This window comes from Hordeum vulgare, chromosome 4H, assembly GCF_904849725.1.
Source record: "Hordeum vulgare subsp. vulgare chromosome 4H, MorexV3_pseudomolecules_assembly, whole genome shotgun sequence".
NCBI lineage: Eukaryota > Viridiplantae > Streptophyta > Magnoliopsida > Poales > Poaceae > Hordeum > Hordeum vulgare.
The window spans coordinates 25284406-25356494 of NC_058521.1; the positions used below are offsets into that span (position 1 = coordinate 25284406).

At 45.3% G+C, this 72089-nt stretch overlaps 2 protein-coding genes across 2 annotated transcripts; one reads left to right on the forward strand and one right to left on the reverse strand.

Moving 5' to 3' along the window:
• The first annotated feature begins 16398 nt into the window (after nucleotides 1-16398).
• On the forward strand, nucleotides 16399-18027 carry LOC123451084. The gene has a single exon (XM_045128096.1). It carries the CDS (start codon nucleotides 16414-16416, stop codon nucleotides 17863-17865), a length of 1452 nt encoding a protein of 483 aa, XP_044984031.1. The 5' UTR covers nucleotides 16399-16413; the 3' UTR covers nucleotides 17866-18027.
• Nucleotides 18028-21966: 3939 nt separating this feature from the next.
• LOC123447645 (GTP-binding protein At3g49725, chloroplastic) lies at nucleotides 21967-35983 on the reverse strand. Its single transcript, XM_045124259.1, has 13 exons — nucleotides 35523-35983; nucleotides 32909-32973; nucleotides 32625-32687; nucleotides 32437-32526; nucleotides 32164-32276; nucleotides 24538-24606; nucleotides 24313-24457; nucleotides 24089-24144; nucleotides 23959-24009; nucleotides 23804-23858; nucleotides 22909-22965; nucleotides 22587-22706; nucleotides 21967-22470 (listed from the first exon to the last, which is right to left on the reverse strand). The coding sequence occupies exons 1-13, from the start codon at nucleotides 35902-35904 to the stop codon at nucleotides 21967-21969; spliced, it is 1770 nt and encodes a 589-aa protein (XP_044980194.1). The 5' UTR covers nucleotides 35905-35983.
• Nucleotides 35984-72089: the final 36106 nt, after the last annotated feature.

The following is a 72089-nucleotide window of genomic DNA, read 5'->3' on the forward strand; positions in this document are numbered from 1 at the left end:
TTTAGTTTAGGTTAAATTAAATTGATTTAGTCATTGTGTCTATGACAAGCCGGTCCCACACGTCAAGTTTGACCTAGACCTGGCGTGGTTGACCTGCTAACATCATAGTGACGGAATGTTGTTGCAGTATTTCATTTCTGAATTTTAAATAAATCTTATTATCCTAGAAAATAATCAATACTCGGATGAAAATAATTTATATATGAAAAATTATGAGAAAAATGCAAGGAAACTGTTTATTCCATGTTCATGCATGTTTGAACATGTTAACATCACCGACTAGAACAACTCATGATTAGGGCAATGTGTTAAATATCATTTGGAGCTGAATTTGCTATATGTTTGAATTCCACTCCAATTAATTTGGTCACCTATTGCATTAGGTCAATTCAGTACCTTAACATGGCATACCATTCATTTTGGTTGTGCATGTGCATTGCATTGAATGTTGTACCCTCTGATTAGTCGGTGTTTGCTCCTTACCGGTAGACGTGATTCCAACGATGTGATCGTTCACACTCGTGAAGAGAAGTACTATCTTCAGAACTGTTGGGAAATATGCCCTCGAGGAAATAATAAAATAGTTATTATTATATTTCCTTGTTCAAGATAATTGTTTATTATCCATGCTATAATTGTGTTGAGTGGAAACTCAGATACATGTCTGGATACATAGACAACACATTGTCCCTAGTAAGCCTCTAGTTGACTAGCTCATTGATCAAAGATGGTTAAGGTTCCCTAGCCATAGACAAGTGTTGTCACTTGATAACGGGATCACATCATTAGGAGAATGATGTGATGGACAAGACCCAAACTATGAATGTAGCATGTGATCGTGTCGTTTTATTGCTACTGTTTTTCTGCATGTCAAGTATATGTTCCTATGACCATGAGATCATGTAACTCATTGACACCGGAAGAATACCTCATGTGTATCAACCGTTACAACATAACTAGGTGACTATAAAGGTACTCTACAAGTATCTCCGAAGGTGTCCTTTGAGTTAGCATGGATCAAGACTGGGATTTGTCACTCCGTATGACAGAGAGGTATCTCGAGGCCCACTCGGTAATACAACATCACAACAAGCCTTGCAAGCAATGTGACTAAGGTGGTGTTTCTTTCCAAGGGACTAGACTTTTTTTAGTCCCAGGGACTAAAGAAAAAAGTCCCTCCAAGAGAGTCTTTTTATAGTCCCTTAAGGAAAAGTCCCTCCTGTTTCTTTACCTAGGGACTAAAAGGGACTTTTTAGTCTAGTCCCTGGGTAAAGAAACACCACCTAAAGAGTTAGCAACGGGATTTTTTTATGACAGAACGAGTAAAGAGACTTGCCGGTAACGAGATTGAAATAGGTATAGAGATACAGACGATCGAATCTCGGGCAAGTAACATACCGAAGGAAAAAAGGAATATTATACGGGATTAACTGAATCATTGACATAGAGGTTCAATCGATAGAGATTTTCGTAGAATATGTAGGATCCAATATGGATATACAGGTCCCGCTATTGGATATTGTCTACATAGTTCTCGAACCCGCAGGGTGCGCACATTTAACGTTCGGTGACGTTTTGGTATGGTTGAATTATGTATGTTGGTGAGCGAATGTTGTTCGGAGTCACGGATGAGATCCTCGACGTCACAAGGTGTTCTAGAATGGTACGTAGATGAAGATTAATATATAGGAAGGGTGCATTTGGCTATCGGAAGGATTTTGGGAATTACCGATAAAGTACCGGGAGTGACGAATGGGTTTCGGGGTTCCATCGGGAAGGGCCACTGATACGTCCAAAACGTATCTATAATTTCTGCTTGCTCCATGATCTTTTGGGTGACATTGTTATATGTTTTGCTACACTTTTATATCTTTTTAGACATATTTGACTAACCTACTAACTCAGTGCACCCAGTTTCGGTTTGTGTCTGCTGATGTCTTTTTTGCAAGGGATTTTACCCAATTTTCCGGAGCCCCGAAAATACCAACAAAAATATATAAAAATTAGCATAACGGAAGCTTCCACATCACCGAAGATGGGCCAGAGGAGGGCCAGGGCCTGCCCAGGCGACCTCCCGGCGCGTCCTGGCCCATGGTCGCGCCCACAGGTTGCCTGGGTGGACCCCACCTCTTCTCACGCCCTCCTTTAGCCTATTTTACTCCTCTGAGAGGAAACCCTTCCAAAACTTGCAGAATCACGAATTTCTCCATTGTTCCGCCGCCGCAGCGCTTCCGAGATCAGGTGCGTTAGAAAACCTCTTCGGGCACCCTGCCGGAGGGAGGATTGACCTCGAGGAGCTTGTCCACCGCCATGGACGCTTCCCGGACGTGCCGTGAGTAGTCCTCCTTGGACCATGAGTCCATGACCAATAGCTATGTGATTTCTTCTCTCCAATCTTGTGCTTCCATGATTAGCCCTTGTGAGTTGCCCTACATGATCAAGGCATCTATGTAATTCTCTTGCTATTGCTATGATCGGTTTGTTGGGATACAATGGATTATGAGATTATGTTCAGATTGTTATGAGTTATATATTTGATTATCCTTTTATATTATGTTCCTTAGTGATTTATGCATGTTCTCCGTTGCTTTGTATTGCTTTGGCCGAGTAGTAGATTGTAACTCCAAGAGGGAGCGTTATGCATGATTGTGGGTTCATGCCCCGTGATGTCTAGCTGGAGTGACAGAAACATGAGACTAGGGTATGTGTTGTTGCCACCAGGGAGAAAACAACGGTGCTTATGACCACGGTTGCAAGGATTATTTACCTTACGCATAGTTCGTTAATGCAGTTGTCCGTTGCTTTGAGTTTACACTTTGGGTGGGGCTCGGAACTTAATACCAACGAGATGTTCTGGCTTGATATCTCAAGATGGATGATTAGTAAGTAGATGCTGATGAATAAACGATCTACTTGTCTTGGCGTACCGCCCATTACTATTGAGCCTCTAGCTTTCAAGTAGCATAATTAGCATTGCGGTGCGTTTATAATTCTGTCAATTGCCCAGCTGTAATTTGGTTACCCTAGCATAGTTGTTTATCGTCTTTTGGGAGAGAGACATCACTAGTGAACATCATGTGACTCCGGTCCATATTACCACCATTGCTTACACCTCCATCATTTACTGCTTTCATTTACTTTTCCGTTTACTATTCCCACTTGTATTTTGATCCTTTGCAAACTACAAGGCCGGAGAGATTGACAACCTCTCTGTACTCGTTGGGAGCAAAGTTATTTGTGTGTGTGTAGGTCCACGTCTTCTGCTTGCGCCAGGGCAGGGGACACCTACTTGTTGATCCTAGGAGTCCTCCTGGTTCGATAAACCTTACAGTCTCCGTGTCACGGAAAACTTGTTGCTGACTACATCTCAACCTTCCACTTGGTGTAACCAACGAGGAGCGAGAAGTATATACATCATCTCGTCATCAAGCAAAGTTTTCTGGCGCCGTTGCCGGGGACTCCAGTCTTCAAGATAGGGGAGTTGCACGCTATCTTTTACTTTTGCTTTTTAGTCTTGTTAGTTTGCTTTTTAGTTTTTCCTTTAGAGTCTTATACCAGAAACCACAAAAAATAGCTGCTTTGTTCTTTCTTGTTGCCGCTGCTATGGGTTCCAGTGAGAACACAAAGTTGTGTGACTTCACTAGTCACAACAACAATGACTTTATCTGCACTGCTATCGCTGCTCCCGCCACTCGGACTACATCCTATGAGATTAAACCTGCTTTACTGAACCTTGTTGTGAAAGATCAATTCTCCGGTGCTGGAGATGATGTTGCTTTGCACTTGAACAATTTTGTTGAGCTTTGTGATATGCAAAAATATAAAGAAGTAGATGGTGATATTGTTAAACTTAAGCTTTTTTCCTTTCTCCTTGAGAGGAGAAGCTAAAGTGTGGCTTCAATCTTTGCCTAGGAATAGCATAGATTCTTGGGATAAGTGCAAAGATGCTTTTATTGGGAAGTATTACCCGCCTGCTAAGATTATCCAGTTAAGAACATTATGAATTTTAGGCAACTGGATAATGAACACGTTTCTCAAGCTTGGGAACGTATGAAATCTCTTGTTAAGAATTGCCCTACACATGGTTTGACTACTTGGATGGTTATCCAAACTTTCTATGCGGGATTGAACTTTACCTCGCGGAATCTGTTAGACTCGGCCGCAGGAGGAACCTTTATGTCAACTACACTTGGTGCTGCCACAAAGCTATTGTATGACATGATGACAAATTATTCTCAATGGCACACCGAGAGAGCTCCAGCAGGTAGGGAGGTAAACTATGTTGAGGAGATCTCCTCCCTTAATGATAAGGTTGACATGATCATGACTTTACTTACTAAGTAAGCTCCTATTGATCCTCGTGATGTTCCTTTAAATTCTTTGGTTGCTCAAGAAAGAGAGCAAGTTGATGTTAATTTTATCTCTAGGAACAACTTTAATAATAATGCTTATAGGGGTGATTTTGGTAGCAATCCTAGACCTTTCCCATCCGACAACTATGGGAATAGCAACACCTATAGTTACACTCCTAATGATAGAATAATGCCTAGTTATGAAAAACTTTTAGAGATAGAGAAGGCTACAAATAATTATATGCACACCCAATATGAACAAAACAAGGCCTTCTCTAGACAATAAGATGAGCATTATTCTATCTTGCAAAACAATGGAAGACAACTTGAGAGCCTGAATAGTGAGATTTCCAATCTCCAAACTAGACTCACCACCACGGAGACCCAAGTCTCCAATATGTCTCACACACAGGCCACTTTGATAAATCAAATGGCGGCCAAACCCGAAGTGGTTGTATCTCAAGAAGAGGAAGATATGATTAAGAGCCTTCCTACACACACTACCATTGCTACTATACAAGTTGTTGAGGAGCTCAAAACTTTTAGCACCCATCACACCCCTAGTCCCAATGGACCTATTAATGGTGATGCTAATACCTGAACTATAGGACAAGAAGGTCCTTTGAATTTAGAGACTACCAAAAGAATGAGATTAGATGACATAACTACCACTTTAATTAATGGTAGTAATCTTGATTTTGACAATTGTAGTCGTTCCGAAGTTATCACTTTTTTGCAAAGAATGGCTAAAGACCCCCACACTAGTACACTCAATATTGCCTTCACCGAGCATATTACCAATGCTCTTATCAAAGCTAGGTAGGAGAAGCTCAAGCTAGAGATTTATATTCCTAGAAAACTAGAAGATGGTTGGGATCCTATGGTCAAAATTAAATTGAATAATATCTCTTGCTTTGCTCTATGTGATGTTGGAGCTAGTGCCTCCGTTATGCCCAAAAGAATGTATGATATGCTTGATTTGAAACTTTATGACCAATGTTCTTTTGGTGTTCGTCTTGTTGATTCTTACGTAAAGAAACCTTTAGGGAGAACTGATGATGTGATTATTGTTGTCAATGATAATTATGTGCCGGTTGATTTTCTTATTATGGACATTCAGTGTGATCCCTCATGTCCAATTATTTTGGGACGTCCTTTTCTCCGCACCGTAGGTGCTATCATTGACATGAAAGAAGGGACCATTAGATTCCAATTTCCCCTTAAAAAGGGAATTGGAACACTTCCCTAGAAAGAAGATTAAGTTACCTTATGAGTCCGTTATTCGGGCAAGCTATTCTTATGGAGTTGATAATACTTTATCTTTTCGCATCATGTCTAGCTCAAAGGCATAAAAGAAAGCGCTTGTTGGGAGGCAACTCAATTTGTTTTTACTTTCAATTTTAGTGATCTTGATGCTTGTTACTACTGTAGCAACATCATTGTATCTTTATTTTCAAGCTTTGTGCCAAGTTTTAGCCTCCGATTGCAAGAAAGTTTAAAAGTTGTGACATGCTGTCCAAAAACAGATTTTGTCTTCTTGACGGAACAAATCGCCAAAAATCACCATATCAACTTTTTGATCTGAATGTTTTGGCAGCATGCTCCATATAATCTAGTTTCTGGCATCTGTTCTGAGTTTTTTGATTTGAGTTATAAGTGCCTCGAAAAAATTATTTACTACATGTTGTTCTGTTTTTCACAGATTCTGCCACGTTTTGTGTTTTCATCATTTTGCAAATCTTAAGCTTGCTTTTACTTTGCAAAAACCTTTTGTCAATCATGAGAAACAATAGTTTTTCGTGAAAATCTTTATTTACAGTAGGTAATGAATTATTTTATCATGGGTACTAACCACTCTAATCAGCTTATGATGAGTTTCGTATGAAGGGAGTTTTCAAGTATGCGATGGAAGATGATGAAAGAAGATCCAGGAGTGTCAAGCGCTCAAGCTTGGGGATGCCCCCACGCACCCCAAGAAATATTCAAGGAGACTCAAGCGTCTAAGCTTGGGGATGCCCCGGTGCATCCCCTTCTCTATCAACAATCATCAGTTCGTCCATCTCCATGCTATATTTTTATCACTTTATATGTTATGTGTTATGCTTGGAGCGTCCCGCTTTTTACTTTTTAGTTTGTTCTAGTTTTGCTTGCTGTTCATAACAAGTTGGAACCTAGCCTACCTTGTTTGGGAGAGAAACACGCTCCATTCCACTCTAAAACACAACATAGGTTTTCATGCTTATTCTTTTTGTGTGTTCTCTATCTTTACTTAGGTGTTGTCGTGCTTAGCTCTTATTTTTCATGCTATATCTTTTTAAGAGCTTTTATTTAGGTTGCCTTTGGAACTCTCTTGAGTTATCATGCCTATCTTGTTTAGAGAGTTGGCTCCTTGCACTGAGTTGTGTGTCTTGCATGAGTAGGTAATTGAGGTTGCTATTTAAGTATAGTAGTAACTTGCAATAGTTTTGAGGTATTGATTTGAGTAATGTTTGGACTATTGGTGCCAAGATATTGAGCCTGTTAGTGATAGGTGTCGTATTTTGGTAAATCCGTGTGTTTTTCAAAATTTAAAAATTAGTTGAGAACTCTAGCTACTAAATTGATCCCTAACCTCTTGAGGGGTTGGAATATATAGATTACCCTCACGTTACCATGGGTCGACGATGCGCAAGGATAACCAAACCCCCAAACATTCCTCCTCGGGGTACTTGTCTCTTTGTGAATTTCCCAACTAGATAGGGAGTTACCGATAATAATTGTATGAGTTCTTCGGACTAGTGCAAGTATTCGATTGTTGGCACTTCCACCATCCATATTTTGCTAGCCTCTTTGGTACCGTGCATTGCCCTTTCTCATCTTGAGAGTTGGTGCAAACTTCGTCGGTGCATCCAAACCCATGACATGATAGGCTTTGTCATACATAAGCCTCATTATATCTTTCCTCAAAACAGCCACCATACCTACCTATTAAGGCATTTCCATAGCCTTTTCGAGATACATTGCCATGCAACATCCACCATCTCATGACTTGATCTTCATTTTATACATGCTTTTGCTTGATCAGGGAGCCGCATGCTAGTTGGGCCTTGCCCATATTATTGCTACATGACGCGCTAGTTTCATTGCATATCCTGCTACACTCGCAGAGGCATACATTTGCATACATCATGATAGTTTTCACTTGTCTTTATGTTGAGTACTTCTTATAAAGTGTGATGATCTTGTTTTTATTCTTGTAAAACATAGAGTGCTGCCCTTAGGTGAGGAAAAGATCCCAAAGAGGACAAATGAAAAGATCTCAAAGAGGACAAATGAGAAATAAATAGAAAGAGCCAAATAGGCCACAAAAAATAAAGAAAAGAAAAAGAAAAAGAAAGAAAAAGAAAGAAAGAAAGAGAGAGAAGGGAGCAACACTACTATTCCTTTTGAAAGATCCAACCTCGTACTCCATTGCTATATTTGTACTACATATAGATTATCATTCATGCATAACTATGTGGGGACCCTTACACTATAGAACTTGATTTACATATTCCAACGATGAGCCTCCTCAAATGAGCTCTAGGTCTTCATGAGCAAGCAAGTTGGATGCACCCCCACTAGTTCCACTGGAGAGCTTACCTTAGCTCATATGTGCATCTGTTGCATGGCAATCCCTACTCCTCACATCATGTTTATCATTTGGCTTTCTCTCGCCTATGGTTGTCCTCATTTATGTGAGCCTTTCACACCCTTTTTGTCTTCCTTCCCCATCATTATTCTATTTGCCATCCTAAGTGCCAACATATCTTGTTTGCGCTCATTCATTGCATGAGTGCTCAAAGTCGAAAGGGAGAGGATCATTTTGACTTGTGCCTGACTAGTGGTATGGGGATGAGTCAAAATAAGATTCCAAAGGAGACCAAGTGTGAGTTTTAGTAGACTGAGTTCTCAATTAATAAAAAACTATATTTATGATCTCAACCCATATCCCACTTCTTGCACGCAAACATCATTTGGAGACATTCGAGTCACGGACAACGAGAGCTCTTGCACCTTTATGTTCTTACTTTGCTAACTCCAATACTAAATATATACTCTTGCTTGTTATTGTCTTGACTTGAATTGCATATCTCACTTGCTTTACTTTGAAGTTCTTATATGTGTGTTAGCATGTCACGAGAGAAAATTATTGTGTTATCATTTACCTACTCGAGGACGAGCAGGAATTAAGCTTGGGGATGTTGATACGTCCCAAACATATCTATAATTTCTGCTTGCTCCATGATCTTTTGGGTGACATTGTTATATGTTACACTTTTATATCTTCTTACACATACTTGGACTAACCTACTAACTCAGTGCACCCAATGCCAGTTTTTGTGTGTTGATGTCTTTTTTTGCAGGGGCTTTTACCCAATTTTCCGGAGCCCCAAAAATCCCGAGAAAAATATATAAAAATCAGCGTAACAGAAGCTTCCAGATCACCAAAGATGGGCCGGGGGGCCAGGGCTTGCCCACGTGTCGTCCCGGCGCGGCCTGGCCCCTGGCCGCGCCCAGCGGCCACCTGGGTGGACCCCACCTCTTATGACGCCCTTCTTTGGCCTATATTTACTCCTCCGAGAGGAAACCCTTCCGGAACTTCCAGAATCACGAATTTCTCCATCGTTTCTCCGCCGCAGTGCTTCCGAGATTGGGAGCGTCAAAAGACCTCTTCCCGGCACCATGCCGGAGGGAGGATTGACCTCCGGGAGCTTCTCCACTGCCATGGAGGCTTCCCGGACGTGCCGTGAGTAGTCCTCCTTGGACCATGAGTCCATGACCAGTAGCTATGTGATGTCTTCTCTCCAATCTTGTGCTTCCATGATTAGCCATTGTGAGATGCCCTACATGATCAAGGCATCTATGTAATTCTGTTGCTATTGATATGCTCGGTTTGTTGGGATCCGATGGATTATGAGATTATGTTCAGATTGTTATGAGTTATATATTTGATTATCCTTTTATATTACGTTCCCTAGTGATTCATGCATGTTCTCCGTTGCTTTGTATTGCTTTGGCCGAGTAGTAGATTGTAACTCCAAGAGGGAGCGCTATGCATGATTGTGGGTTCATGCCCCCTCATGTCTATCTTGAGTGACAGAAACATGAGACTAGGGGATGTGATGTTGCCACCAGGGAGAAAACAACTGTGCTTGTGACCACGGTTGCAAGGATTGTTTACCTTATGCATAGTTCGTTAATGCAGTTGTCCGTTGCTTTGAGTTTTACTTTGGGTGGGTCTCGCAACTTAATACCAGCGAGATGTTCTGGATAGATATCTCAAGGTGGATGATTAGTAAGTAGATGCTCATGAATAAACGATCTACTTGTCTTGGCGTACTACCCATTATTATTGAGCCTCTAACTTTCAAGTAGCATAATCAGCATTGCGGTGCGTTTATAATTCTGCCAATTGCCCAGCTGTAATTTGTTTACCCTAGCGTAGTTGTTTATCGTCTTTTGGGAGAGAGACATCACTAGTGAACATCATTTGACTCCGGTCCATATTACCACCATTGCTTACACCTCGATCATTTACTGCTTTCATTTACTTCTCTGTTGCAATCACTATTACTATTCCCGCTTGTGTTTTGATCCTTTGCAAACTACAAGGTCGGATAGATTGACAACCTCTTTGTACTCATTGGGAGCAAAGTTATTTGTGTGTGTGTAGGTCCATGTCTTCTGCTTGCGCAAGGGCAGGGGACACCTACCCGTTGGTCCTAGGAGTCCTCCTAGTTCGATAAACCTTACAGTCTCCGTGTAAGGGAAAACTTGCTGCTGACTACATCTCAACCTTCCACTTGGGGTAACCCACGAGGAGCGAGAAGTATATATCATCTCGTCATCAGCCACCCACCCAGAGAGGGACCAAATAGGCCAAAGGGTGACGCACCAGTCCCTGTTGGGTTGGGCGGCCAGCCCAAGTGGGCCTATTCGGCCGAAGTGGAAAAATAGAGAGAGGTGGGGCAAACCTACTAGGAGGAGGACTCCTCCTCCACCAAACCGAATTGGAGGAGGACTCCTCCCTCCCTTGGTGCACCAGCCGAACCCTTAGGGCTTTCCCTTGGGCACCACCCCTCCCTCCCTCCTATATATAGTGGAGGGTAGAGAGGATTTTTGCACCTCAAGCCACGACCCAACCCCTCTCCCTCCACTACTTCGTGACACCCCGTAGGTTATTCCGGTACGCACGACAAAGCCCTACCGGAGTAGCTCCACCATCATCACTGTCACGCCGTCGTGCTGCCGAAGAATTCAACTACCTCTTTGTCTCTCTTGCTGGATCAAGAAGACGGAGATTGTCATCGAGTTGCACGTGTGCTGAAAGCGGAGGTGCCGTCCGTTGGGCGCTAGATCATGATTGGATCGCATGATGGCTTGCAGTTTGGATCACGAAGATGTTCGACTACATCAACCGCGTTTCTTAATGCTTCTCGCTTAGCGATCTACAAGGGTATGTGGATCCGGTCTCTCCTCTCTTAGATGGTCATCACCATGGATATATATTATGTGTGCATAGGAATGTTTTTGTTTCCCATGCAACGTTCCCCAAGAGTGGCATCATGATCTAGGTCTATGCGTAGATGACATCTCGAGTAGAACACAAAGGAGTTTGTGGGTATTGATATTCACATTGCTGCCCTCCTTAGTCTTTTCTTGATCCGGCGGTATTGTTGGATGAAGAAGACCGGACCAACATTACTCATACACTTACGAGAGACCGGTTCCATCGACTAACATGCAACTTGTTGCATAAAGATGGCTGGCGGGTGTCTGTTTTTGATACTTTAGTTGAATCCGATTTGACAGAGGCGGTCCTTGGAGAAGGTTAAATAGCAACTTGTATATCACCGTTGTGATTTTGCGTAAGTAAGATGTGATCATGCTAGATATCCATATCGGCCATGTAAACACATGCAACAACAAATTGGAGGACGTATAACTTGTTTTTGCAGGCTATGTTGTGATATGATATGGCCAAAGACATGATATGATATATTTTATGTATGAGATGATCATGTTGTAATAGTTAAATATCGACTTGCATGTCGATGCTACGACATCCAGCAGGAGCCATAGGGTTGTCTTTAATTATTTTGCACTTGGTGATGCTTTTCTTTATCGCTAGTTCAGTAGCTTTAGTAGCAATAGCATAGTAAGCGCGACAACCTCGATGCCAGCACAATGGTGGAGATCATGGTGTGGCGCCGGTGATGATGGAGATCATGTCGGTGCTTTGAAGATGGAGATCAAAAGCACAAGTTCATGGCCATATCATGTCACTTATGATTTACATGTGATGTTAATCCTTTTATGCACCTTATTTTGCTTAGGATGACGGTAACATTATAAGGTGATCCCTCACTAAAATTACAAGATAAAATTGTGTTCTGCCCGAGTGTGCACCATTGCAAAAGTTTGTCGAGACACCACGTGATGATCGGGTGTGATAGACTCTACGTTCACATACAATGGGTGCAAAATAGTTGCACACGTGGAACACTCGGGTTAAACTTGATGAGCCTAGCATATACAGACATGGCCTCAAAACACAAGAGACCGAAAGGTCGAACATGAGTCATATAGTAGATATGATCAACATAGAGATGTTCACCATTGAAGCTAACCCAACTCACATGATGATCGGACTTGAGTTAGTGATTTTGGATCACGTGTCACTCGAATGACTAGAGGGATGTCAATTTGAGTGGGAGTTTATTAGTAATATGATTAACTAAACTCATTTATCTTGAACATAGTCTAAGTAATCTTTGCAAATTTATGTTGTAGATCAATGGCTCGCGCAGTAGCACCCTTGAATTTTAATGCTTCCTAGAGAAAGCTAAGCTGAAAGATGATGGAAGCAACTTTGTTGACTGGGCTCGTAATCTGAGGCTTATCCTCGCGGTTTCCCAAAAGAAATGTGTCCTTGATGCGTAGTTAGGTGACATGCCACCCCAACCCGCGACCCAAGATGTTATGAACGCTTGGCAGTTGCGTCACGATGACTACTCAGTAGTTCAATGTGCAGTTTTGTATGGCTTAGAACAAGGAGTTTAAGTTTATCTTTGAGAAGAATGCCCGGATCGAGAGGTATGAAATCTCCGATAAGTTCTATGCTTGCAAAATGGAGGAGAACGGGTTTGTCAGTGAACATGTGCTAAGAATGTCTAGGTATTCTAACCGTGTGGTTGAGTTGGGAATTGCTCTCCCGCCAGAAGCAATCACTAACAAAATTCTTCAATCACTGCCACCTAGATATAAAAGCTTTGTGTTGAACTACAACATGCAAGGGATGAATAAATCACTCGCCGAGCTATTTGCAATGCTGAAAGTCGCTCAGTCAGAAATCCAGAAAGAACATCAAGTGTTTATGGTCAATAAGACCACCAGTTTCAAAAAAACGGCAAGGGAAGAAGGGTAACTCCAAGAAGAGTGGCAAAGCAATTGCCCCTCCCACGAAGAAACCCAAGGCTGGACCCAAGCGGGAAACTGAGTGCTATCATTGCAAGGGGACTGGTCACTAGAAGCGGAACTGCCTCAAGTATCTGGCTCATAAGAAGGCGACCAACACCAAACAAGTTATATTTGCTATACATGTTATTGATGTGTACCTCACCAACTCTCGTTGTGGTGCTTGTGTATTCGACACAGGTTGGGTTGATCACATCTGCAACTCAAAGTAGGAACTACGAAATAGACGAAGGTTGGCGAGCGACGAAGTGACGATGCGCGTGGGAAATGGTTCCAAGGTTGATCGATCCCCGTCGGCATGCTCTCACTTCAATTACCGTCGAGATTAGCGATGAACCTAAATAATTGTTATTTAGTGCCTACATTAAGCATGAACATTATATCTGGATCTTGTTTATTGTGAGACGGTTACTCATTTAAGTTAGAAAATAATGATTGTTCTATTTATATGAGTAATACATTTTATGGTCATGCACTCAATGTGAGGGGTTTGTTCATGTTAAATCTCGATAGTGATTACACACATATCCATAACATTGAAGCCAAAAGATGTAGAGTTGATAATGATAGCACCACTTTCTTGTGGCACTGCCGCTTAGGTCATATTGGTATAAAATGCATGAAGAAACTCCATGTTGATGGACTTTTGGAGTCACTTGATTTTGAATCACTTGACACATGTGATCCATGTCTCATGGGCAAGATGACTAAGACTTCGTTCTTCGGAACGATGGAGCATGTAAGTGACTTGTTGGAGATTATACATACTGATGTGTGCGGACCAATGATTATAGAGGCGCGCGGTGTATATCGTTATTTTCTCACCTTCACAGATGACTTGAGTAGATGTGGTTATGTTTACCTGATGAAACACAAGTCTGAAACGTTTGAAAAGTTCAAGCAATTTCAGAGTGCGGTTGAAAATCATCGTAACAAGAAGATCAAATTCCTACGATCTGATCGAGGAAGAGAATATCAGAGTTATGAGTTTGGCACTCACTTAAGGCAATGTGGAATTGTTTCACAATTGACACCGCCTGGAACACCACAACGTAATGGTGTGTCCGAACGTCGTAATCATACTTTATTAGATATGGTGCATTCTATGATGTATCTTACCGATTTGCCATTATTGTTTTGGGGTTATGCATTAGAGACAGCTGCATTCACTTTAAATAGGGCACCATCAAAATCCGTTGAGACGACACCATATGAATTGTGGTTTGGTAAGAAGTCAAAGTTGTCGTTTCTTAAAGTTTGGGGATGTGATGCTTATGTCAAAAAAGCTTCAACCTGAAAAGATGGAACCCAAAGCGGAAAAGTGCATCTTCATAGGATACCCAAAAGGGACACTTGGGTACACCTTCTATCTCAGATCCGAAGGCAAAGTGTTTGTCGTTAAAAACATAGCTTTTCTTGAGAAAGAGTTTCTCTAAGAATTGAGTGGGAGGAAGATAGAACTTGATGAGGTTATAGAACCTTTACTTCAACCATAGAGTAGCGCAACATAGAAAGATGTTTATGTGGAACCTACAATAGTTGAAGAGGAAGCTAATGATGATGATCATGAAACTTAAGATCAAGTTGCTATCGTACCTCGTAGGTCGACAAGGGCACGTACTACTATTGAGCGGTACAACAACCTTGTCTTGTCAATCATGTTGTTAGACAATGATAAACCTTCGAGCTATGGAGAAGAAATGGTGGGCCCGGATTTTAACAAATGGTTGTGGCATAGACTTACAACCCTATGTATTTGTTGTGGGGTTCAATGGAAATGCTTTGAATTAACGTCCTGTATGTGTGAAATAAAATTGTTTCGTAGATGTATTTTATCACGTTTGCGTTCTTGATCCCTACAGGTACTCATGACCATGGAGAGTGAGTCACAGAGAGGCTAAGGGCAGGGAGAACGTGAAGTGTTATTATGAACACGAGTGACAAAGAGATTTAGTATAGTAACATGGATCCAATTCCGGGGGATTCATGAGGTTTAGTCATTAAAAATCCAAAACTCTGGTTTGATTTCTGTAATCTTAATTATCGAGGCAACACACACGATGGATACGGTCTTCGGTAGGACAGTTGATTCTTTGATGCATGACGTGTGTCGGTCAAAATGTTATTTGGACACATACCGCACTTCAGTTCATAACAATCACATCTCAATGGTTGACTTCCAGCGCACAAATGAAGATCATATATGGGCCCAACACAAATACACGGTTGTAAGCACTAAAGACCTCATGCCCGCCCCTATTTAAATATAAGTGCTTCATCACCATTAGCTTGATTGATCTGGTCAAAAGTTCTAATTATTTATTTAACAATTGCTTGCTAGTAACCATCGTTTCAAGGGAACCTTCCTCTCACGGGTTCGATAACTTAGGGTCACCTCTTGAGGAAATAGGCGTGGGATACTTTATGTTCCGTTACCGGATCACTAAAAAAGGAAGTACCACGGTGTGGTAAGGTGATCACAGGGGTAGGGTTTTGCGGGCGCTCCGGTTGGATTTAAATAGCCCGAGCAAGCGAGGAGTTGGGTTAATTCGAGCGTCTGAAATATGATTTTCATTCGCCATGTCAATGTGAATGTCGGGAAGGCGGGCATACGGCTAGCCATCATCATTGCGGGTAGTGAGCAACGTTGGATGATAAAAAAATGTTTGGACTGTCCAGTCTATACATTTAGGGGCGACTTGATGCAATACGGATTACGAAATCGTCCTAATGCCCATATCGAACAATGTAGACATTTTACCATCGAGCGATGGTCATCAAAACTGTTCGGACCGTTTTGAAACTTCGAAATCACCAAACAAACGAAGGGGAGTTTTGCGGGCATCCATGCGCTCACTATCAGTTGGACCACGTCTCACAACTGACGGTCTACTTTTTTACAATCCGTCCGGCCCATTATCATGCTGGTTCCTTAAAAAAGACATTAAAGATATTATGTGTAGTTACGTATATAAAGAAAAATCCGGTAAAGGACCATCATTTTAGAGATACGAGAGCCGTTGGAGATTGCTCTGATGCAGGTGTGTCAAGCAAGATTGCTGTGTCAAGCAAGATTGCTCCGACCTACTCGACCGTCCCGTCTAGACCTCTGCCAACGCGTCCTTTCGTCGAATCACAGTACCCCAGCCCCCATATAGCCCGGAAGTAATCACGTCATTCTTCTTTTTGATCGATACTACTCCTAGTACAACAGTCTCGGCAAATGCGTGCCGGCCTCGAGCCCAAAACTCCCTCCAATATCAATATACACGACAACAAAAAGAACCCCACAAACGCACAATCCAACGCCCCATGCCGCTGACGCGCGGGCCCCCACCACGTGCCCACCCATCCCGCTCGCCCCGCAAAACCGCAATTTCGAAACCAACACTCCCGCTTGCGCGTCGCGAAAACGGGACAGAAAATCCCCCCAAAAAATTTGCCTCCCCGCCTCCTCCGCGCCTCGCGCGCCACCAACTCTCGCACGCGGAGAAACACCCGAAGCGAAGCGGCGTCCCCCGCGGGCAGTTGCCAAAATTTGGGCGAGCGCGCAGGCCAGGGAATGGAAAGGCGCCGCGGCCGCCAGAAACTCAAACGACGCCCCGAAAGCGAAAATTTCGCTGCCGCCTTCTCGGCCCCCTTAAATCCGTCCCCCGATTTCCTCCTCCCGCCTCCCCATCGCCATTGCCATCGCCAATCCGCCCGCCACATCGCGCCGCAGATCGCCCGGAGAGCAGCCAAGGCCATGTCGTCCGCAGTCGTCGTCCGCCGCGCGCGCTCGCGGTCCTCGCCGGGGCGCTTCGACTCGTCGCGGCGCACGCGGCCGCGGGTGGAGGAGGGGCAGCGGCCGGCGGGCCGCGAGGAGGAGGAGGAGAAGGGCGACGCGGCGTCCGCGCTGCCCGACGACATGCTGCTGGAGGTCTTCAGGCGGCTGCCGCCGCCGACTGGCGCCGTCCGCTGCGGGTCGGTGTGCCGGCGCTGGCGCCGCGTCGTGTCCCGCGCGGCCGGCCTCCCCGCCCCGCCCCGCCACTTCGGCTTCTTCCGCAACCACGGCCCGTCCCCGCTCCCCCCGTTCGTCCCCACCGCGGGCGTCTCCCTCGGCCTCGGCTTCCTCCCCGTGTCGCCCGCCTGCGGCGTCGTCCTCGTCGACTGCCACGGCCACCACCTCCTCCTTCGCGAGCTCGGCGGCCACCGCGCGACGGAACTCAACCTCCTCGTCTGCAACCCTCTGCAGAAGACGTTCGAGCGGCTGCGACCCGTCCCCACCAGCGGCCACATCGTGTCGTGCTGCACAGTCGTCCCGGGGGAAGGGGCCGAGTTCCGCGTCCTCGTCCTGCTCTTCGGCCAGACCTCCCCCAGCTTCTATGTTCTCATATACTCCTCTGCTTCCTCTGCTTGGGAGGTCGCCACCGGCGCGCTGAAGCGGCCCCTGAAGCCACAGCACGGCCCGTCCGCCGTCGTCGGGGACGTCGTGTACAGGCTGCAGTCGGATGTTGCCCCGAAATGCATTCTGTCTGTCAACACGGCCAAGGCGACCCTTTCCGCAATGCCGCTGCCCAACGCCGAGATGCCCCTCTACGCCGGCAACAACTGGATCGGCAAGACGGAGGACGGCCGCCTCTGCTTCTTCGCGATCCGGGAGCCTCTGCTTCTGGTGACATGGGTGCTGGAATCGCCTCGGAAGTGGACGCAGCAGGAGCCGTTGGCACTGCGGCCGCTGATGACCCCAGCCACGGTCGGGGATCTCCACGGCATGAAGCTATCGGCCAAGATCGGCGACCAGGTGAGCAACGGGTGCAAGCTTGTGAGCTTCGGTGGGTTCTGCGAGGCCACCGGGACATTGTTCTTCGTCGTGGCGGACCGGGTGGTTTCGCTTGACCTCAAGACGTTGAAGATGGAGAGGCTATGGCACAACGACGACGAGGCGAGACCCCTCGGCGACCTCTACCCGTACGAGATGGTGGCGTGGCCGCCGGCGCTCAAGGATCTGGTGAATCCTCTGGTGAAAGCATAGTTTGCTTGATCACTGCGTGTTTATTGTTGTAGCGTGTGTTTTGGCGGTGTCAGTGAGATGGGAATTGCTACGTTGAGTATTACGGTTGGGTTTGTACTTTTGGATTTGATTGAAATGTGGTGAAGATAATGATATTTGTGGTTGCAGTTAGAGTTTCCATAATATCGACGATCCAATGAAATTGGCTTTAGATTCGTTTTGGTTCAGTTACCACTGTAGTAATATTCTTCATTATGAGATAAATTGCGCCATTAGCACTGCAGTAATTGATCATCAAATGAGTTAATTGTTAATTTCCCAGTAACGTCGTTATTGCTGGTTTTGATCTTCAACGCTCCTGACCTTCCTACTCTGCTGTGTAAAAGGACAGTAGACTGGACTAGGCAAGATTTACATAAATACGTATTAGTAATCCATACAAGTTGTACTAAGACCCTGTTTGAAATCACAATAGATTATAATATTATGAAGATAGATTATATAATCTAGTTTGTAAAAATAATCTAGATGGACACGTTTGTAAGTCAAATTATATAAACTGTAATTCAGATTTTACATTATATAATGACCTGTCTGCGCTTTGTTTTTTTTTAAAAGAGGAGAGTTGCGGTGCTAGGGATGTAATTATCTTTAACTTTACAAGGGTAATGGGTCTTTAGTAATCCATAATCTGATTTTAGCTGGGTAGAGTAGATCATGATTTTTTAATAATTTGTCCATCTAGTTTTTATAATCTACACCATTATCTGTCCTATTTGAAGATAAAATAGATTATAAAAACTGAATTATATAATTGAGTGGTTCCAAACAAGGCCTAAGGCAGTGACAATTAATATAAATCAAAAAGAGCAGTAGAAAGTTGTACTAAAACAACGACGATTAATAAAAATCAAAAGGAGTAGAGTGTTTTGCTTGTTGGTCCATGAAGGATAAGACAAGAGTCTTCTGTCAAAATTACACTGTACTAGTGTAGTCATAGTGAGTCAGTGACTTCTTTCCTGTGGTACGGACAAGCACGAGGAACTGCTCTAGGCTCCAGCAGTCTATAAAATTTAAATAAAACTGACATGACTACACACCATCTGCGATGAACAACAAAGCATGGGTAGGAGCAAGTGTCGCACACCCGCTGAATTAAACGTATTGTTTCACCCGCTGAATTAAACGTATTGTTTTTTCTTTGGAGAAACAGACTAAACGTATTGTGAGAATCGGGCAACGAGTGTCGGGTGAACTCATGACCCCTAATACCCAATGCATACGAATATAGGAGATCTCCAATACAGATCACCTTACATAACCAAAAGAATGCTCACGCTTTCGAATTTCTACACTAAACATCATTATTTTCACCACTTCTGCTGAATATACAACATGAAACATTGCACATTTTTGGTGTTAATACTGGGAGTAACAGCATACCAAGCTTCCAGCGCGTGACACGCTTTTATCTCTATTGTCAAGCAGCAGGCATGATGTTACAGGATCAACTTTTCCATCTTCAAGCTATGTTTTGGCCTTCCTAGTCTGCCGTGTAACAGAGGATCACAGGCAAGATCTTACTATAGGATACGAAGTACACACTCTATACATGGCATCCTCGTTTTTGGTGATAAAACTTTGAAACACTATTTTCACAACAAATATTATAAGTATATGTCATATAAATTATACCATTTGAAACTACATTTTGATGCGAATTGAACGGTAGTATAATTTTTGTGACATATAACATGTTTTGTTAGTCATAGTAATATCAAAGCTGAACCTCGAAGTACATGCGCACCATGTAAATAGGGACGGGCATGTAGCTTGTTGGACCATGAGCGATAAGACACCAGTCTTCTGTCAAAGTACACTGTACTTGTGTGGTCCAATTGACTTCTTCCAGTGATACGGACAGCCAAGTGTAGGTGTACTTCAATCTCGTCAGTTCTACAGTGATAAAGCATGAGGATGTTCACTGCTCCAGCCTCCGGCACAGGCTACAAGTGTTAAATAAAACTGACATGACTACACAGCTTTAGCAATGAACACAAAATTGTAGACTACTGGCCCTATGTCTGCCCTAGTATCCAATGCATACAAATTTACTACCTTTGTCCTGGTTTATTGGCCCATTTGTATTTTGTGCTAAATTTTGATCATAAACTTAACTAACAAAATATCAATGCATGTCACCAAGAATTATAACACTGGATTCGCATTTGAACATAGTTTCTAATGATATTATTTTTACTATTGGTAACATATATTTTATTAGTTAAAATCATGGTCAAAATATGAACCATAATACAAGGGGACTAATAAATCAGGACGAAGGTAGTAAAAGAACTCGCCCTTGTGTAATCACATACAATCTAGATTCAGTCAGGGTAGTAGATTAAAACATGGATGTATCTATGGATTGTCACAGTAACATTTAAAATCACACTTTAGACTCAAAAGTTTGTTACAAGAAACAACTTGACTCTGTTAGATGTGGCTATTAACGTGACATTTTTTCTTCATTTGTTGTTGCTCTTAATAAGGAATATATTTGAGTTTGACATGTTTTTCATAGGTAGAGTAATTTGGGAAGCCCCTAAAAAAAGGAAAATCTGGGAAGTACACATTCTTTGTGTTGACTTGGTGCCTCAACTGGCATAGGTACATTGTAATGGCGGGTTGTGCTGGAAAATGAGATGTGTACTCCCACATGTAAAAAACACACACATGTATCTTGGAACATACACAAGTACTTTTGCATGCTTTTACATTTTCAGGAACAAAAATTCAAAATTAGTGGAGCACATGCTCCCATGAGGCAAGACACTGCTCCTCGGACCTTGGCTTTATATTATGTTCAAAACAAAGAATTCTTAGACAAATCCAAGTTCAGCATGGAGTAGAATGATTCCTCGGATCCTGCACAACTCTATGTTTAAATCATTTTTTTAGTAAGCTGTTTAACAATATATTTCTTGGTTAGCCATATGAGAGTGATATCATTAATTCATCTTTTATAGTGTTACCATACGATCACAATCTGAAATTATTAGTAGCATCACATCTTAATGTCAAATTGTTGAGACGAAGGAAGTCAAGCTATACTATGCGTTACAAAAGTAAATGGAGAAATACAAAATATTCCCTTCATTTATTTCTCTAAGCTGTATTGTGAACTCTCACAGTTACAATGAGACTAAAATAAAAAAGAACAACTGAGAAAATAACCATGATTTACGTTGTTAATGTCTTACTCCCTCCGTTTCTAAATATAAGTTTTTTAGATATTCCACAAGGAGACTACATATGGAGCAAAATGAGTGAATCTACACTCTAAAGTATGTCTATATACATCCGTATGTAGTTCTTTAGTGAAACCTTTAAAAAGACTTATATTTAGGAACGGAGGGAGTACAAATAAGATTGGTTAGCGAGCATACCTACTCATATGATATTGATGAAAGGGGCAAGATAAATCAGGGCAAAAGAGAGAAAAATCCTTCAATTTTTAGAAACAGTAACTAGTAAAATAATAAAATAGAATAAATATTTAAATAGACAATAATCGCACATTAATGATTACTGTGTTTTTATATGGGAAAAGTTACATATCATAAAAACCAAACAGTAACTAAAAAAAAAGAGAATGAAAATTGCAGAGCAATAATTAGACTATAGATATACAACTAACATACACATAGTTCCATTCATCCTGGTGGCTAGCAGGCGTGCTATATAAAGAGGTCCAAGGTACAAAATCTATTCAACAAAGCGATTTATTTATTTTTCCTATTCTTAGCGTGTTTAATCAGACCTTAGGTTTTTTTGGGGTTTTCTGCAAAAAAAACTTGCACGCATTTCCCTCAGCACAGGCGACACTCACACCCGCTGACATGTGGGCCAGCCACCAGCTGTCACGGCACGCGGACATCACATACAACCGCATACGGGCAGAGGCACTGTATATGCATCATGCGACAAATTATAGCATCACTTTTATGTATTTTGCAAGTTTAGGCACTAAACTGACCGCAGCAGACAAGTTAAGACACCTGTGATGTATTTACCTCTATCATTAACATAAACGATACTTCAACAGAAGGCACAACATACCTACTGTTCTGCAGCCTTTTCATCATCCATAGAACTAGGTCTCCATTTTCTATCAAAAGGTCCATAGCTTCTCTGCACAACCGTTTGCTGTCCATTTAGTTTTGTATCAATTAATTGCAGCAACTCTTGCAATCCTGTCCCAGACACAGCTGAAGTTTTCACGTGACAAGTGGATACTGGCTCTGTCAAAGTGCAACCCCTCGTACTTATAGCTTCCAGGCCATTAGGCTCTTTAAAACACTCTTTTGGTAACAGTTCAGAGTTCATTGCTTTCATCTCGATAGGCTCAGCAATCGATTCTTCAGATGCCATTTTATCATCGACATTTTCACAACTTTTTTCCGATAAAGACTCTGAATCCACTGTATCATCCAAGGAATCAAAAGATGACTGCTCTGATGACACGTCATCTTCAGAGAACAAGTCTTCCTCCTCTTCACCTTCAGTGAAAAAGATCTCGTCTTCGATCCCATCAGTCAGAGCAATACTATCCACAAGATCAATCTAAAAATTTCCCATCAAACAATATATCACAATGCATAAAAAGTTAAAAACCGAAAGTTACCATGGAACAATATGTAATTATCAAGAGTTAGAACAACTCAAATCTCGATACGCACCTTATTCCAAACTTCGATCATATTGTTGATCTTATCCTGTGAAACACCAATTTGCTGCAGTACTTGTAGAACAGTAGAACGATGCTCCTCAAGATTAGGTGCGCTGGAATCCAACACATGCTGCACCGAAAAAATTAATTTTGACCCTATTCTGTTATACTCTGTGAAATAATTTGTATCATACAACTAAAGCAAAATTCACAGTAAACATGCACAGGGCTGAAGTAACACCTATTGATAACATGCAAATAAAATACTTCATCAGATATGTTCAATCTATGACTTTCGAGAATGGACATGAAAACAAGCTAACTCCACCTACCACTAACATGTCTGCCTTAGCAACTTCTTCCAGGGTGGCATGAAATGCTTCCACTAGCTGCAAACAGGGAAGTGAAGAGGTTAACAACAAGCTGCAAATGGTACAATCTACAGGCGAGGAGAAAATAGGATCATATAATTTTCCATTTTAGTTGGGAAGAAGACTGATTGAAGCAGAAAGTGTCAAACTGTTAAGCTTCATGCACTAGCCAATGCAACCAAAAGTCCGAACTGATGGAAATGGCTAGTGCAATCCACATATACTGTAACACCCCCTCTCACGTGTGACGGGGAAGACAAGTCAACACGTGCAACCGGAAGAGAGCGACGACGCGCGAAACTCACGTATGACTCAAGAGGCCTCTACGTGGACACAAAGGGGGGCTACCAGCAATTTTTAATAAATTGCGAAAGCCAGGACTTGAACTCAAGACCTTAGCTCTGATACCATGTTAAGCTTCATGCACTAGCCAACGCAACCAAAAGTCCGAACTCATGGAAAGGGCTAGTGCAATCCACATATACTGTAACACAAACAACACAGGGAAGATTAAAACCAATTGTTGTTGAAAGCTGGGTCCTATAAATTAAAACCAGATTCATGGAACTCATGAAAGGTGTAGTGAGCCAGTATTATAGACGCCCCCCCCCCCCCCCCAAACAACACCCCACCCTCCGTATGCACTTGGGAGCCTTTGCCGTGGCAGAGAAGGTTATGTAGAATTTAGCAAAGGTTGAGATAACAACTAGATGGATTTTTTGCTGCTCCCTGAATCATGCTACCTGCTTAGCTACTTGGTTATTCCACCACAATCTGCAACACATAACAAATATACATTCTATATGATGTAGTCAGACTGATTCTCCAATCAAAATGCAATCACTAACAAGATTACCTGTACAGGCAAATCTGATATGAAGCCAACGGTATCACTGAGAAGTATTTTTCTCCTGAATGAAGTTTTGGCAAAAAAGAAGTTAGGCGCTGAACATGCCCAAACTGCACAATTGCATCAACATATTATAGCAGACAGAAAAATTGCTATGTTACCCTGATGGAAGAATCACACTGCGTAATCGAGGATCTACTGTTGCAAATAATCTGCATTGAATAGGGACATAATTTACCTCTGAATTAATGATGTATACTGAATACAGAGTAGAGTCAATTTTCAGCATACCTATCATCACTGTATAAACCAGCTCCAGAAAGTGCATTCACTAGAGTAGATTTTCCCTAATGAAATAGCACCAGTGAACTCACGTCAGGGATAAGCTTAGGTTGTAGAGAACTCAACTATATTTCACATATTAAATAGGTTACATAGTATTATTCTAGAGTATCAGATGATATAAATATCTAAGATGAAATAAAAGAACAAACTGTCATAGTAGATCCACATACAGCATTTGTATATCCGACGACTGCCACAGTTACAAGGTCTTGACCAAATGAGCCACCATGCCTCTTTCGACTCGAACGTTGTATCGCCCTAGTTCGGCGTACGTCTTCAATTTGAGCTAACAAGCTTAGACGACGTTCTTGGATTCTAGATGAGATGCCGGAAAAAAAATGAGAAATTCTTGCATGAACTGATGTGCAGATACTTGTCTATCTACTGTTAGGCACCTCCTGCGTTGTAGTTGAAGTTCCGTTTCACCAGCACCACTCATGGAACCCCGTCCGCCACTTCCTCTCCTAAGAACAGAACAGTGACGTGAGCCTTAAATGCCAAGTGAAAGAAATCTACGCTGGAATTTCTGATAAGTCCGCTAGGGAGAACTTTTCATTCTTAATCTTTTGTGGAACATATTCAAAAGTTTCGTAGAACATCTACAGAACTTATGAATTTAGTTGAAAAGTGATCAATTTGTTTTTCTGGTTAATATCTTGCACTTCTTCAAAAGCAAAACCATTTTTTCCCAATGGCCAAACACAGAGAAGAGCAAAGAACAATTCATGTCAGAAGGGAGTTTGCAAGAGTTTAAAGTGCTACAAGAAAAAAAAACATTACACGATGAAGGATGGGCTTTAAACCTCCATATGAACCTCTAATAAGAGCATACCAGTAATTAGACCACCACTGTAATTTGAACGGAAAATGAATTTGCTACTTTATTAATACAATGATTCATACTTTGCCATGTCAGTTCGGAAATATAGAATACCTCCAATTTTAAGAGTTAAAATAACTAGTGATCCATGAAGCACTGACACACTAGTTGATAAGGAATCTTTTGTAGACCCAGCTTCATCCACCACACCCACCTCCACTGTTGTACTGCTTGAAAAAACATTTCCTGAAGGAATAGGAAAATGAGCCTCCGCTCCGCTTCTCCCCGCTCCCTCGCCCCCTAGCCTAGTCGAGCCCCCCCCCCCCCCGCCGTCTAGCCCGCCGGCTGCCCCCGACTCCCCCGTGCCATGGCCCCCTCCGACGACGGCTGCGACGCGCACCGCCACCACCGCGAGGACCGCTAGAAGGATTCGGACAGCTCCTCCTCCGGCATGCTCTCCTACCGCGACGTCGCCCGCACCCCTCCTCCTCCGCCGCCGGCGCGCCAGCTGCAAGCGGCTCCCGCCCTGCCCTTGCGCGCACCTGCATCGACCCGCCTGGGCCCCCGCGTGGAGGATGCGGCGACGCCCGCAGCGGCAGTGCCTAGGAGTTGCCGAGGAGCAGGAAACGCAGCAACGCCCGCCGCGCCTCCGCCGCAGCCCCACGCCGGAGGAGTTGGCGGGCCTCTGCTTCCGCTGCCTCGATCCGGGCCACCCCGTCCGCAGCTGCATGAACAGGCTCCGGTGCCGGCGCTGCCTTCTCCCCGTCCATGAGTCCAGGAACTGCACGCCTGCGCGTCGGGCCCGTGATCGTGCCCTGCAGACGGCGCCCGCTTCCCCCCAGCGCCGCGCAATTCTGACGCCCCTCCCCCCCCCCCCCCCCGCGCGCGCCGCCGCGCGCCACGGCGCCTACTGTCGACCCCTCGGGTCCGGTGCGCGTCCTCATCCCATGCTCCGTCGAAATCGAGGAGGCTGAGGCGGTGCTGCAACACGGGATGGTGGCCACCATCACAGGCTCCAAGCCACCCGTCGCTGCCGACGAGGTCGCAGACGCGCTCTTCAACAACCTCGAGCTGCTCCTCGGCGATTTCTCGGTCCACCTCCACCACCCTGAGGATTTCATCATCTGCGCCTCGCAGGCCATCAAAGACAGGATCTACGGCGATCACTACATCGAAGGCCCCTCCTTCTCGCTATCCCTCCGCCCTTGGAGCAAGCTCACCCACGCCGGCTGCGATAGCCTGGAGCACCGCGTCGAGCTCGAGCTCCGCGGCGTCCCGGCGCAGGCATGGAACCTGAACACCGTCGAGCGCCTCCTGTTGGGTGGAGCGCCTCCATCCGGAGACACGGTCCCGAGCCGACCTTGCCACTTTCAGGCTCTCAGGGGGCGCCCGCGACCCAGCGTCCATCCGTCGCCATGCCGTCCTCGAGATCGTCGAGTGCATCCCGTCGCGCGTCCCCTCCCAGGCGCCTACGGTGTGCACCCTGACGTATCAGGTTTCCATCAGGGTGGTGCGCGAGGAGCTGGGCAGGCCTGCGCCGCCGCTGGAGAACCACGCTGACGGCCACGGTGGCGCCGGTGGAGCTCCCCCTCCTGGGCGCAACGATGGTCGTGGCCCAGGCCGTCGCCGTGGCCGCAAGCGCCGCCGCCCCAACGCGCCTGCTGCGTCCCCTGGCCGCGCCGACGACGCGACACTCGACACCCTGACCTAGTCCGCCGCAGGAGGCTCGCGTCGTTCCACGGTGTCGCCATGGAAGCCATCTGGCGCTCCGCTGATCCCCGCTTCCGTACGACGCCGCCGCCTCCGCCGTTCGAGGGCACTGCCAGCGCGAAGGGGATGTCGCCGTGGCCAGGGCAGGCCGGGGCCCATCACCATCGTCACCGTCCCAAAAGGGGAAAGCGTGTTTGGCAAAGGAAGGGCCGACAGCCTGACTCTGCAGGAGTTGGGCCCTCCACGGTCCAATATGCGACCGGGTCGCTTTTGGCAGGGACAGCTGGCGCCTCCCGATTGCCCAGCCGCCCTTCCTCGCCAGGCACGGGGCCCGCCACTCACCAGCCGCGATTGTCGCCTTCAGCTCACGAGCAGGATCCGTCCTGCTCCTCGCCAGGCACGCCCGACGCGTTAATCCCATCGACCCCAGATCCGAGACGGGACGATTGCTAGGCGGCCCCTGATTCGCTGCAGGACTGCGAGATGGTCCCTGACTCGCAGCCCCCGCTGCCTGTGGTACCCGAGGAGGATACTTTGTCGAGGCAAAGCGCAGCTTTGGCGGCGTCACCTGCTGACAGCCCGCGTTTGGACCGATCTGTGGTCATGCCAGCCCGATCTTTCGGCTCAGAGCCGAATTCAAATCCCGCCGCTCTTGGGCTGGGCCTCGGGGTAAGGCCCTAGCCGCTACCACTCGAGACGCCCTCCCCCCTCGGGCTGGGCCTTGGCGGCCTCTTGGCTGGGCTGGACTTCGGCGCCACCATTGAGCCCCGCTCCGAGCAGAGGCCGGCCAGCCCCTCCACCGCGGAAACGGCCCGCCCCACCGCATGCCGCTTCGCCTCGCTGCCTATTACGCTACGGAGATCGCGCCCGAGAACAGAAGCACGTCCAACTTCTTGGACGCTGGGGGATTTCCTCACGGCTGCCACCGGCCAGCTAAGGGCTGCCCTGCCGGCCCCAGGGAAGCGCCCCCGCGTCGTGGCCGCTCTACTACATCGAAGGTTGCGGACTCGATGCCCCCCACCGTGGAGCGGCGGGCTCGCATGCAGGTCCTGCGCACCCTGGGCATCATCGGCGCCAACCAGACGATCACTGCTGATGCGATGAAGGCCTACGACGGGGTGTTTGCGACGGAGATCTCGGTTGACATGCTCACTGCCATCGCCAAATTGGTCGATCGCGAGCTGCCCGCGAACACTGCCTCGGCTCCTTGCACGCTTGTTCCTGCTGGCTGCCTCGCGGAGGTTTAGCCCGCTGTTGTAGTCCGATCGTCGAACTAGTTGTTTTACGGCTTACAACCTCAAGTTTGTGATCCGGAACGTACGCGGCCTGAACGTGCGTGCGCGACGCCTGGCGATTCGCTCGCTCATTGCTACGGCCGACGCCTCGGTAGTATGCCTGCAGGAAACAAAGATGGAGCTTATCTGTCCCTCGATCGTCTTGGAGGCCCTGGGCCTCAACTTTGATGACTACCTGTTCCTGCCCGCGGAGGGCACGCGCGGGGGCATCCTCCTAGCGTGGAAGAGCAGGGTCGTGACTATATCCGACCCATTGTTCACCACCAATGCCCTCACAGCTAGGGTCGCCACGTCCGAGGGCACTCCGTGGTGGATCTCCATAGTCTATGGCCCCCAGGATGATAACGACAAGGTCGCGTTCCTCCAAGAGATCCAGGACGTGCGTCGTGACTGCACGGGCCCGTGGATGATTTGTGGTGACTTTAATCTGATCCTGCGCGACGAGGACAAAAACAACGGGAACTTAAACCGAAGGATGATGGGCCGCTTCCGGCGCTGCGTTAACGACCTCGCCCCGAGGGAGGTGTATCTCAACGGCCGCCGGTACACGTGGTCTAACGCGCAATCCCCGCCCACGCTGGTTCACCTTGACCGTGTCCTCTGCTCGTCGGACCGGGAGGACGTCGTCGGCGAGTGCCACCTGCATTGCCTCGCTTCTGTGGTCTCCGACCACAGCCCCCTCCCGCTGGACTGCTCCCCCACACCCCCCGCCCACTGTCGCTTCCGCTTCGAGGAGTTTTGGCTGCGCCTTGACGGATTCCAGGAGACAGTTGCGCAGGCTTGGGCGTCGGTGGATGATGCCGACCCTTTCCGCCGCCTTCTGCTACGCCTGCAGGCCACCGCCAGGAGGCTCACCAGCTGGGGTGCGAAATATGTTGGCAGCGTCAAGCACAAGCTCGCGCTCTGCAGGGTGCTCATCCTCAGCTTTGACAAAGCCCAGGAGGATCGGACGCTGTCGCCGCATGAGGCATGGTTGCACAGGAGCCTGAAGCTCGCCTTCTTGGGCTTCGCTTCGCTGGAGCGCACCATCGCCCGACAGCGGGCGTGCATCGCCTCGCTGAAGGATGGGGACGCCAACACCGCTTTCTTCCACCGGCAATGCTCCTATCGACGGCAAAAAAACACGATCTTCAGCTTGTACAAGGGGGACCAGATCCTCACCGAGCAGAGCGAGATGGCCGAGGCTGCATTCGTGCACTTCGACGACCTCATTGGCACGGCCCCTGACCGCGAGTGCACGCTCAACCTGGAGCACCTGATCGACCCCGCCGATGACCTCCAGGACCTCGACGCTCCTTTCACGAAGGAGGAAATCTGGGGCACGATCACGCGCATGCCGGCGCGCAAGGCGCCGGGGCCGGATAGCTTCACCTCGGAGTTTCTCCGTGCCTGCTGGGGCACCATTAAGCACGACGTCGTCGCTGTCTTCCACCAGCTGTATCAGCTGAGGGGCAGAGGATTTCACCGCCTCAACCAGGCCCTGATATCCCTCCTCCCCAAGCGCTCGGATGCCCAGGCCATCGGCGACTACCGACCCATCAGCCTCATCCACCTAGTCGCCAAGGTGTTTGCCAACACGCTCTCCCTGCGCTTGGCGCCGAAGCTGGATAGGCTGGTCAGCAAGAACCAGAACGCCTTCATCGTCGGTCATTCCCTCCACGACAATTTCGTTCTCGTCCGGCAATCGATGCGCCTCCTGCACCAGCTGCGCGCGCCCCGGGTCTTGCTCAAACTTGACCTCGCGCGCGCCTTCGACACCATCTCATGGCCCTTCCTGTTCGAGGCGCTCCGTCAGTATGGCTTCGGGAGCAGATTCCTTGACTGGCTGGCCATCTTGCTGTCGTCCGCTTGCTCGCGGGTGCTAATCAACGGCGAGCTGGGTTCCCCTATTTGGCACCACCGGGGGCTACGGCAGGTCGCCCCTTTGTCGCCCCAACTGTTCGTCCTCGCCGTGGACACGCTGGGACGCCTCTTTCGGCGGGCCATATCCATGGGCATCTTGGAGCAGCTGCACCCACGCCGCCTCATCCCGGTCATCTCGCTCTACGCGAATGACGTGGTACTGTTTTGCCACCCCTCCCGACCTCACCGCGATCAAGGCGATCCTGGAGCTTTTTGGGCGAGCCACGGGCCTTTATGTCAACTACAGCAAGAGCTCAGCCACCATGCTCAACTGCGCTCCAGGAGACACGGCGCTGATCACGGAGCTCCTTGGGTGCAAGATCGCGGACCTGCCGCTCACGTACCTCGGGATCCCTCTCACCATTCGGCGGCCCACTAGCGCCCAGCTGCAGCCCCTGGTCGACACGGTTGGCGGCATGCTCCCTAACTGGAAGTCCAGGTTCATGAACAAAGCGGGCCGCCTAGCACTTGTCAAGTCCGTGCTCTGCGCCATCCCCATCCACCAAATCCTCGTCTTCGCCCCTCCGAAGAAGACGATCAGGCTCATTGAGAAAATCGAGAGAGGATTCCTATGGGAGGGCCGCGCCGCCACAAACGGCGGCAGCTGCCACGTCAACTGGATCGTATCTACCGGCCCCTCCCCCTTGGCGGCCTCGGCGTCCAGGACATGGAGCGTGCGGGGCTCGCCCTACGGCTGTGGTGGCTCTGGTTCAGCCGCACTGACGAGGGTCGCGCTTGGCATGGCCTAGACCTCTAGTTCACCAAGGAGGAGCACACCCTGTTCTTCGCCTCCACCTCACTCGCCGTGGGAGACGGCAGAAGGGCAAATTTTGGGAGGACCGCTGGATCAATGGCCGCTCCATCCGCGAGATCGCGCCACAACTCTATGCTTGCATCCCCAAGCACCGGCGCAAGCAGCGCACCATTGCGGAGGGCCTCCTGAACTATGCGTGGACTCGAGATATTCACGGAGACATGGGCAGCCACGGAATCGGTCAATACCTGCTTCTGTGGCGTGAAACAGAAGGCGCTGCCCTCAACCACCAGCCAGACCAGCTTATCTGGAGGTGGACCTCGAGCGGCTCCTACTCTGCGCGCAGCGCCTACCTGGCAACCTTCCACGGCTCCACTAGCTGCGACATATGGCAGCTGACATGGAGGAGCTGGGCTCCGCCACGCGTGAAATTCTTCCTCTGGCTCGTCAGTGACGAGCCTGGACAGGTGCTGGACAGCGGACAGATTGCGCTGTCGCGGCCTGCAACACCATCCACGCTGCGTCATGTGTGACCAGGAGCCTGAAACGATGCGCCACCTGCTCGTCACCTGCCCCTTCTCGCGACAGGTTTGGCATGAGACGCTCTCCTGGCTACGGCTGACATGCCGACCGCCAGACCAGGAGGCCACATTGAACGACTGGTGGATGCACGCCAAGCTAGAGACGCCAAAGCCCATGCGCAAGGGGCTGGCCACGACCACTCACCTGACGGCATGGATGCGTTGGAAGCACCGCAACTCCTGTGTGTTCGACGGTGAGCAGCCATCCATCGCCCTGCTCACGACTAGGATCAGAGAGGAGGCATCCCTTTGGGTTAGGGTTGGGGCAGCTGGCCTTGGGGTGATCATGCCGCTAACCTGGGACGTTCACTAGTTCCTGTACTTTCGTTTTTTTTGCTCCCCGGTGAGCCTCCTCCTCGGAGGCGTGTACTGCTAAACTATCTCCCTTTTTAATGAAATGGAACCCAGAGTCTTTGCGTTTTCTCGAAAAAAAAACTAGTTGATAAGGAGGCAAGAACATCTTTTGTACTAGCGCCACAAGCAACAACAAAAAAGATGGGAATTCCATCCCTTTCATCCATAATAAGGTGTTGGCATGATGCTCAATCTACTATGGTTTCGACTGTATTGCAAAAAGTACTCCTCAATAATCAACAGTTCCTGAAAGCAAGAGTTGATCTTCAAACTGGTAAAAATAAAAACTTAAAAGGAACCAGTCTCCTGCAAGGATTTCACGGTTTGTCACAGGCAGATCACTACTAATATTATTACCGTTACCAATTTTTCAGTAATAAAAACTTAAAAGGAACCAGTCTCCTGCAAGGATTTCACAGTTTCTCACAGACAGATCACTATAAAGTGCTTAGTACAATATGATTGACCAAAATTTGACAAGTCTCAGGCTCAAAATCAACTCGTGAACGTGCATATACAGTAGCACCATGCAGGAGAAAACTTTCACAAGATTAATTCATAAAATAAATTATTGACCACAGCAGGATGATCAAAAGGAAGCATACCCTCGAGCACTGACAACTTCAGCTTCCCCACTTGCACCAAAAGCTAGTTTTCCACCTGGGCCGCGGACACGGACAAGCCTAGTCTTCATGTACATGAGAGCTGCTAACTCTGACTGTACCAAGCAAACGACAAAGTGAAATAAGTAAATAAACGAAATATCAATGTTCGTTCTTCTCATTAATATTCAATATAACACAAATAACGAGACCCTGTATAGACCAACAAATGATGAGACAGAGTAGCATGCAGTCCAATATATAGATAGAATGTACCTGTAGCTTTGCTTCCTTTGTTTCAGCATGAGCATTGAATATCTCAATTATAAGGCCCACCCGATCTAAAACTGGCTTTCCCAAGGCAACCTATCAACCAAAATATCAAAAGAAACAAATAAAGCATCAGAAAGTCAGAATACACATTTCTTGGTAACTTCAAATAAAATTCAACTCAGGAGACTTGCCTCCAAGTTCCTCTGTTGGACCCCAGAGAGGAGCGTATTAACAAAAACTGCATGTAATTCTTCCTGATAGGATCAATGCAAATACCAGGTATTAAGATTTGAAAAACAAAATGAAGAGTGCTTAAGAGAAATAACACAATGTTTTACCACATATATCATAATATACGATATTTTAGCATGCAGTATAGAAACAACCAGAAGAAAGTAAATACAGAAGCATAGAAAGGAAAATAAATATATGGCACACTATGTACAAGAGGCAAGACCGCAAGAGAAATGTGCACCTTTTCGTCCAATGCCCTCAGGTAACACTTGATATTATCCACAGTTCCAGGTCCAAAATATGTATCTGGCATGATGAGTTGTGAGATCAGATAAACATTTGTAATCCTAAACAAGCCACGTCAATAAGAAATACCTAAGCGGGAAGACGAATTTCAAATGCTAGCAAAAATGGTTCAAGATGAATTCTAAAATAACTACAAACGGGCAATGGTACAAAATTCAAGTGCATGTATTGAGCTTCATAACTCAACTGTGGCCCTCTTGCTTACCAATACAACTCCAGGATATACATAACTCTTTTTGTCTGTGTATATTAATCTAGAAGGCAAAGCTCAAGTTTTATGGAGTTAACCATTGCACTTTTCAAAGGGGTTGGCAAAAGCAGATCTCTGCTCGCAACCTCAAAAATAATGATAACTCGCAAGAAGCGCTTTGTATCCTTGCCTTATGATGAGAACGAGTCTATGAACCCACAGCCTAAACCATCAAAAACTGTATGCTCTGCCACTTGAGCTGCGGTGTCACACTCAACACAAACAATACAGCAAAATCATGGATATGGAAGAAATAATATATCACCATCACAAGACAACTACTGTGCCACAAAGTTCAAAATAATAGATCAATTGCATCACAGAGAAACATGTATAGTAACTAAATCCTTGGTGCCAGATTGCAGCTGACACGACTTTCCACTTCATACCATATCAAACAGAGATCCAGCAGCTATATAGAATGTGTTCCATCACGGGGAATTTAGGAGATCAACATAAGTACCATTTAGCACATAGGGGGCTGGTCTCTAGGAAAAAAGATTTTGGAGGTTTGGGGTACCCAATTTGAGGGAATTTAATATGGCCCTTCTGGCTTCGTGAGGGAGGCGGTTCTTTGATAATAACAATAGTGACTGGAATAAACTGATTGCTTATAAGTATAATGTGTATGCCCAAAATATTCTGTGGTCCAGACAACAGGTAGGCTCCCCCTTCTGGAAGAGTGTATCCTGGGCGTTGCAAGCTGCCAAAAAAATTTATTACTGGAAAATTGGTAACGGTAATAATATTAGTTTTTGGCATGATACCTGGGCTGGGGATTGTTCCCTTAAAGTGAGATTTTGGGAGCTGTTCGATATCTGCAACCAGCAGGAATGCTCGGTGTCCCAGGTTTGGGATGGGATAACTCTTAAACTCTCCTTTAGGCGGTGTGTTGAACACAAGGGTATGGTGAGATGGGAACAACTTATTGATCATATAAAAGGTTTTCCTTTGTCGGAATCCCAGGACTTGCCTGTTTGGCTCCTAGAACCTAATGGAAAGTATTCGGTGAAATCCTTTTACAATTGCATTAACTTTGGTGGTGTGGTCTCTCCTTTTGGAGATACTCTGTGGAAAACTTTGTGTCCTCAAAGTATTCATGTCTTCCTGTGGTTGTGTTTATACAATAAAATCTTAACTAGGGATAATGTTGCTAAAAGGAAAATAGTTGATGACCTATCCTGCTTGTTTTGTAATGAAGCTGAATCTATTCAACACTTGTTCTTTGACTGTATCCGTGCTGGTAGTATATGGTCGTTAATATCTGATTTTTTTCATATTCGAAGAATTAAGTGCTTTGATGATATCTCCTCCTTGTGGAAATTAAAAAAAAAAGACATGTGCTTAACCTGGTAACTGCTGCCTCCTTATGGAGCATATGGAGATTGAGGAATGAATTATGTTTCCAGGGGCGCACATGGAGAGGCCTGGGTTGCGGCCTTGCCAAGCTAAAAGGGATATTGCAGCAATGGATGGCTCTCTGCGACGCTGCACAGGAGGACACTCTACGGCAATTCGTCCTCCTGCTGGACAAACACCGGGGGGAACTCATGCGGATAGCATGGATCTGAGCATCTGATCATCTTCCTTGGTGTTGTAATAATAAAAGTTAGACTATGTTGCTGGTGTTTGCCCAGACTGTTTGGGTTCACTTATTCCTGTCGTTTTGGCTGTCATTTTAGACCTCTCCACCAGACATTTCCTGAGTGTTGTGCCTGGGTGGATGTTTTTCTGTTTAGGTGGTGGTAATCGTTTGATCTGTAACTCGGTTGCTTTGCTGCTTCATTAATAAAATGAGGCAGGGGGGTAACCCCTTTCTTTCAAAACAAAAAAAAAGTGTTCCATCACAAAATATACCCTAATCTCAGGCAACTAGGACTAAACTATGAATTACTGAAAGCGACATTATCCCAATTTGATCAAGACTGGAATAACTGAACGAAAGCAATGCAGGTATAAGCCATGGCCAGCACCCTTCGTATACTACCAGAGTGTAGCTTTAACAATGGTGGAAGAACAAGCTAAATGTGCCTCCTCCTATTCAGCAAAAATAAGAAATGCTCCTCCCCCACCCAAGACACAGTCCCCTGTCAAGCAACAAGCTAAATTTAAGTAGCCTAACTGAGCAGTTTAATTCATGCGTACCCTGCAGATCTTAAGAATGTGGCCACAATAGTCGACACTCCACACAAACATGGAACTGGAACGCGATTCTTATTAGCGGTTGTCAATGCAACCACAAAGTAAAAAACACTCCCACTTGAGGTAAGCAGTAAGCACGGAGAGGTTAGTGAGTTACCAGCATGGTTGCGGCCGCGGGAGGCGGGGTTCTGGACGACGAGGTGCGGCGGCCCGCCCTTGGCGGCGGACTCGGCGTGTTCGAAGCCGTCGCGGGACTCCTCGAGGGAACTGGCGAGGTTGAGCGCCTCGGAGAGCTTGGAGTCGAGGAGGCCGCCAGGGCGGAGGCGCGGCTGCACCACGAGCAGGCGCGGCGGGTGCGAGGGGTCGCGGGAGAGCACGAAGAGGCCGCGCATGAGGCCCTCGTCCTCGGGCTCGGGGGGCGGCGCGGTGGGGGACGAACGCTTGCCGCGGCCAGTGGAGAGGGCGCGGAGGGGAGGGGTCGCCGGGGAGGGCTGGCGGTGCAGGTGGGCGCCGAGGCTCGAGATGGCGGCGCGGAGCATCGCGGGCGGCGCCGGCGGGGGTCCGGGAATGTGGGGTCGGGTCCACGGTCGGGCGCAGGGTGACGAGAGAGTGCGCCCCTTTTGCATGTTTTTTTTTTTGTTCTTGCCCTACCTGGCCAAACGGGCCGGCCCGGCACGGCCCGTGCTAAACGTGCCTGGCCCGCCGAGGCACGTTTAGTAATCGGGCCGTGCCATACCAGCCCGTGGGTTGCGCCTCCAGGCCCAGGCACGGCCCGGTTATTAAACGGGTCGGCCTGTTGGCCCGATTAGCACGCTCGACTGCGCAATTTCAGCCTCATGGGCTTGTTTTTAGGCATATTGGGCCATATATTATGTATATATATTAAAAATATGTAAAAAAATAAACGGGTCGTGCCGTGTCGGCCCACGTGCCCAGCCTCCAGGCCCAGGCACGGCTCGAGGTGTGCCGCGTGCCTGGCACGGCCCGTTTAAATCGTGTCGAGTCGGGCCCGTGTCGTGCCGTCTTGGCGGGCTAGCGGGCTGGTCTGTTTAGCCCGGACCGTTTGGCCAGGTATGGTTCTTGCTTTGGGGTCTGCTGCCACCACCTGGACGACCGTCCATCTACACGCGCAGCTGCCGAATCCGCGCGCGGGACTCCAGCCGGCACCTAGTAATTCCTAAAACGACGGTCGAGTTGCAGAAACAATTGTTTTGTTGTAAAAAATAAACTTTGGACCATTAATTCTTGAAACAAAGGTCGATTTCCAAAAACAATTGTTTTATTGCTGATTTTTTTTCTTCGTCTTTCTGCAACATAGGTACTATTGCGGAAGAAACTTTTACAACAAAGGTCATGTTGCAGAAAACTTTTGCAACAAAAGGTCAGGTTGCAGAAATTTTTACAACCCCTCGTGGTGCGGCTTGCCGCGTGCGGAGGATCGGCCGACGTCGGGGGCGAGCGGCTGGCGGCACAGGTGGTGGGGGAGGGAAGGGCCGGCCGGCATCGGGGGCGAAGGGGTTGCGGCGTGCGTTGGGCCGGTCGACGTCGTGGGCGAGCAGCTGGCGGCGCGGGGGTGGGGGTAGAGAAGGGTCGGCCGGCGTCGTGGCTGATGGGCTGCGGCAGGAGCGGCCGGCGTTTGGGGAGAGCGCCCGCGCCGTCGCCCTCCCACATCCGGTAGCCACCGCCTCCTTCCATCCGAGCGCGAGCGTGCCCAGCTTCAGGGTCGTTTCCTGAAACAACGTTGCAGTTTCCGGAAACGGTCGCGGCTAGGTCGTTGCACCGTTGGCGCGCAAGCATGATCTGGTCTGTCACATGGAGCAAGATCAACGGATGAGACGGTGGCACATAGATGACCTGGATCAGCCGATGGGAGGTATGAGTTTTCCTTTTGCTTTTGCTTGTTTTAGCAAGGTTCAGTTTGGCTGGATCGGATCCGGTGGCACGTGCCGGTCGGTGAGAGGCCAAGGGAGTTGACCCTCGCGATGACGGTGCACTGTAGGGTCGATACTCGCCACGACAAGAGCGGCACACGATCGTGCACTGCTGTGAGCTATGAAATGCGGAAGGTGTTTGTAGACCGTTGTTGTGTTTTTTCAACATAGTACACACGCAAATCCTCTATTCTTAAATAGCTATAACCTACTAGCTAAATTTTTTTTTCATGCAACATTGTCACATCATCAAGTTATGTACGAAGTTATAAGTTATTTTTTTCCATTAATCTCTTCATGCAAAACATACCAACCCATGCATTATATTGTCCTAGGGAATTAAGTCATATAAGGAACTTTTATATTTTCTTTTGCATTAACTTTAGTCTTTTAGCACTTATTTATACTTTTTAACAAGATTTTCGTCGTAACGCGTGGGGCATCGTCTAGTCTTACCTACTAATAAAGCAAATATTGCTTCTGCCGTAAGTCATTTAAATTGCTCCTAAAGTTGACTAAAATTACCCACCAATGCCACCTATAAGTCATAAAAAACGTTTCAAACAGGAAAATATCCGGACTAGGCCTGCCCATGTAGGCACCTCCTATATTACGCTCTGGTCGTTGGAAAAAGATGCAGCACACCTATTTGGGTCGGCCCATGCGTGGGTGCCTGTTTTTTTGGTTTAGTTCTTTTATTTTTCTTTTCAGTTCCATTTTGTTTTTGTACTTTAAATAATTTAGAACTTCAAATAACTTTTCTAAATTTTAAAAAACTGAGAATTTTGAAATAAAATATTTAAAAAAACACATTTTTTTGAGAATTCAAAAACTACTGAGGAGTTTTGAAAAATGTTTGCATATACAAAAATGTTTAAATTTTGAGAAAATGTCCATAAAATATAAAATTCAATGATTTTAAACAAAAGTCCGTGTAAAAATCTTAAAAACAATTTGTGACTCTGTTTTTAGTCTCGTCTTTTATTTTAATTTTTCCGTTCCATTTTTTAATTTAAATTATTTAGAACTTTGAAAACTTTTGCAATTTATAAAACTGAGAATTTTGAAATAAAAGTTTGAAGAAAACATAAAATGTTTGTGAATTCAAAAAATGCTCGGGGTTTTGTAAAAATATTTGCATATTCAGAAAAATATTCATAATTTTGAGAAAAATGTTGGTGAAAACAATAAAAGTCCATTATTTTCAAAAACAAATTGTGTATTATTTTTTGAGTGCAATTGAAAAAATGTTTGCTAATTTAAAAAATGTTCATGCATTTCAAGAAATGTCCTAAAATTTTAAAGACATAATATGATCAGCAACATTGGAGATTTAATTATTTTTCTTCCGTTGCAACGTACGGGCCCTTTTGCTAGTGTTTATATACATGTGTATCTATTCATTTTTATGAACGTATACATGTACATCCTACCCTTATGACCAGTGATGAAGCGTGACCAAAACAATAAGGGCAAATCGTTTCAAAGGCAACTTCGTTTCACATCACATAATATGCATGAAAAAGGCACCGATCATACCAATTTTTGGAGCTCCAACAGAAAAACCGCCCCTAACGACAACCAATGCAAGATCAGATCAGGGCAGATGGAGATTCAAAAAAGGAAAAAAATGTTGCATGTCTGCTATTCCAAGCACACCATACCCGATGTGATGGACGCTATTCGAGGTGGACATCAAACTGAATCAATCAACTTGGGTTGTTGCACTAATCAGAAAAAAAACATGGTGTATACCTAACCGAAACCAGAGTCAAGGCGACTGGGCTATGACATCGGGCTCCACGTGTCGGCGTGCACTGCCGACATGGGCGAGCCGCTTGCAAGTGGTGCGGCTTCAAATGCGAAGAAGCCAAACGTTACATGAGAAACAAAAAATTCCTACGTACATACAAGATCTATCCATGGTGATGAGCATCTACGAGAGTAGAGATCAAATCCACATACCCTTGTAGATCGCTAAGCAAGAAGCGTTAAGAAACACGGTTGATGTAGTCGAACATCTTCTCGATCCAAATCGCAAGCCGTCCCGTGATCTAATCACGATCTAGTGCCGAACGGACGGCACCTCCGCGTTCAGCACACGCACAGCTCGATGACGATCTCCACCTCCTTGATCCAGTAAGCGAGAGTGGAGAGGTAGATGAGTTCTTCGACAGCACAACGGTGTGGTGATAGTGGTGGTGAACTAATTCGGCAGGGCTTCACCGAGCTCTATCGAACTAATCTAGAGGAGGGAGACGATCTAAATCTAAAGAGAGGTTAACACGTGGCTTTTCCAGGTGAAACCCTAAGGCCTTTGGCTGCCGGCCAAGGAGGTGGAGTCCACCTCCTACAAGGAGGTGGGCGTGGGGAGGAGTCCTACTCCAACAAGGACTCCTCCCACCCTCCACTTTTTCCTCTTGGGCGCATGGTCCCCTTATGGGGTCGGCTGCCCAGCCCACCAGGGGCTGGTGCGCCACCTCTTGGGCCCATGTGCCCCCTTGGGTGGGTGGGACCCTTCCAATGGACCCCCGAAATCCATTCGTCACTCCCGGTACACTACTAGAAATGCCCGAAATCTTTTCGGAACCCAAATACCACTTTCCTATTGTAAGAGCACAATTTCTCCTAAGTAATTTTGGTGGTTGATGACGATACCCTTTGCAGACTAATCGTGTGTGATATGCTTTGAGAGAATTATCAGGTGGCACGAGACGGTTATATTCCCCTCAGTAAGTGAAAGTGAAGACGGTGCTTAGCAATTGATTTAGGGTTTGTGGACTCGAGTCATAGATAATCATGTACTATCAAGAGGGGAGTTGCATTTGGAAAAGTTGGGTGGAACACTATCTCTCATTCTTGCTCTCCATCCCTTTGCCGGAGCAAAGGAGCTGTCCTGATATAGTGCCCATGAATTTACAACAGCGGTAGTACCGCCATGTTGAGCGGTAGTACCGCCTTGGTGAGCGGTAGTACCGCTCCAGCGGTACTGCCGCCCACCAGAGTCGAGCCCTCTTTCGCTTGTTTTTCTTCTCTGGTGTCGGGGGACCTTTTTATTTGTTTGAGCAAGTACTGCTCAGGGGGAGCGGTAGTACCGATCCAGCGGTACAGCTGCCCCCTTCTGCCGTGCCCACTTCTGCATAATATTTCTCTCTCGCATCCTACCTCCCCTCGTCCTGGCTGAGCGGAAGTACTGCCTTGCTGGATAGTAGTACCGACCACTGAAAGTAGCGCTCTAGTGCACAGTACTACCGCTTAGTTGGGCCAGTGGGGGCTGGTAACGACCAGATTCCCCCCCCCCCACTATAAATAGGGGTCTTCTTCACTGAGCAGATCTTACCTTTCCCCTCTCCAGCTCCGTTGTTGCTCCAAAAGCTCAAACTTGCCTGATCTCCCTCCCTAGCCATCAACTCTTGTTGATTCTCTAGGGTTTGGAGGAGAAGGCCGTCCCTCACACTTCCACCAAGAGAAAAGTTGCGCCCCATTAATCCCTCGTGGATATTGTTACTCTTGGGTGTTTGAGCACCCTAGACGGAAGAGGTCACCTCGAAGCCATACTCCATTGTGGTGAAGCTTTGTGGTCTTGTTGGGAGCCTCCAATTAAGTTGTGGAGATTGCCCCAACCTTGTTTGTAAAGGTTCGGTCGCCGCCTTCAAGGGCACCACTTAGTGGAATCACGGCACCTTGCATTGTGTGAGGATGTGAGGAGAATATGGTGGCCTTAGTGGCATATTGGGAAGCATTGTGCCTCCACACCGCTCCAACGGAGACGTACTTCCCTTCAAAGGGAAGGAACTTCAGAAACACATCCTTGTCTTCATCGGTTCCACTTATGATTATTTCTTACCTTTACTTGTATTTACTATTTGCTTATTATTGTTGTTGTTAGCATCATATAGGTTGCTCACTTAGTTGCATATCTAGACAACCTATTTGTTGCTAAATCTAATTTGTTTAAAGAAAAGTTTAAAATTTGTTAGTTGCCTATTCACCCCCCTCTAGTCAACCATATCGATCCTTTCAATTGGTATCAGAGCCTCGTCTCTTTATTAATGGTTTCACCACACAAAGAGTATGGTTGACTACGGGGACCGAGTTGGGGAGGTGACCGAGGGGAATTAAATGAGGTCATGTCCACATTTAGATCCTCAGTGGCTATCAAAGTAAAGAACATGCTTAATTATTTCCTTGATATTCACAAATCGCCTAACGACCCGTTGTTGGTGGCTAATCCTACAACTTCGGATAGGGGGGAAATTCCGAAAAGGAAAATGCTAGTAGTGAAAAGGATAAAACGTCTCAAGGAACGAGTGGGGCAAATGCCTTTGCCTCAGTTCCTCCTCCCATGGTCTATGGAGGACCGGTCCACCCACTGCATATCATTAATCTAGGTCCTCCACCAAAGATTGTTAAGAATGATTTTGTTAACTCGGTTTTTCGTATCAAGTCTCATTTGAACCACATCTCAACACAACTTTGGAGAATCATTCAGCAAGGGTACTACCTGCATGATCCAAAAAACCTCACGCCAAGAGAAGAGGACGACAATCAGCTCAATCACTCTGCCTTGTTCATTCTTCAAGCAGTTGTACCTGTTGAAGACCTTCTTCACTTGTGTCCCTTCACTCGTGCCAAATATTGTTGGGAGCACATCATCTCCATGTACAAGGGAAGCTCTAGCATTCAACGGTCCAACTATGAAGTGGTTCTTTATGAGGCCGATGAATTTGCTATGATCGAGGATGAGGACCCTCGTGAGCTATATCAAAGAGTTACAATTCTTGTTTTTGCTCTTCAGGATCATGGAAGCAAAGATGTGGATGACACTTGGATTAAGCATAAGTTTCTCAAGGCCATCATCCCTTTCAACAAGTCAATGTCCTCCATCATTCGTCAAAGGTCGGACTTTCATTCCTTGTCCTCAAGTGATGTGTTGGATGAGTTTATTGCCATGAACATTTTGAACAAGACCGTTGACAATGCTATAGGTCGTGTTCAGCGGTCAAGAAAAGACTCCCCCAACCTTGCTTTGAAGGACAAGGCTGCTTTGGAGGAAGATGAGGAAGACGAAGAATAAACTTGTCCTGAAGACACCAAGTATGCTTACCACGAGCACATGGCTCTTGCATCAAGGTAGTTTTGGGGCAACAAGAAAAACTCAAGGCCCAACTTCTCCAATAACAACTCAAATGGGTCCAAGGGAAAGCAATGCGTGAGAACTTTCTACAATTGTGGCAATGTGAGTCACTTTGTGGCAGATTGTCCCTATGAGCAGAGGGAAGACAATGGTGGCAAGCTCATTCGCAAAGACAAGACCAAGTCCTTCCAAAAGAAGAAGAACTTCCCCAAGAAGATGCCCCAGAAGTGTTGGAATTATGCCCTAGAGGCAATGATAAATAAGTTATTATTATAATTCCTGTATCAAGATAATCGTTTATTATCCATGCTATAGTTGTATTGAATGAATACTTAGATACATGTGTGGATACATAGACAAAACAATGTCCCTAGCAAGCCTCTAGTTGGCTGGCCAGTTGATCAAGGATAGTCAGGGTCTTCTGACTATGTACAAGGTGTTGTTGCTTGATAACTGGATCACATCATTAGGTGAATCATGTGATGGACTAGACCCAAACTAATAGACGTAGCATGTTTATCGTGTCATTTTGTTGCTACTGTTTTCTGTGTGTCAAGTATTTATTCCTATGACCATGAGATCATGTGACTCACTGACACCGGAGGAATGCTTTGTGTGTATCAAACGTCGCAACATAATTGGGTGACTATAAAGATGCTCTACAGGTATCTCCAAAGGTGTTCGTTGAGTTAGTATGGATCAAGACTGGGATTTGTCACTCCGTGTGACGGAGAGGTATCTTGGGGCCCACTCGGTAATACAACATCACACACAAGCCTTGCAAGCAATGTGACTTAGTGTAAGTCACGGGATCTTGTATTAAGGAACAAGTAAAGAGACTTGCCGGTAAACGAGATTGAAATAGGTATGCGGATACTGACGATCGAATCTCGGGCAAGTAACATACCGAGGGAAAAAGGGAATGACATACGGGGTTATATGAATCCTTGGCACTGAGGTTCAAACGATAAGATCTTCGTAGAATATGTAGGATCCAATATTGGCATCCAGGTCCCGCTATTGGATATTGAGTGAGGAGTCCCTCGGGTCATTCTACATAGTTCTCGAACCCGCAGGGTCTGCACACTTAAGGTTCAGCGTTGTTTTATGCGTATTTGAGTTATATGGTTGGTTACCGAATGTTGTCCGGAGTCCCGGATGAGATCACGGAAGTCACGAGGATTTCCGAAATGGTCTGGAGATGAAGATTGATATATAGGATGACCTCATTTGATTACCGGAAAGTTTTCGGAATTACCGGGAATGTACCGGGAATGACGAATGGGTTCCGGATGTTCACCGCGAGGGGGGGGCAGCCCACCCCGGGGAAGCCCATAGGCCTTAGGGGTGCTGCACCATCCCTTAGTGGGTTGGTGGGCAAGCCCAAGAAGGCCCCTGCGCAGGATAAAAAAAGCAAAGAGAAAAGAAAAAAAGGGGGAAGTGGGAAGGAAGAGAAGGACTCCACCTTCCAATCCTAGTTGGACTAGGATTGGAGGAGGATTCCTCCCCCCCCCTTCGGCCGACCCCCTTGGGGCTCCTTGAGCCTCAAGGCTAGGCCCCTCCCCTCCCTCCTATATATATTGAGGTATTAGGGCTGATTTGAGACAACTTTCCCACGGCAGCCCGACCACATACCTCCACGGTTTTTCCTCTAGATCGCGTTTCTGCGGAGCTCGGGCGGAGCCCTGCTGAGATTAGATCACCACCATCCTCCGGAGCGCCGTCACGCTGCCAGAGAACTAATCTACCTCTCCGTCTCTCTTGCTGGATCAAGAAGGCCGAGATCATCGTCGAGCTGTACGTGTGCCGAACGCGGAGGTGCCATCCGTTCGACACTAGATTGGAGCAGATCGTGGGACGGATCGCGGGACGGTTCGTGGGATGGTTCGCGGGGCGGATCGAGGGACGTGAGGACTTTCCACTACATCAACCGCATTTATTAACGCTTCTGTTGTGCGATCTACAAGGGTACGTAGATCGGATATCCCCTCTCATAGATGGACATCACCATGATAGGTATTGCGTGTACGTAGGAATTTTTTTGTTTCCCGTACCACGTTCCCCAACAAGAAGGTGTTGGTGGCTCAAGAAGAGTACCTCTCTAATGAGGATGATGACGATGAGACAAGTGGTGAAGCAACGGGATGGCCACGGTGGCCATTGCACCCTCTTCTCCAACCAAGGTGTCTCTCTTCAAGGCCCCCAACGAGAACCGCATTGCCAAGTGCGTGATGGCCAAGGCATCCAACAAGGTAACCTCTAACACTCAAAATACCAACATCAAAGCTACGATTCCCGCTACCATGGATAGCGGAGATGAAAAGGAAGAGGTAGAGGAGGAGGAAAACTACTTTGGTAAATTCATGAGAAAACTCAAAGGTAAATCCAAGAAGCATTTTGTTGCTCTCTTGGAACAACTCGGAGAGGCTAATGACCTCATTGAATCTCATGAATAGACTATCACTACATTATAAGGTCATAGTCGTGACTATGCCAATGAGATTGCAGATCTTTCTATTGCTCTTAAAAATAGCAAGGACTTCATTTGACACTTGAGGAGTCACATAACGATGACCTTGCTAAGTTAAAGAAAGATATTGATCACGCTCTTGCTCTTACTCGTGTGCTTCAATCCGAAAAGAGTGCACTTGGGCTTGATCATTTTAGACTGAAGAAAAGAGCTTGCAATACTTTACAAGGCTCACAAGGCCTTGAAGAGTGCTCATGTCTCTTTAAAAGAGTCTCATGCTCAACTCCAAGTAAAACTCACTAAGGAAATAGCCACTTGCTCTTCATTTGTTTTAATAATGTCCATGCTAATAACCCCTGTTGTGAGTATGCTCATCTTGTGGAGGAGAACTCCAAATTAAAAGATCAGCTTGAGAAAGGCCTTGTGACATGCATCCAAGGTGAAAAGAATCTTAATGACCTTTTGAGCGGTCAAAAGGAAGTGGTTGCAAAGGAAGGATTTGGGTTTGCACCCAAGTCCAAGAAGAACAACAACAAGAAGAAGACCAAGCAAACTCCCAACTCATGGAAACCTATGTTAAATCTAGGGGAGGTACTCATGAGAAGGAAAAGGACCAAGCTAAGGGTGGTAATGCCATGAAGGGAAATACCCCTTTGCCCAACACAACCGGTGATATTAACCCCTCTTATGTTTTGTGTCGTGCCAGTGATGGGAATGTCTTTGCTCAGTTTGTTGGTTCCTATGATGAGTACATTGAATGGTCTATTTGGGTTCCTAAGACCCTTGTTACTAACCTGAGAGGGCCCATTAAAGAATGGGTACCTAAATCCAAGCATTGATCTTATGCATGAGTTTGCTTCCGGTGGGGAGTCCTGGTTGCTTGATAGTGGAGCAACAAATCATATGACCCGAAGCAAGGACTTGCTGGTGGATGTTCATCCTGACCCATCCATTGCCATCCAAGTCTCCTTTGGTGATGGTGCAATTTCAAAGGTATTGGGTCCCGGCAAGGTGGTAATTTCTGTGCAACTTACCATTGAAAAGGTTATGCTTGTTGGGACCCTCGAATACAATTTACTTTATGTTCATCAACTTGCACTTATGGGCTTTAGTACCTTCTTTGGCATTGACTATGTGGCCCTTTTGTCGAGCAAGACTCTTAAGGTAGCCTTTGTTGGGCATGTCGAGAACGGTCTCTATGTGGTTAACTTTTCGAAGCGACCCACTAAGACCGCGACTTGCCTAATGGCTAAATTTGATGTGGGGTGGCTTTGTCTTCGTCGGCTAGCCCATGTCAATATGAGATATTTGCAAAGTCTCCTCAAAGGGATCACGTTCTCGGACTAACAAATGTGAGTTTTGCCAGAGATCGTGCTTGCAGTGCATGTATTGAAGGAAAGATTCATGACACACCTCACCGCCCCACGACTATCATCTACACAAAAAGGACCTTGGAGCTCCTACACATGGATCTATTTGGTCCTCCATCCTATGATAGTATTGGGGGAAGAAAGTATTGCTTGGTGATAGTGGATGATCACTCAAGATATACATGGGTATACTTTTTCAAGAGAAAGAGTGAGACTCAACAAACCGTCATTGACTTTGCTAATGAATCTCAACGCCAACATAATGCAAAGATATTGATGATTAGAAGTGACAATGGCACCGAGTTCAAGAACTACACCCTAAATGAATTTCTGAGTGATGAAGGAACCAAGCATCAATATTCTGGACCTTACACTCCTCAACAAAATGGTGTGGCGGAAATAAAGACTCGTGCGTTGATGGATGCGACAAGAACCATGATGGCGGAATTTAAATCTTCATGTAACTTTTGGGCCGAAGCCATCAACACCGCATGTCATACATCCAATCAGATCTACCTTCGCAAAGGCTTGAACAAGACTCCATATGAAATTCTTACTGCCAACAAGCCCAACCTCAAGTACTTCCGGGTGTTTGTGTGTAAGTGTTTCATTCTTAAGAAAGGTGCTTGATTATCTAAATTTGAACCTAGAGCTCAAGAGGGCATATTTGTTGGTTATGCTACAAACTCTCATGATTACCGTGTCCTCAACAAGTACTCAGGACTCATTGAGGATTTTGATGAGAAAAAATCAAGCTCAAGATCAAGGGCAAACTCAAAAGGCGGTAAAGGTCTCAAACAGGCTCCTGAGCTTACCCCTGAGGAGATTCAAGAAAGACGTGTTTCCAAGACCGCCAAAATTCTCAAAAATAATTCTCATGTGCTGGAGAATGTCTACGACAACTTATAGAGAGGGGTATCCATACGTCGTCAATTATAAAACTTTAGTGCCCATCATGCGTTTTTTTCTTGCATTGAACCACTAAAGGTACAAGAGGCTCTCGAAGACATGGATTGGGTTGAAGCCATGCATGAAGAACTCAACAAAGTGTGGTGACGGGTGCCAAGACCAAAGGAGAACCACAATGTCATTGGGACAAAGTGGATCTTTAAGAACAAGCAAGATGCGAATGGTGTCGTCACTCGGAACAAGGCAAGATTAATAGCACAAGGCTACTCCCAAGTCGAAGGTATAGACTACGGTGAAACCTTTGCTCTTGTCGCTCGCCTTGAATCTATTCACATGTTGCTTGCATTTGCTTCTCATCATAACTTCAAATTATACCAATTGGATGTGAAGAGTGCATTTCGTAATGGTCCCCTTAAGGAGTTGGTTTATGTCAAGCAACCCCCGGGGTTTGAAGATCCCAAGTTCCCTAATCATGTGTATGTTCTCGATAAGGCACTCTATGGACTTAAACAAGCCCCACATGCGTGGTATGAGCACCTTACTGAGATGTTACATGACCGTAGTTTTGAAGTTGAGAAAATTGACCCCACTCTTTTTACTAAGAAGGTCAATGGGAGCTTGTTCATATGCCAACTATATGTTGATGATATTATCTTTGGTTCTCCTAACAAAGCTTTTAATGAAGAATTTGCTGCTCTAATGACTAAAGAGTTTGAGATGTCTATGATGGGAGAGTTGAAGTTTTTCCTTGGGTTCGAAGTCAAGCAACGAAGTCAAGGAACCTTCACCAATCAAGCAAAATACACTCAAGACATGCTCAAAAGTTTCAAGATGGATGATCTCAAACCAGCCAAGGCCAACACTCCCATGCCTCTCAACTGCCATCTTGACCTCGATCCTAATGGTAAGGCTGTGGATCAAAAGGTATATCGCTCTATGATCGACTCTCTTCTTTACCTTTGTGCATCTAGACCACATATTATGTTGAGTGTGGGAATTTGTGCACGATTTCAATCCGCACCTATGGAAAGTCACCATGTGGCGGTTAAGCGAATCTTTCAATATTTGGCTCATACCCCAAACTTTTGTTGGAAATATGCCCTAGAGACAATAATAAAATGGTTATTATCATATTTCCTTGTTCATGATAATCGTCTATTGTTCATGCTATAATTGTATTAACAGGAAACAGTAATACATGTGTGAATAAATAGATCACAATGTGTCCCTAGCAAGCCTCTAGTTGGCTAGCTCGTTAATCAATAGATGATCATGGTTTCCTGATCATGGGCATTAGATGTCACTGATAACATGATCACATCATTGGGAGAATGATGTTATGGACAAGACCCAATCCTAAGCATAGCACTAGATCGTATTGTTCGTATGCTAAAGCTTTTCTAATGTCAAGTGCCTTTTCCTTCGACTGTGAGATTGTGCAACTCCCGGACACCGTAGGAGTGCTTTGGCTGTATCAAACGTCACAACGTAACTGGGTGACTATAAAGGTGCACTACGGGTACCTCTGAAAGTGTCTGTTGGGTTGGCACGAATCGAGATCGGGATTTGTCACTCCATGTGACGGAGAGGTATCTCTGGTCCCACTCGGTAGAACATCATCATGAGCTCAATGTGATTAAGAAGTTAATCACAGGATGACGTGCTACAGAACGAGTAAAGAGACTTACCGGTAACGAGATAGAACAAGGTATCGGTATACCGACGATCGAATCTCGGGCAAGTTCTATACCGACAGACAAAGGGAATTGTATACGGGATTGATTGAATCCTTGACATCGTGGTTCATCCGATGAGATCATCGTGGAGCAAGTGGGAGCCACCATGGGTATCCAGACCCCGCTGATGGTTATTGGTCGGAGAGGTGTCTCGGTCATGTCTGCCTGTTTCCCGAACCCGTAGGGTCTACACACTTAAGGTTCGATGACACTAGGGTTATAGGGAATTGTTATATGAGGTTACCGAAAGTTGTTCGGAGTCCCGGATGAGATCCCGGACGTCACGAGGAGCTCCGGAATGGTCCCGAGGTAAAGATTGATATATAGGATGGATGGTTTTGGACACCAGAAATGTTTCGAGCGTCACCGGCAGCGTACCGGGACCACCGGGACCACCGGAAATGGTCTCGAGGGTCCACCGGGAGGGGCCACCTGATACGTCTCAAACGTATCTTTAAATTTTGATGGTTTCACGTTGTTATCTTGTCTTCTTTGTATGTTTTATGTACCTTTTATATCTTTTTTGGGACTAACTTATTAATTCAGTGCCAAGTGCCAGTTCCTGTTTTTTCCGTGTTTTTTACTCTTTTCGGATCTGATTTTGGAACGGAGTCCAAACGGAATAAAATCCCCGAAATGATTTTTTCCCGAACGAAAGAAGACCAGGGAGCCTTTGGGCCAAGCCAGGTGGGCCCCAGGGAGCCCACAAGCTTGCACCATGCCACCACGGGGGGAGGCGGCGGTGGGCAAGCTTGTGGCTTCCTTGGCCGCCTCCTGACCTAGGTCTTGCGCCTATATATTCCCAAATATTCCGCAAAAAATCAGGGGAGCCTCTAAAATACTTTTCCACCAGCGCAAGCTTCCGTTTCCGTGAGATCTCATCTGGAGACCCTTCCCGGTGCCCTGTCGGAGGGGACTTTGGAGGTGGAGGGCTTCTTCATCATCATCATCACCCCTCCAATGACTCGTGAGTAGTTCACTTCAGACCTATGGGTCCGTAGTTAGTAGCTAGATGGCTTCTTCTCTCTCTTGGATCTTCAATACAAAGTTCTCCATGATCTTCATGGAGATCTATCCGATGTAATCTTCTTTGGCGGTGTGTTTGTCGAGATCCGATGAATTGTGGACTTGTGATCAGATTATCTATGATATATATTTGAGTCTTTGCTGATTTCTTATATGCATGATTTGATATCCTTGTAAGTCTCTCCGAGTCTTGGGTTTTGTTTGGCCAACTAGATCTATGATTCTTGCAATGGGAGAAGTGCTTGGTTTTGGGTTCTGCCATGTGGTGACCTTTCCCAGTGACAGTAGGGGCAGCAAGGCACACATCAAGCAGTTGCCATCAATGGTAAAAAGAGGGGGGGGGGGTTTATCATTGGTTTGAGATTATCCCTCTACATCATGTCATCTTTCTTAAGGCATTACTCTGTTCTTATGGACTTAATACACTAGATGCATGTTGGATAGCGGTCGACGTGTGGAGTAATATTAGTATATGCAGACAGTATCGGTCTACTTGCTTCGGACGTGATGCCTATAGAAATAATCATTGCATAGATATCGTCACGACTCTGCACAGTTCTATCAATTGCTCGACAGTAATTTGTTCACCCTCCGTCTACTTGCTTTCATGAGAGAAGCCACTAGTAAACACTACGGCCCCGAGGTCTATTCACATTCATCGTTTACAACTCCGCTTGTACTTTGCTTTGTTACTTTGTTGCTTTCAGTTCTCACTTGGCAAACAATCTATAAGGGATTGACAACCCCTTCATAGCGTTGGGTGCAAGCTTTTGTGTTTGTGCAGGATCTTGAGATACTCTTCCACCGGATTGATACATTGGTTCTCAAACTGAGGGAAATACTTACCGTTGCTGTGCTACATCACCCTTTCTGCTTCGAGGGAACACCAACGCAAAGCTCCAAGGCCACGGGTGAAATCCTTCGCATACTTGCCTAGGAAGTCCCTGCCGCTACAGAAAGATCAAGCCAAGTATTCTCCTGTCGACACGCCTATCTCTGGTGCCGTTGGAAGGTCTTTGGTGCAGTAGCAGAAGTATTTCTGGCACCATTGCCAGGGATACACAGCAAACATGAGAAGTATTTCTGGCGCCGTTGCCGGGGAGGAGGATCGCTTGCCGAGGAGATCAAGACAAGAGTAATATCGTGCCAACACGCCTATTTCTGGCGCCGTTGCCGGGGAGGATAAATCAAGATCTATCCAAGTAGGTCTCACAAACTCTTCTCTTGCATTTACTTTTGTTGCCAGTTGCCTCTCGTCTTCCTCTCCCCCACTTCACATTTGCCGTTTTCATTCGCCTTTCTCCTTCGCTGTTTTCTTTTGCCCGTTTCACTCTCTCTTCCTTCTCATTTGTGTGTGAGATAGTCCATCAATGGCTAGTCCCACCACTCCAAACGACACCCCTGAAAATGAAGTTCTCAATTTCAGGCAGAATGAGGAAGAAAATTTGAAGGACGCTTGGTACAGGATTTGCAATGCTCAAAGTAGATCTACTCGTAAGCAATCCACTACCGTCCTCCTTCGCAGTTTCTATGTTGTAATTTCTCCTTGGAATAGGTATATCCTTGATACCATTGTAGGCGGGAACTTTTTGGGGAGCCATACTGTTGACTCCTATAGAGCTATCATTAATTTGGTAGGCTCACCCCCACTTATGGTTAATGGAACTATCTTGACCTTGGAACACGTGATGCAAAGGCTTGACGCTATTGAAAACAAAATTGCCACAGTTGAACTTATTGAGGGTTTGGATAGAAAGATCCACAATCAAATTTCTCAGTACGGATGCAAAGTGGGAAACTTTTTAAAAAATTTAAAGGAGAAGGAACTTATAGTTAATGATTCTTCTATAATTGGCAAATTAGAAGATGTCATAACCAACTTGGGTTCCGCTTTTGCCGCTGTGCAAAATACTCCAAATCTTACTCTCAAAAAGACTGTCAAGCCTGTTTTTGTTCCTAAAGCTAGTGGTGAGTCATCTAATAAAGATGAAAATCTTAAGATGATAAATGATCACGCTACCTATGGTTTGAGCACCAAAGATGACTATACGTGATTCCATCACTTTCGCCTAGCTAAGGGCGTTAAACAAAAGCGCTTGTTGGGAGGCAACCCAACGAATCTATCATTTTTCTTTCTGTTTTGTGTTTTCCACACTTTCATAATTCTGTTATGATTGTGTTTTTTGTGTTTCTTTTTTGCGTTTGTGCCAAGCAAAACCGTTATGATTAGTCTTGAGGATGATCGTTTGGTCATGCTGGGAAAGACAGAAACTTTCTGCTCAAGAAAAGAATTTTCATTTTTTTTATGTAAGAGCTTTTGAGTTGATTCTTTTTGCTGCTGATTGCTACGCAAATTATTCAGACTTTCGTAATTTTTCAGAATTTTTGAAGTACCAGAGGTATACGAAACATACAGATTGCTACAGACTGGTCTGCTGTTAACAGATTCTGTTTTTGTTGTGTTGGTTGCTTATTTTGATGAAACTATGGATAGTATCGGGGGGTATTAGCCATGGAATATTGAAAGTACAGTAACCCAACATCAACACAAGTAGAATTTAAGTTTGCTACAGTACCTAAGTAAGTGGTGGTTTGCTTTCTTGTACTAATGTTATCACGAGTTTTTGTTTAAGTTTCGTGTTGGGAAGTTTTCAAGTTTTGGGTGAAGTTCTTATGGACGAAAAGATAAAGAGTGGCAAGAGCTCAAGCTTGGGGATGCCCAAGTCACCCCAAGAGATTCAAGGATGCCGTAAAAGCGTAAGCTTGGGGATGCCCCGGGAAGGCATCCCCTCTCTCGTCTTGAATCCATCGGTAACGTTACTTGGGGCTATATTTTTATTCACCACATGTTATGTGTTTTTGCTTGGAGCGTATTGTATCGTAGGAGTCTTTTATTTCGTTGTGTCACAATCATCCTTTCTGCACACCTAGAGAGAGATACATGCAGACACCGTGATTTTGTTGAGCTTCACTTATATCTTTTGGTAGACAATTCAGCTCACATGTGCTTCACTTATATCTTTTGAGCTAGATACTTTTGCTCTATGTGCTTCACTTATATCCTTTAGAGCGCAGTAGTGCAAGGCTTGGTAGTTGATCTATGCTTTGAAAGTAGTCTCAAAATGGGTAGTTATCCAAAGGGATACGAAAACTTCCTCCTTCATGTGCATTGAATAGTTAGAGAAGTTTGATTCATCTCAATTAGTTTTGAGTTGTGGTTATGGTAATATTGAAATCATGCTAGTAAGGTGTTGTGGATCTAGAAATACTTGTGTTGAAGTTAGTGATTCCCGTAGCATGCACATATGGTGAACCGCTATGTGATGAAATCTGAGCATGATTAGTCTATTGATTATCATCCTTTGCGTGGCGGTTGGGATCGCGCGATGGTTTATACCTACCAACCCTTCCCCTAGGAGTATGCGTTGAATGCTTTGTTTCGATTACTAATAAAACTTTTGCAACAAATATATGAGTTCTTCATGACTAATCTTGAGTCCATGGTTTAGATGCACTTTCACCTTCCACCATCACTATCTTCTTAGTGCCGTGCAACTTTCGCCGGTGCACAAAACCCACCATTAGCCTTCCTCAAAACAGACACCATACCTACCTACTATGGCTTTTTCAAAGTCATTCCAAGATATATTGCCATGCAACTACCACCATGATATGTTCCACCACGTCTACATTGCCTTTGCATGATCGTAAGATAGCTAGCATGATGTTTCCATTGATGTCTATGCCATGCTAGATCATTGCCACGGTACAGTACCGAAGGCATTCCATATAGAGTCATAGTTGCTCTAAGTTTTGAGTTGAAAGTGTGAGGATCATCATTATTGGAGCATTGTCCCATGTGAGGAAATAAAAGAGGCCAAAGAAGCCCATAAAAAAATAGGCCAAAGAGCCCACAAAAAAAATGAAAATGAGAGAAGGGACAATGCTACCACTTTTTCCACACTTGTGCATTTTGAGCACCATGATCTTCATGATTGAGAGTCTCTCGTTTTTTCACCACCATATAGCTAGTGGGAAATTCTCATTATATAACTTGGCTTGTATGTTCCAATGATAGGCTTCCTTAAAATTTCCTTAGGTCTTCGTGAGCAAGCAAGTTGGATGCACACCCACTAGTTCTCTTTAAGAGCTTTCACATACTTGTAGCTCTAGTGCATCATTTGTATGGCAATACCTACTCATTCACATTGATATCTATTGATGAGCATCTCCACAGCTCATTGATATGCCTAGTTAATGTGACTATCTTCTCCTTTTTTGTCTTGCAACCTCCACCACATTCGACACCATCTATAGTGCTATAACCATGGCTCGCGCTCATGTATTGCGCGAGAGTTGAAAATGTTTGAGAAAGTAAAGGTGTGAAACAATTACTTGGCCAATACCGGGGTTGTGCATGATTTAAATTTGTCGTGCAATGATGATAGAGCATAGCCAGACTACATGCTTTTGTAGGGATAACTTTCTTTTGGCCTTGTTATTTTGAAAGTTCATGATTACTTTGCTAGTTTGCTCGAATTATTATTGTTTCCACGTCAATAGCAAACTATTGTTTTGAATCTAATGGATCCGAACATTCACGTCACATAAGAGGAATTACAAAGGACACCTATGCTAGGTAGCATGAAAGCATCAAAAATTCATTCTTATCACTTCCCTACTCGAGGACGGGCAGGAGTTAAGCTTGGGGATGCTTGATACGTCTCAAACGTATCTATATTTTTGATGGTTTCACGCTGTTATCTTGTCTTCTTTGTATGTTTTATGTACCTTTTTATATCCTCTTTGGGACTAACTTATTAATTCAGTGCCAAGTGCCAGTTCCTGTTTTTTTCCGTGTTTTTGACTCTTTTCAGATCCGATTTTGGAACGGAGTCCAAACGGAATAAAATCCCCGAAATGATTTTTTCCCGAACGAAAGAAGACCAGGGAGCCTTTGGGCCAAGCCAGGTGGACCCCAGGGAGCCCACAAGCTTGCACCACGCCACCAGGGGGGAGGCGGCGGTGGGCAAGCTTGTGGCTTCCCTGGCCACCTCCTGACCTAGGTCTTGCGCCTATATATTCCCAAATATTCTGCAAAAAATCAGGGGAGCCTTGAAAATACTTTTCCGCTGCCGCAAGCTTCCATTTCCGCGAGATCTCATCTGGAGACCCTTCCCGGCGCCCTGCCGGAGGGGACTTTGGAGGTGGAGGGCTTCTTCATCATCATCATCGCCCCTCCAATGACTCGTGAGTAGTTCACTTCAGACCTATGGGTCCGTAGTTAGTAGCTAGATGGCTTATTCTCTCTCTTGGATCTTCAATACAAAGTTCTCCATGATCTTCATGGAGATCTATCCGATGTAATCTTCTTTGGCGGTGTGTTTGTCGAGATCCGATGAATTGTGGACTTGTGATCAGATTATCTATGATATATATTTGAGTCTTTGCTGATTTCTTATATGCATGATTTGATATCCTTGTAAGTCTCTCCGAGTCTTGGGTTTTGTTTGGCCAACTAGATCTATGATTCTTGCAATGGGAGAAGTGCTTGGTTTTGGGTTCTGCCATGTGGTGACCTTTCCCAGTGACAGTAGGGGCAGCAAGGCACACATCAAGCAGTTGCCATCAAGGGTAAACAGATGGGTTTTTTTTATCATTGGTTTGAGATTATCCCTCTACATCATGTCATCTTGCTTAAGGCGTTACTCTGTTCTTATGGACTTAATACACTAGATGCATGCTGGATAGCGGTCGACGTGTGGAGTAATAGTAGTAGATGCTGACAGTATCGGTCTACTTGTTTCGGACGTGATGCCTATAGATATCATCACGACTCTACACAGTTCTATCAATTGCTCGACAGTAATTTGTTCACCCTCCGTCTACTTGCTTTCATGAGAGAAGCTACTAGTAAACACTACAGCCCTGGGGTCTATTCAGATTCATCGTTTACAACTCCGCTTTTACTTTGCTTTGTTACTTTGTTGCTTTCAGTTCTCACTTGGCAAACAATCTATAAGGGATTGAGAACCCCTTCATAGCGTTGGGTATAAGCTTTTGTGTTTGTGCAGGATCTTGAGATACTCTTCCGTCGGATTGATACCCTGGTTCTCAAACTGAGGGAAATACTTATCATCGATGTGCTACATCACCCTTTCCGCTTCGAGGGAACACCAACGCAAAGCTCCAAGGCCACGGGGGAAATCCTTCGGACACTTGCCTAGGAAGTCCCTGCCGCTACAGAAAGATCAAGCCAAGTATTCTCCCGTCGACGCGCCTATCTCTGGCGCCGTTGGAAGGTCTTTGGTGCAGTAGCAGAAGTATTTCTGGCACCATTGCCAGGGATACACAGCAAACATCACCACCTGCCCCAAGAGGTAGCATGGGCCAAAAGGTGGAGGGCAACCAGCCCAAAGTGGCCTGGTGCGCCTCCCACAAAGGGGCCCAAGGCGCAGGAGGTGGGGAGGGGGGGGGAACCCTAGGCGTTGGTGGGCCTAAGGCCCACCTAGGGGTGTGCCACCCCTTCCCCCTACCCTGGCCGCCGCACCTCCCATCTGGGGGGCTGCCGCACCACCTAGGGTGCGCACCAGCCCACTTTGGCAACCCCTTTCCCCTCCTCCTATATATACCTAGGGGTTTGGGGCTGTTTTGCACACATTTTCTTCTCTCCCTCGGCGCAACCCTGCTCCCCTCCTTCCTCCTCCTCCCACGGTGCTTGGCGAAGCCCTGCCGGGAGACCTCGTCTCTCCATCGACACCACGCCGTCGTGCTGCCGGATATCTTCCCCAACCTCTCCCTCCTCCTTGCTGGATCAAGGTGTGGGAGACGTCACCGGGATGCACGTGTGTTGAACGCGGAGGTGCCGTGGCTCGACACTAGATCGGAATCACACCGCGATCTGAATCACCGCGAGTACGACTCCATCAACTACGTTCTAGCAACGCTTCCGCTTAGCGATCTTCAAAGGTATGAAGATGCACTCACCCCTCTCTCGTTGCTGGTCTCTCCATAGGAAGATCTGAATATGGCGTAGGAAAATTTTGAATTTATGCTACGTTACCCAACAGTGGCATCCGAGCCAGGTTTTCTATGCGTAAATTCTATGCACGAGTAGAACACAAAAGGTTGTGGGCGATGATTTGTCAATTGCTTGCCGCTACTAGTCTTATTCTTTTCCGGCGGTATTGTGGGATGAAGCGGCCCGGTCCAACCTTACACGTATGCTTACGTGAGACTGGTTCCACCGGCAGATATGCACACCGTGCATAAAGGTGGCTAGCGGGTGTCTGTCTCTCCCACTCTAGTCGGATTGTATTTGATGAAAAGGGTCCTTATGAAGGGTAAATAGCTTTGGCATATCATCGTTGTGGCTGTCATGTAGGTAAGAAGGCGTTCTTGCTAGAAACCCAAATCAACCACGTAAAACTTGCAACAACAACTAGAGGACGTCTAACTTGTTTTTGCAGGGTTTGACATGTGATGTGATATGGCCAAAGTTGTGATGTTGCATGTGTGATGTATGAGATGATCATGTTATTGTAATAGGATTCACGACTTGCATGTCGATGAGCATGACAACCGGCAGGAGCCTGATACGTCCATTTTGCATCACGCTTTCATGTTGATATTTATCGCTTCTTGGGCTGTTATTTCACTTCATGGTACAATACTTATGCCCTTTCCCTCTTATTTTGCAAGGTTTACATGAAGAGGGAGAATGCCGACAGCTGGAATTCTGGCCTGAAAGTGGAGCAAGTTTGAGATACCTATTCTGCGCAACTCCAAACGCCGTAAAAATCAACGAGGATTTTTTTTTCCGGATTTATAAAAAATACTGGGCCGAAGAAGCGCCAGAGGGGCGCCAGCAGGTGGCCACAAGCCTGCTAGGCGAGACCACCCCCTGGCCGCGCCTAGGGGGCGTGTGGGCAGCGTGCTGGCCCACTGGCCCCCCTCTTCTGCTATATGAAGGGTTTCGTCCGGAAAGAAATCAGAGAGGAGCTTTTTCGTGGATTCGCCGCCGCCACGAGGCGGAACTTGAGCAGAACCAATCTAGAGCTGCGGCAGGACGATCCTGCCGGGGAAACTTCCCTCCCGGAGGGGGAAATCGTCGCCATCGTCATCACCAACACTCCTCTCATCAAAGGGGACTCGTCACCATCAACATCTTCATCAGCACCATCTCATCTCCAAACCCTAGTTCATCACTTGTAACCAATCTCCGTCTCGCGACTCCGATTGGTACTTGTAAGGTTGCTAGTAGTGTTAATTACTCTTTGTAGTTGATGCTAGTTGGATTACTTGGTGGAAGAGTTTATGTTCAGATCCTTGATGCTACTCATTACCTCTCTGGTCATGAATATGATTATGCTTTGTGAGTAGTTACTTTTGTTCCTCAGTACATGGGATAAGTCATGCTAATAGTAGTCATGTGAATTTGGTATTCGTTCGATATTTTGATGTGTTGTATGTTGTTTTTCCTCTAGTTGTGTTATGTGAACGTCGACTACATAACACTTCACCATTATTTGGGCCTAGAGTAAGGCATTGGGAAGTAGTAAGTAGATGATGGGTTGCTAGAGTGACAGAAGCTTAAACCCTAGTTTATGCGTTGTTTCGTAAGGGGCTGATTTGGATCCACTAGTTTAATGCTATGGCTAGACTTTGTCTTAATTATTCTTTCGTAGTTGCGGATGCTTGCGAGAGGGGTTAATCATAAGTGGGATGCTTGTCCAAGTAAGGGCAGTACCCAAGCGCTGGTCCACCCACATATCAAACTATCAAAGTAACGAACGCGAATCATATGAACATGATGAAAACTAGCATGACAGAAATTCCCGTTTGTCCTCGGGAGCGTTTTTCCTCCTATAAGACTTTGTCCAGGCTTGTCCCTTGCTACAAAAGGGATTGGACCACTTTTCTGCACCGTTGCTACTTTTGTTACTTGTTGCTTGCTACGAATCATCTCACCACACAATCACTTGTTACCGATAATTTCAGTGCTTGCAGATATTTCCTTGCTGAAAACTACTTGTCAGATCCTTGTGCTCCTCGTTGGGTTCGACACTCTTACTTATCGGAAGGACTACGATTTATCCCCTATACTTGTGGGTCATCAAGACTCTTTTCTGGCGCTGTTGCCGGGGAGTGAAGCGCCTTTGGTAAGTGGAACTTGGTAAGGAAACATTCATATAGTGTGCTGAAATTTATTGTCACTTGTCACTATGGATACTAATCCTTTGAGGGGCTTGTTCGGGGTATCTTCACCTCGAACAGAAGCACAAATAGTTGCTCCTCAACCTGCTGCACCTACTGAAAATATTTGCTTTGAATTTCCTTCGGGTATGCTTGAGAAACTGCTGGCTAATCCTTTTACAGTAGATGGAACATCACATCTAGACTTGCATCTAATCTATGTAGATGGAGTTTGTGGTTTATTTAAGCTTGCAGGTTTGCCCGAGGATGAGGTCAAGAAGAAGGTCTTTCCTTTATCTTTAAAGTATAAGGCGTTCACATGGTATAGGCTATGTGATGATACTGGATCATGGAACTACAATCAGTTGAAATTGGAATTTCATCAAAAGTTTTATCCCATGCATTTAGTACATAGTGATCAGAATTATATTTATAATTTTTGGCCTCGTGACAGAGAAAGTATCTCTCAAGCTTGGGGGAGGCTTAAATCAATGTTATATTCATGCCCCAATCATGAGCTCTCGAGAGAAATTATCATTCAGAACTTCTATGCTCGGCTTTCTCATGATGATCGCACCATGCTTGACACTTATTGTGCTAGTTCTTTTATGAAGAGAGATATTGACTTCAGATGGAATTTATTGGAGAGAATTAAACGCAACTTTGAAGATTGGGAGCTTGAAGAAGGTAAGGAGTCAGGTATGAATTTCAAGTTTGATTGCGTTAAATCCTTTGTTGAAACAAATACCTTTAGTGATTTTAGCGCTAAGTATGGACTTGACTCTTAGATAGTAGCTTCATTGTGTGAATCATTTGCTGCTCATATTGATCTCCCCAAAGAGAAGTGGTTTAAATATCATCCTCCTTTAGAAGTCAATGTAGTTAAACCCAATCCAGTTGAAGAGAAAGTCATTGCCTATAATGATCCTATTGTTCCCAGTGCTTACATTGAGAAACCACCTTTCCCTGTTAGGATAAAGGATCATTCTAAAGCTTCAACTGTGATATGTAGTGGCTACATTAGAACACCTACACCCCCTGAGCAAATTAGAGTTGAACCTAGCATTTCTATTATCAAAGATATTCTGTCCAACAATGTTGAGGGACATAATATTCACTTCTGTGAAGATGCTGCTAAAATTGTTAAACCTCACGCTAGAGACAAACATAGGCTTGTTGTTGGCACACTTGTTGTTTCTGTTAAGATAGGAGATCATTGTTATCATGGTTTATGTGACGTGGGTGCTAGTGTTAGTGCAATACCTCAATCCTTATATGATGAAATCAAAGATGAGATTGCACCTGTTGAGATAGAACATATTGATGTCACTATTCAACTTGCCAATAGAGATACTATCTGCCCTGTGGGAATTGTTAGGGATGTTGAAGTCTTGTGTGTTAAAACAAAGTATCCTGCTGATTTCCTCGTTCTTGCTACCGCACAAGATAGCTTTTGTCCCATCATATTTGGTAGACCTTTTCTCAATACTGTCAATGCTCATATTGACTGTGAGAAGCAAACTGTCACTGTCGGCTTTGAAGGTGTGTCACACGAGTTCAATTTCTCCAAGTTTGGTAGACAACCTCATGAAAAGGAGTTGCCTAGTAAGGATGAAACTATTGCCTTAGCTTCTATTGCCATACCTCCTACTGATCCCTTAGAGCAATACTTGCTTGAGCATGAAAATGATATGCATATGTATGAAAGGCATGAGAAAGATAGAGTTGTCTTAGAACAATATCCTATCCTTAAGAATAACTTGCCTGTTGAACTGCTTGGGGATCCACCCCCACCAAAGGGTGATCCTGTGTTCGAACTTAAACAGTTGCCTGATACTCTTAAGTATGCTTATCTTGATGAAAAAGAGATATATCCTGTTATTATTAGTGCTAGCCTCTCAGAGCATGAAGAAAAGAAGTTACTAAAAACTCTGAGGAAGCACCGTGCTGCTATTGGATATACTCTTGATGATCTTAAGGGCATTAGTCCTACTCTATGCCAACACAAGATTAAAACTGATCCAGATTTCAAACCAGTTGCTGATCATCAAAGGAGATTAAATCCTAAGATGAAAGAAGTAGTGAGAAAAGAAATACTAAAGCTCCTGGAAGCAGGTATCATCTATCCTGTTGCTCATAGTGATTGGGTAAGTCCGGTGCATTGCGTCCCTAAGAAGGGAGGCATTACCGTTGTCCCTAATGATAAAGAAGAATTGATCCCACAAAGGATTATTACTGGCTATAGGATGGTGATCGGTTTTAGGAAATTGAATAAAGCCACTAGGAAAGATCATTACCCTTTACCTTTTATCGACCAAATGCTAGAAAGGCTGTCTAAACACACACACTTCTGCTTTCTAGACGGTTATTCTGGTTTCTCCCAAATACCAGTTGCACAATCTGATCAGGAGAAAACCACCTTCACCTGTCCTTTCGGAACCTTTGCTTATAGACGTATGCCTTTTGGCTTATGTAATGCACCTGCCACCTTTCAAAGATGTATGATAGCTATATTCTCTGACTTTTGTGAAAAGATTATTGAGGTTTTCATGGATGCCTTCTTCGTTTACGGGTCTTCCTTTTATGATTGCCTCAGCAACCTTGATCGAGTCTTGTAGAGATGTAAAGACACCAATCTTGTCTTGAATTGGGAGAAGTGCCACTTTATGGTTAATGAAGGCATCGTCTTAGGACATAAAATTTCTGAAATAGGTATTGAAGTCGATAAGGCTAAGGTTGATGCAATCGAGAAAATGCCATACCCCACAGATATCAAAGGTATAAGAAGTTTCCTTGGTCATGCTAGTTTCTATAGAAGGTTAATTAAAGACTTCTCTAAGATTTCTAGGCCTCTTACCAATCTCTTGCAAAAGGATATTCCTTTTTTTCTTTGACGATGATTGTGAGGAAGCCTTCGAAATACTTAAGAGGGCTTTGATAACTGCACCTATTGTTCAACCACCTGATTGGAACTTGACTTTTGAGATCATGTGTGATGCTAGTGATTATGCTGTTGGTGCTGTTCTAGGGCAAAGAGTTGACAAGAAGTTGAATGTTATTCACTAGGCTACTACGGAGAAGGAATTTTTAGCAGTCGTGTTTGCATGTGAAAAGTTCAGGTCTTACATAGTTGACTCCAAAGTCACTATCCACACTGATCATGCTGATATTAAGTACCTCATGGAGAATAAGGATGCTAAACCTAGACTTATCAGATGGGTTCTCTTGCTACAAGAGTTTGATTTGCATGTTGTCTATAGAAAGGGTGCTGATAACCCCGTAGCAGATAACTTGTCTAGGTTGGAGAACGTTCTTGATGACCCACAACCTATTGATGATAGCTTTCCCGATGAGCAATTGTGAATGTCATCAATACTTCACGTAGTGCACCGTGGTATGCTGATTATGCAAACTATATCGTTGCCAAATATATACCACCTAGTTTCACATACCAGTAGAAGAATAAATTCTTCTTTGACTTGAGACATTACTTCTGGGATGATCCTCACCTTTATAAGGAAGGAGTAGATGGTGTTATTAGACGTTGTGTACCTGAACATGAACAGGGACAGATCCTACAGAAGTGTCACTCCGAGTCCTACGGAGGACACCATGTGGGAGATAGAACTGCACACAAGGTATTGCAATCAGGTTTCTATTGGCCCACTCTCTTCAAGGATGCCCATAATTTTGTCTTGTCTTGTGACGAATGTCAAAGAGTAGGTAATATCGGTAAACGTCAGGAAATGCCTATGAACTATTCACTTTTCATTGAACCATTTGATGTTTGGGGCTTTGATTATATGGGACCTTTTACAAAATCCAACGGGTATACTCACATCTTAGTTGCTATTGATTACGTCACTAAGTGGGTAGAAGCTATCCACGCTAGTAGTGCTGATCACAACACTTCTATCAGGATGCTTAAAGAAGTTATTTTCCCTAGATATCTAATGACCGACGGTGGTTCACATTTCATTCATGGTGCTTTCCGTAAAACGCTTGCCAAGTACGATGTCAACCATAGAATTGCGTCTCCCTATCACCCTCAGTCCAGTGGTCAAGTAGAGCTAAGCAATAGAGAGATTAAACTAATTCTGCAAAAGAGTGTCAACAGGTCTAAAAAGAATTGGTCTAAGAAGCTCGATGATGCATTGTGGGCTTATAGAACTGCCTATAAGAATCCCATGGGCATGTCTCCGTACAAAATGGTGTACGGTAAAGCCTAACATTTACCTCTTGAACTAGAGCATAAAGCTTATTGGGCAATCAAAGAGCTCAACTTTGATTTCAAACTTGCTAGTGAGATGAGGTTATTTGACATTAGCTCGCTTGATGAATGGAGAACTGAGGCATATGAGAATGCCAAGTTGTTCAAAGAGAAGGTTAAGAGGTGGCATGATAAGAGGATACAAAAGCGTGAGTTCAATGTAGGTGATTTTGTCTTGCTATATAACTCTCGTTTAAGATTGTTTGTAGGCAAGCTTCTCTCTAAATGGGAAGGTCCCTATATTGTTGAGGAAGTATATCGTTCCAATGCTATCAAGATCAACAACATGGAAGGTAATTGTCCGAGAGTTGTAAATGGGCAGAGAATCAAGCATTATATCTCAGGTACTCCCATAAATGTTGAAAGCAATATCATCAATACCATAACTCCGGAGGAATACCTAAGGGATGTTTATCAGCCTGTTTCAAACTCCGAAAACGAAGAGGTATGTGATTCAGTAAGAAAACGGAGCCCAAAACTTTTCCAGTAGGAAATTTTCTCCGTTTTGGAATATTTGAAAAAATACAAAAATTGGAAGTAGTCCGGAAAGTGCGTGAGGAGGCGACAAGCCTGCCAAGCGCGGCCCCACCCCCTGGCCGCGCCTGGGGGGCTTGTGGCCACCTCGTGTGCCTCCCGGACTCCGTTTTCATGCGGAGTACTCCTTCTGTTCTGGAAAAAATAATTATATATTCTCCCGTTTGGTCTGACCCCTGTATCACGCAGATTTCCTCTGTTTTTCGTTTCAAGCCTCTTTCTATTGCAGATCTAGATCGCTATGACTTCCCCAAAAGCTCTGAAGGACAAGATCTTCGAGAAGGTCATCAATCCCTACCTCACGGGAGTGCTGCAACACCCTCAATCTATCGAGATGCGTGAGGGGATGTTGCACATCCGTGATGTTGAGGGGCCCAAGAAGACCGGAAGCATGGAGACGAGGCTCGAAGCAATGGAGCAACAAGTCTTCAAGTGCCAGGGGATGGTGGAGCGTGGACTCAACGCCAACCACATGATGATAACGGAGTTCACCAACAAGCACATGATTGATGCCAATGACATTGGGAAGCACCTCTCCAGGCTCTATGAAAGGATTGATCAACTCCAGGCCCAGATCTATGACCTGTAGAATCAAAAGTGTGAGTATGAGTATAGATTTAAATCAATAAGGTTGGTTGCAGATTTGAGGATTGCGGACACTCGTTCATCTTTACATGATGGAGCACCTATGCCTTGGAAGACGGAGGATCAAACCCATGTTACAACAACTCCACCACCATCACCTCCAAAGGAAGACAACCGAGCATGGGTATGGGCAATCCCCTTGGCTTTTGCCAAGCTTGGGGGAGTTGCCCCGGTATCGTATCACCATCACATCTTTTGCCTTTACTTTTGCTTTATTTTTCCATTTCAGTTTTCTTTTTCTCTAGTAGTTTAAAGGTCTTAGTGTTTTAGTCTTGAGTATTAGCTTTGTGTCACCCCTGATGTATTCGAGCTCGTGAGCCATATAATAAAGAGTGTCTTAGTTGAAGGGCTTTCCTCTTGCCATGATCAAAAGAGTGAGAAAAGAACAAAAGCATGAAAGATCATGTAATGGTCTTATGGGAAGTGATGGCTTCACATGTAGAAAGAATGTTGATTGAAACTTGTTGAGGGTAGACAAACATAGACCTTGGTCATTGTTGCAATTAATAGGAAGTGATAAGGAAGGAGAGGTTCACATATAAATACATCATCTTTGACACCATCTATGATCGTGAACACTCACTAAACTATTGCATGCCTAGGAGTAGATGTTGGACAAGGAAGAAAACATAATGAATTGTGTTTGCTTGGTTCTGAACAATGTTATATGACTAGAGATCCCTTAGCATGTGACGATTGCTTCCACCTCATATTAGCCAAAACACCCGCACCAAGTAGAGATACTACTTGTGCATCCACAAACCTTCAACCCAGTTTTGCCATGAGAGTCCACCATACCTACCTATGGATTGAATAAGACCCATCAAGTAAGTTGTCATCGGTGCAAGCAATAAAAATTGCTCCCTAATATATATGATCTATTAGTGTGTGGAAAATAAACTTTGTACGAACCTGTGATGAGGAAGGCATAAAAGCGACAGACTGCATAATAAAGTTCTTTATCACAGGAGGCAATATAAAGTGACGTTCCTCCGCACTAAGAGGACACACATCCAAACCTCAAAAGTGCATGACAACCTCAGCTTCCCTCTGCGAAGGGCCTATCTTGTACCTTTACTTTTTTCCCTTGAAAGAGTCATGGTGATCTTCACCAATTCCTTGTTTCGCCTTTATCTTGGCTAACGTCATATGCTAGGGAAAGATCTATATTCATATGTCAACTTGGAGGTAAGTATTCATGAATTATTATTGTTGACATTACCCTTGAGGTAAGCAGTTGGGAGGCAAAACTATAAGCCCCTATCTTTCTCTGTGTCCAGCTGAAACTTTGATCTCATGAGTACCACATGAGTTGTAGCAATTGTAGAGAATGAAAAGATGATTGAGTATGTGGATTTGCTTTACAGGCTCTTATTTGACTCTTTCTGATGTTGCGATAAATTGCAATTGCTTCAGTGACTAAAGGCTATCGGTTGTTACTTCTCGGTAAGGTTGTTGATCCATGCTTTACTTTGTGAAGGAATTGTCACTTTAGCATGAGAGATTATATGTTGGTATTGCTGTTCTGATCATGATCATGATGCCTGCATGTTCGTATCTTGTTTTGTCGACACCTCTCTCCCTAAACATGTGGTCGTATTTATTGAGCTCGGCTTTCGCCTGAGGACAAGCGAGGTCTAAGCTTGGGGAGTTGATACGTCCATTTTGCATCACGCTTTCATATTGATATTTATCGTTTCTTGGGCTGTTATTTCACTTCACGGTACAATACTTATGCCTTTTCTCTCTTATTTTGCAAGGTTTACATGAAGAGGGAGAATGCCGACAGCTGGAATTCTGGCCTGAAAGTGGAGCAATTTTGAGATACCTATTCTGCGTAACTCCAAACTCCGTAAAAATCAACAAGGATTTTTTTCCGGATTTATAAAAAATACTGGGCTGAAGAAGCGCCAGAGGGGCGCGAGCAGGTGGCCACAAGCCTGCTAGGCGTGGCCACCCCCTGGCCGCGCCTAGGGGCTTGTGGGCAGTCTGCTGGCCCACTGGCCCCCCTCTTCTGCTATATGAAGGGTTTCGTTCGGGAAAAAATCAGAGAGGAGCATTTTCGTGGATTCGCCGCCGCCACGAGGCGGAACTTGAGCAGAACAAATCTAGAGCTCCGGTAGGACGATCCCGTCGGGGAAACTTCCCTCACGGAGGGGGAAATCGTCGCCATCGTCATCACCAACACTCCTATCATCGGAGGGGACTCGTCACCATCAATATCTTCATCAGCACCATCTCATCTCCAAACCCTAGTTCATCACTTGTAACCAATCTCCGTCTCGCGACTTCGATTGGTACTTGTAAGGTTGCTAGTAGTGTTAATTACTCTTTGTAGTTGATGCTAGTTGGATTACTTGGTGGAAGAGTTTATGTTCAGATCCTTGATGCTACTCATTACCTCTCTGGTCATGAATATGTGAGTAGTTACTTTTGTTCCTCAGGACATGGGATAAGTCATGCTAATAGGAGTCATGTGAATTTGGTATTCGTTCGATATTTTGATGTGTTGTATGTTGTTTTTCCTCTAGTGGTGTTATGTGAACGTCAACTACATAACACTTCACCATTATTTGGGCCTAGAGGAAGGCATTGGGAAGTAGTAAGTAGATGATGGGTTGCTAGAGTCATAGAAGCGTAAACCCTAGTTTATGCGTTGCTTCATAAGGGGCTGATTTGGATCCACTAGTTTAATGCTATGGTTAGACTTTGTCTTAATTCTTCTTTCGTAGTTGCGGATGCTTGCGAGAGGGGTTAATCATAAGTGGGATGCTTGTCCAAGTAAGGGCAGTACCCAAGCGCCGGTCCACCCACATATCAAACTATCAAAGTAACGAACGCGAATCATATGAACATGATGAAAACTAGCATGACAGAAATTCCCTTGTGTCCTCGGGAGCGTTTTTCCTCCTATAAGACTTTGTCTAGGCTTGTCCCTTGCTACAAAAGGGATTGGGCCACTTTTCTGCACCGTTGCTACTTTTGTTACTTGTTGCTTGCTACGAATCATCTCACCACACAATCACTTGTTACCGATAATTTCAGTGCTTGCACATATTTCCTTGCTGAAAACCACTTGTCAGATCCTTCTGCTCCTCGTTGGGTTCGACACTCTTACTTATCGAAAGGACTATGATTGATCCCCTATACTTGTGGGTCATCAGAGCCATAGGAGTTGTCTTAATTTATTGCATGAGATGCAACGCCATGTGTTTACTACTTTTACTTCATTGCTAACGGTTAGCTATAGTAGTAGTGATAGTAGTAGTTGGCGTGACGACTTCACGAAGACACGATGATGGAGATCATGGTGTCAAGCCGGTGACAATGATGATCATGCGATACCTGAAGATGGAGATCGAAAGAGGAAAGATGATAATGGCCATATCATGTCACTATATGATTGCATGTGATGTTTATCATGTTTTTCATCTTATTGCTTAGAACGACGGTAGCATATTAATATGACCCCTCTTAAAATTTCAAGAACGTATTCCACTAAGTGTGCAGCATTGTAACGACCATGATGCGGTCCTTTCCGATCTGGGGGTCGAGGCCCCCGAATAGGAAAGAAGCGCATCTAAGCGTTTCGCAAGCAAGTAAACATAGCACATGATAATAATTACAGTAGACAATCTGGGATTCAACTGTCTTCTTATTAATAATACAAAGTACAATGCAGATACAAACAAGGTAGTTCCGGTACGGGCTACAAAACAGGGAAAATGCTATGCTACCCGCTGCAGGCCCACGATCACGACCACGGCTCAGTCCTCTGGATAGTTCACGTAAAGGCGATCTGTCTCCTCGTCGTACTGCCACGCCAGCTGGGTGCCGTCGGGATCATCTATCTCCGGGGTACCTGTACCTGCTGGAAGTTTCGGAGGAATCCGTGAGCCACAGGGACTCAGCAATCTAAGACCTTGGTGCCAAATCTAGTCACATTATTTGGGTAAGGAAGGGGTGAAGTGTATCAGGCTGCTGCAACCTATGATTGAAAAAGTGGCTAACTTACGCAAAAGTGAAGTGGTAGTGGTCTATGCTAACGATCGGGAATACTTGATCAGAAAGTGATCCTGAACACCTACCTACGACATTCATAACCCCACCGTGTTCCCGATCGAAGAGAGATCTTCGAGGGGACAGTCACGGTTACGCACACAGTTGGCATTTTTTTATTAGTTTATGTTTAAGTTCTCTAATACCGGATGTTAACAAAATATTCCAAGTTACCACATAACCGCGGGCACGGCTTTCCGAAAGATTAAACCCTGCAGGGGTGCTCCAACTAGTCCATCACAAACGAACACAGGCCGCAAAGGCATCCTCTATCACGAATCTCGTGATCTCGTCGGATTCCTTAGAGGAAAACCTCAACTCTGGGTGAAACCAAAGCTTCACTGGGATTCCTGTACGCAAGATATACCGCTAAGGTAAGACAAGGCTAGGAGGACCTCCCGACGTGTCGACGACCCTGATAAGAGCCGCGTATCTCAGTCTCAGGACACGCCGGATGAGCACAACATACGGTGGCCTGATAGACATCTCCCGAGTTGCCCCGGGTTGGCCCCGCACACGACTCAAGTTTGGACCAACGCTCATGAGGAGCACTGGCCCGGGTTGTTGATTAGAATCCTCGGGGTAGCTATTCCCTATGCAGTTTATTATTAAGTGTTTAGCAAATTAACACCAAAGTTGGGTCCTGCCGGACAAGCCTTAGCACTACGCGGTTTATCAAGGGGGTCCCCATAACAACCCCGGACGTGTTAGGAGCGATCATTATGGAATCAAACACCGGTAACTAAGGCGGCAATAACGGAACAAGACACCCGGCAAAAGGCTAGGCCTCCCGTCATTTACCAGGTATATAGATACATTAATTAAATAACATAAATTAATATAATGATATCAAGCTCATGTCATCACATGAGTTAAAACACCTGCAACTAACAATGCTAACATAAGTAGCTGAGCAAGCCTACCTAGCCATGCAAGTTTGCTAGGAAAGAGTAAGGTGTTTAGGCTCATGGCACATGAAGAGGCAATATATTTCCAGTGGTAGGCAGCGAGCAATATGACATGGAATCGAAACTAACATAACAAGTCTAGAGATGGGATCAAGGTCATATCATCTTGCGTGTGATAACCTCAGCTTGGAATGGTTCTGGATCGTCCTGCACGTACTCTCCTGACTCCACGTATTCGTTCTCCGCTCCCGGTGCTACCCAACATAAGAAATAACAGGCAATGAATAGCAACACCACAAAATGCAACAATCACATGATGCATGAGATGAAAGTTGAGCATGCACCACTATTTCTATCACTAGCACAAGCAAAATAAACTACAGAAAGTTTCTGGACAGAACTTTGCACCAACTATTTGGACATGCATGGGGATGACATGAACAGATGCATCTCGTAAAAACGGTGCAAAACCATATAAAGTACATTGCAAACGGAGCTACGGATCAACGGGAATCAATGATTCAAGATATGAAGCTCTACGTGAAAGATTCAACACCACACACACAATTGGCACAAATCTGGTATTACCAGGTTGCCAAGACATATATTAACCCAACATGAATGAAATGGAACAAGGTAGAACACCACAACAACAATTAAGCACAAACTTTGACCAAAATGGCAAGACTACATAATCTGCTAGTTTTTGCACCTTAGCTGTTTGTGAGCAACATGCAACATAGCTACAGGTCTTCAAATATGACAAATAATATATGTGGCTGTTGCCAACCAAGAACACTACAAGCAACAGCAAGAATCACAGCAAAAGGAATTAAACTCTAGAAGTTACAAGGCCACAAACTTTCCCAAAACCATCAGTTCTCAGGGACTTAGTGAAAATTCCTGCACCTGAGTTTCTGTTTCTGTTCTGAAGCTTTTTGACAGCAATCAAAACACAAGCTACTGGACTCCAAATGACTTGAAAAATTGACAGGAAGCTTCACAAACATATCAGGTTCAAAATACTAGCACTGAACTAAGTCCAGTTCTCAACAGAATGACCAGCACATCCTCATCTACAGGGGAAGAAAATGTTTCCAGCATCCCAGACTTAGTGAATTTTTCAGAGTTCAAAAATCTGGAATTTTCCAGCCACATGCCCACTTTGTCTAGGCATAGTTTGCACACACATGTCACCAAGAGGTGATTGACACCACTATGGTGTTGAGCACAAACCCTACTACTAACACACAAAGATCCATGCCCTTGGGCTCCATCTATACCATGGAAACAAAGCCCAAACTTTCAACCAATGTAAATGCAACTCCATAAGGTATGCTTCTAAGATGACAATTACATAGGTGAATCTTATGTGCACAATGACAAAGTGACATGGGGGTTTGAACCCCATGTTTGTGTCATGCACATCAACAACACCCACACCCATATCACAATATTACTAGTATCCAACACATCACAATGGGACTCTATGCTAACAAGAGAGTATGCACCCCCCCACATATGGGCATGTGATGGTACACACTCTCACATGCATTACTAGGGTCTTCCTAGGAATCATGTCATCCTCAAAGGGCAACCCCCACAACAATCTACCCTAGCTAAACTAGGAATCCACACCTACACAATGTTATGATGGCAATGAACACTAGGATAAGCTCACACACATAATTAAAGGTGGTGAGGGAGGGCTCCCTACATACACACACACTAGCACAAGGCCACCCTCATGAGGGCAACTAGCACCCATATGCACTAGACTAGCAAGGCACACAAGTAAAATCACAAAGATGCACACACTTGCACACCATCACACCTCAATCACCATCTCACAAGCACCTAGGCCCACACCACTACTACCATCACAATCTACTCCTACACCTCCAACAAGTAACATGGAAGGAAGAATACATAGGCATAGATTCACACCACTACTACCATCACAATCTACTCCTACACCTCCAACAAGTAACATGGAAGGAAGAATACATAGGCATAAGTATTCCCTGAGCTGGACATGGAGGTGCTCACATAGCAAGGAAAAAAAATGACTGCAGAACAGGAAAAATAAAAGAAAAAGAAATCTGGGCTCACTGGGATTCGAACCCCAGATTCCCTAGTGCCACAACACCACAACATACCACTTCGCTGCTGCACTAGCTGTTGACAGGAGAAGGGAAATCGCAGGGTAAGTTGCCTGCAGGCCACTGAACCGAAATAATCAAAACGACTAACAAAAAGGCACCGAGGGGGGGACTCGAACCCACGCCCTCCTACAGGCGCATGCATATGACAGTGCAATACTACCATCAGGCTACGGATCGATGTCTGGCTAGAACGGGGAGGGAAATCAGAAAAACCCACTCCACTGCAGAGGAGAGCTCCGCCGACGGCCGGACCAGAGAGAGCTGGCGGCGCCACTACCGTCTACCACCGGCAGGAGGAGCTCTCAGCGGGGAACGCGGGAAACTCAGGGGTTCCATTCCCTCCCTGAGCACGGGAAAAGGTTCCCCCTT

Bases quoted from the DNA above. Each gene is read 5' to 3' on its own strand.
- LOC123451084 (XM_045128096.1), top strand. From the start codon at position 16,414: ATGGAAAGGCGCCGCGGCCGCCAGAAACTCAAACGACGCCCCGAAAGC.
- LOC123447645 (XM_045124259.1), bottom strand. From the start codon at position 35,904: ATGCTCCGCGCCGCCATCTCGAGCCTCGGCGCCCACCTGCACCGCCAG. The intron at 32,974-35,522 runs GTAACTCACTAA...TCATCATGCCAG, and splicing joins CCGCGGCCGCAACCATGCTG to ATACATATTTTGGACCTGGA. The intron at 22,707-22,908 runs GTAGGTGGAGTT...TTTTCGGTGCAG, and splicing joins CTAAGGCAGACATGTTAGTG to CATGTGTTGGATTCCAGCGC.